Source organism: Saccostrea cucullata, unplaced genomic scaffold, assembly GCF_032062105.1.
Source record: "Saccostrea cucullata isolate Sc308-1 unplaced genomic scaffold, CSIRO_AGI_Scuc_v1 ctg5973, whole genome shotgun sequence".
NCBI lineage: Eukaryota > Metazoa > Mollusca > Bivalvia > Ostreida > Ostreidae > Saccostrea > Saccostrea cuccullata.
Genome location: NW_026938884.1, coordinates 2,589 through 74,677, shown reverse-complemented (window position 1 = coordinate 74,677; position 72,089 = coordinate 2,589). Strand labels below are relative to the sequence as shown.

The window sequence follows — 72,089 nt, the reverse complement described above, 5'->3', positions numbered from 1 at the left end:
ACATGCAAATAAAGTTTTCAATAGCTACGAGGGTTGATCCAAAAGTTCGTGGAATTTTTTCATATTTTATTCATTTTTAAGTTGAATTGGTTGAAAATTACAAATGAAAATATAGACACTTGATGAATATTTTAAATTCAAAAATAGTTTAAATATCGTTGATAGTAACCCTATGGTAGTTGCCATAGAAACGGTTGTTTGGTAATGCGGGGGAGACATTAACACGTTCATTTTCATTTTAATTCTTAATACGTGAAATGATATTTAAACCGGCCTGTGTGGTATATAAACAAAAATTATGTCATTATTACGATTGCTTGGTCTTTTAAAAACCTTTGTGTGAAAGTTTTACTGATTTTAATGGAAATTTAATTTATTAATTTATTATTTATGGTTCACCTTTAAGTTGTTTGACAACGTCAAATTTCGGTAAAGTCATACTTTTTGTGAAAAATCCGGGACCACTCTTTCTTAAACGCGTATATAATAGACAAAAGCCTGGGAAAAATGCATTTAGTGGCTGGTTTTTCGGTGGCATGAGAAATTTAAGAAAATAGAACTGCCATGGACGTTGATTAAAGGTGTGGTGGCTTTTTTGGAGACTGTTTTAGGTGCAGATCCCCTTAAACAAATTAAAAGCGTTAATGGACGTTGTCGGCTGCCGTACTGTTATTGTTATTGCTACTGAAATTGGATCATTACTGGAACATCATATGGAAAGATGGGTAGTAATTTGAAGTATCTGTAAAAAATGAAGATAAGTTGGCGCGAGAGGAAACCCAGGCTTTTTTAAGAAAAAAAAATAGAGAAAAAGACAGCTTTTTGTAGAATTACGAATTCAATTTAAATTAGCGTGAGTTGCATGTATAACGTGACGTGACATATCTAACTTGACGTTACGTCGAAGTCTCCCCCGGGTTTCACAACTATCCATTTTCAGAAAGCTCGTGTGACCACATTGGTAATTGGAAAGTAGTAAAATTTTCCAATATTGTTGCATAATGACTCTATATTATGAATATGCCTGTTGTTTGCTTTCATCAAATCGCTATAAAATTTTAGAAAGAAATTCCACGAACTTTTGGATCAACCCTCGTATATCTTGGTCTAACATAATGTTTAGAATACATGGATTTATTTACAATTTTGTCATACAATGCAGATTACAATTTATTTGTTTTTATGTCAAATGGTGGGTCAGTCTAACTACACGCAAGTACCCTGAAATTAGGGTGCAGTGTAGAGAGGGTCCTTAAAAGTCGCGTGTCGCTATTTATAGCAAAAACGCCATGTGAAGAATGGAGAAAATCGGCAATAAAAGCAGTTTAAATGTGTAAGGAAAAGATAATTTGTCAGTATAGAGAAGGCAGAGAAGAAAAAATAGCATAAACACATATAGATACCATCACTGGCAGGAGCAAGTATGTAGAGAGATTGTACCTAAGTAAAAATAGACGAGGAAAATGACACCTGGTCAAGTTATATATAACGATCTCCAGCTGTGTGACTTAGCTTTGAAATAAAAAAAAATCTACAACATCGCAGACAGACTTAAGAGAAGGCCTAGATTTTTCAGTAGAATAATTATTAGAACATTTATATAGATTTTGCAAAATAAGAAGTCACGCATACACAATTTATTGGTATCCCCACCTCATTTTGTTCAGGGTGTGCCGTATAATGTGTACTTGATAATTTGTTAATTAACAATAAATATTTAACTTTTAAAGCAAAAATTTTCTTTAAATATTTAAAAGAATATGAAAAGAATTAAATCTATTCATATTTGCATTATGGTAATGAAAAAAATGTGTACGGGGCGTCCATTGTTTTGTTGATACTTAGGCCTATATATAAATTAATAACAATTATAAAAAATAAAAAATAACATCCGCCCACCCGCCCCAATTTTTTTTGCAAATTAGGATGAGCATCTAAAGATTAATTTTACCTGGCCTTGAACTCAAGGGCAGGAGTACGGAAAAATTATAACAAACGTAAACTTGGAGATGAAAGGGGAAAATACATGTTAGGCCTACCGGATATAAGAACATTTTCAAACATATATGTAACCTTGTGTATCATTTTCATTTATTGATAAAAATGTACCAGCTTTTAAAGCGGAAACAGTGCAACTGAATTAAAATGGCTTTAAAACGGCCTACATTGTATACATTTATACTTCATAGAATAAATTCCGCCGAAATATGGCTGAAATATTGCCGATTCGGCGTTAAACAATATAAAATCAATCAATCAATAAATCATAGAATGAATTCATTTTGTCTATCACTGAATTAACAGACTTCTGTTTTCCCTCCAAATTGCCGTAAAGGCCATATCTTATCATTACTTTGCCGATATATAGAATACTATAGATAGCATACAGTTTACTATAGAAAACAGGTTACAATATTATATAAAACGTTTACTACTATATGCTCGAGCCCCCTCAATGGAAACGCCTGTTACCCCCTCCTTTTTTTCTTTTGCTTGTCAAGGAAATTTTTGTTGTTAATAGGACACTAACTGAAAAAAATATGGTTGTGCCCTCTAATTGATTTTGCTTCCTACGGGCCAGCAACTTTTGCCTTGACACCCCCCCCCTCCACACACACACACAAAACATTAATTGGAGTTGTATGTCGAATCGCTATTCATTGTCAATAATAAAAGAGTCCGAGTTAATAGATGACAATTTATAGGACGTAGATATATTATTTGTAATATTTCATTTGTGAAATTTTATTTGGCGATGTTACCTAAATCAATAACGTCTCTCCTGTTGATTATCATATAGTTTACTGCCCCCCCCCCCCCCCCTCCAAAAAAACATCAGTAAGACAAATTTCGTGTACAAATGAAATATATCATATGTTGTCTATTTCTTTCTCGTTTTAAAAATCTTATACTTGTACTTAGGTCATACAATATTATTGCACATAAAAATATTACCAATCGTAATATCGTATAAGGCGAACATCATCACGAAGAAAATGGATAGTTACTTTGTATATCGATTTATCTAGAGATGATTGTTGTTTAAAAGAAACAAAAATAAAGTAGATTAGTATGTAGGCTAAATTAAACAAACAAAACAAAATTCATTAAAGTGAACAAAAATACTAAACTGCAGGTCAGACATTCCGGCGGTGGATCTGTCTTTGTATTGTAGCAACAATTAGGTAATGGTATTTTAGAAAGGTACGTACACACATGCAGAAGAGAGCAGCGTTAAAAAGTAGTATACTTGTAATGTAAAAGACCGCCTTGATCAAAACATCATTTATTTTCAATTACATTCAAAAAATATTTAAATATATTAAGCAAGCTTTATACATTTTATTTCACTTTTTACTGCATACTGCTGAAGATATATTTTGCTTGCTTATCTGAACGCGGTAAGCTTTTTACGTCAAATCCTATTGTGACGTCAGCAAACCCGCGATCTACCTTAAGATGAAATCCAGAAAAAGGGGCTGGACACTCAAATTAGGGGCCTAGAGGGGCTAAAAGTCTTTTTTCGATAACTCTTTAACAGTCAATATTTTGCTATACATTACTGAAGCAAAAATGTTTATCTCAACAATCTACAACTGTATATTATGATTTTTATGTCGTATATTACATAATTAGGGGCTTCAAGGGGCCAGAATGCTAAATTGTTGACGCTTTATATCTCGAAAGTGAGAAATATTTTGACAAGTAATAGTGAACAAAAGATGTTCAAAATCATGTTCTGAACAATATGTAACCTTTCATTTTTCGCTAAACGTCCCCATTAGGGAGTTGAAGGGTTGGCCCCTAAATATTTCTTTTGCAAATAACTCGAAAACAAAAAAGAATCTCTAAATAGTTGTTGAAAAAAAAGTGCTCAAAATCCTAAGAGCTTCAAAATGAAATCCAGGAAAAGGGGCTGGGTACTCAAATTAGGGGCCAAAAGGGGCCAAAAGTCTTTTTTCGATAACTCTTTAACAGTCAATAATTTGTAATACATTACTGAAGCAAAAATGTTTATTTCAACACTCTACAACTGTATATTATGATTTTAAAGTCATACATTACATAATTAGGGGCCACAAGGGGCCAGAAGGCAAAATCTTTGACACTTTGTATCTCAAAAGTGAGAAATATTTTGATAAGTAATATTGAACAAAAGATGATCAAAATGATGTTCTGAACAATATGCAACCTTTCATTTTTCGCTAAACGTCCCCATTACGGAGTTGAAGGGCTGGTCCCTTAATATTTCTTTTCCGAATAACTCGAAAACGAAAAAGAATCTCTGAATAGTTGTTGAACAAAAAGTGTTCATAATCCTGAGAGCTTTAAAATGTTATGAAGAGAAAACGGCTGATCCCTAATATTAGGGGCCGTGAGGGGACAAAAGTCAATTTTAGAAGTCTTTATTGTTCAATGTCTTTTTACAGAATATGGAAAATCATTGCTTAAGAATGAAAATCTCAATCAAAATCTGATCTCATCTCTTCAAGAATCGAACGGAAGACCCACTCGTTGCTCGCAACGAGATCGTATCTAGTTATTATTATTATTATTATTTATTTATTTATTTATTTTTTGTCATTATATTGTATAGCGAGTATACCATGTATACGTACTTAGTAATAACGCTTCTGTATAATTTAATTCGATTCATTTTTTCTTTTCTTTTTTTTCCCACTTTAGATAACAAAAGAAATTAATGTAACGCATAAGGAAATTTTTTCATCATTGTAAATCATTGTCAATTCTTAACATTTGTAACCTTGACCTTGGATAGGACTTATATAGGCAATGCCTGATGTCCAATCCAATTATGTGATCTTACATGATAAAATATTGATTAAATTAATTAAATTAAATTAAAGGCATTTATAAATCCAGCAATTTATCGACTTTGGTTTGATTTCGCCAATTAATGCACATTTACCTTGTTCCTGAATAATATTTAGTAGGCTGCATATCATTTCCGGAATTTTCCAAAAAAAAAAAAAAAAAAAAAAAAAAAAAAAAAAAAAAAAAAAAAAAAAAATAATTGAACTTTTCATTTCCGACAGTTTTACATTTTAAAAGTTTTCATCTCCGACATTTGTCAAATTCATGTCAGTATTTTTTTTTTTTTGGCAATGAAAAATAAATATCATACTTCCGTTATAAAAATCCTAAAAGACTAGTAAAATATTTTAGATATTCAAAGAAAAGGCTTTGCTTATATGTCAAAGAAACTTAATTGATTTTACCCTGGAGCAGATGTAGGTATTGTGAACTTTCATTTAACTCTTTCCTTTACTTATAACTAGACATACTATTGTATACAGAGTGTATGTAATGATTAGATTCGAAAAAATGTGATTTGAAATAATAAATATTATATAATACATATATACAATACCCTGTTAAAAATCTATTTCCATCTTTGTTATATATGTAAACCTTAAAGTGCCATAAAGGTATCTTTAAAAAAATCCAAAAATGTGAAAAAAAAAAATAAATAATGTCGGAAATGAAAATAAAAATGTCGAATTCCGAAATAATAACAAAAATTGTCGGAAAATGCAATGCAAAATTTAGGAAATGAAATGTAGAGATCTAGTAGATATCATTATTAGCCTTTGAATAGGTAAGAAACCGTGTTAAGTCATAAAAACACAGGGGATATGTTACTTTAGGTTTTCTCAAACGAGACAATTATAGGCTAACCCCCAACTGCCCAATCCGTTGTTTTTACAATAACGGGTGTAGGGTAGTACACCGTGACATAAGCCCCTGACACAGTGACCCTCCAGTTATTGACAACAATATTAAACGTAAAGAAAGACGGATTTTTTATTAATACTATAAAAAAAAATATTTTGAAAGATGTGATTTTTTTGCTTAGTGGAAGTCGGGGATTTTTTTAAAATTCACACCCGTGATCCGACAGTGACATAAACATAATATTCTCGTCTGTCAGTCCTGTTTATCTCCTTTTCATTCATTCATTTTTTATTTCAAGTTTCTTGTTATCATAATTTAGCTAAAACGGTTTAGAAGTATCTGTTTTCATTGTTTTTACAACATTCAAGAAAGTAGTTCTGATTGAAAAATTCATCGATGTGTAAACTTTTTCTCGAATTTGTTCTCGTCCAATCAAAACACAGGGAATCAATAAATAATATTAAGATTGGAATTATTGGCAGATTAATCAGTATGCAATGAACAGATAAATGTTCGTAAGTCCAACACGGATCATTTAGTTACACTCTCTTTCCAATACATGATAAACGTCCGACTTCCACTCGCAAAAAAATCACATCTTTCAAAATATTTTTCTTTATAGTATTAATAAAAAATCTTTTTTTAAGTTTAATATTGTTGTCAATAACTGGAGGGTCACTGTGTCAGGAGCTTATGCCACGGTGTACTACCCTACATCCGTTATTGTAAAAACAACGGATTGTGCAGTTGGGGGTTAGCCTATAATTGTCTCGTTTGCGAAAACCTAAAGTACCATATCCCCTGTGTTTTTATGACTTAACACCGTTTCTTACCTATTCAAAGGCTAATAATGATATCTACTAGATCTCTGCATTTCATTTCCTGAATTTTGCATTGCATTTTCCGACAATTTTTGTTATTATTTCGGAATTCGACATTTTTATTTTCATTTCCGACATTATTTATTTATTTTTTTTCACATTTTTGGATTTTTTTAAAGATACCTTTATGGCACTTTAAGGTTAACATATATAACAAAGATGGAAATAGATTTTTAACAGGGTATTGTATATATGCATTATATAATATTAATTATTTCAAATCACATTTTTTCGAATCTAATCATTACATACACTATGTATACAATATTATGTCTAGTTATAAGTAAAGGAAAGACTTAAGTGAGAGTTCACAATACCTACATCTGCTCCAGGGTAAAATCAATTAAGTTTCATTAACAGCTAAGCAAAGCCTTTTATTTGAATATCTAAAATATTTTACTTTAAGGTTTTTTATAACGGAAGTATGATTTTTTTTCATTGCGGAAAAATTAATGACATGAATTTGACAAATGTCGGAGATGAAAACTTTTAAAATGTGAAAACTGTCGGAAATGAAAAGTTCATTTTTTTTTTTTTTTGAAAATTCCGGAAATGATATGCAGCCTACTAAATATTATTCAGGAACAAGGTAAATGTGCATTAATTGGCGAAATCAAACCAAAGTCGATAAATTGCTGGATTTATAAATGCCTTTAATTTAATTTAATTAATTTAATCAATATTTTATTATGTAAGATCACATAATTGGATTGGACATCAGGCATGGCCTATATAAGTCCTCTCCAAGGTCAAGGTTACAAATGTTAAGAAATGACAATGATTTACAATGATGAAAAAATTTCCTTATAAGTTACATTAATTTCTTTTGTTATCTAAAGTGGAAAAAAAAGAAAAGAAAAAATGAATCGAATTAAATTATACAGAAGCGTTATTACTAAGTACGTATACATGGTATACTCGCTATACAATATAATGCCAAAAAAAAAAAAAATAATAATAATAAAGAGCTTGAGTTTAAAGACACCCAAAAATTTCAGAAGCCTGGCATACTACAATTTACCGTTAGCATCTAAGAAACAACCCCGACTTGATTTTCCACCAGAGAAATACTGCTTCAGTACAGACTTTTTTCTCCCTTTCCACTGTTTTACTACCTATAGTGAGAATTTTTTCAACCAATACATATTAAAGAGATTAAACTTGACATGCATACATTTTTTTTTATAATAAATTAAATAGAAAGTGTCTTTTAAAATCATGACGTATCAAAAACCTCGTAGTAGCTACTTGGTTAACGTTAGATTTTTCTATGACTGTAAGAGGCTATTTTGATTTCTTTTTAAGTGTGTTTGTAATTAGTTTATTTTGTTGCGTTCAGACAGATATTCAAGAACGTATGCCGATATACAATACAGAAGACATATCCCCTGCAAATGTACATACACTGGATCGTTAATTGATATTACAGTTTTAACTTCTTGTCAGTTAAAATAAATAAATGAAAATAAACTACTGGTGTATGTCGCGAACCAGAAAAAAGTTAAAGGAACTCACAGCATCATAGAACAATGAATTACTTGTATATATAATAAAAGGCGCGATTTAAGAAATAAATCCTGTCCAAAAATTTACCGTTATGACATGAAGATATCTGAAATACAGAGGGCGGACCTTTTCTGATAACTGCGTTTTAAGGTCCGCCTTGTCCCTTTCTCTAGTTTTTTAAGCAAAAATTTACCTTTATGACATGAAGATATCTGAAATACAGAGGGCGGACCTTTTCTGATAACTGCGTTTTAAGGTCCGCCTTGTCCCTTTCTCTAGTTTTTTAAGCTACGAAAATAAATCCTGTCCAAAAATTTTCCTTTATGACATGAAGATATCTGAAATACAGAGGGCGGACCTTTTCTGATAACTGCGTTTTAAGGTCCGCCTTGTCCCTTTCTCTAGTTTTTTAAGCTACGAAAATAAATCCTGTCCAAAAATTTACCTTTATGACATGAAGATATCTGATATACAGAGGTCACAAAACCATATCCTGAACTATCTGACTGGTGTTTTTGCAGACCAGCAGTAGTGTAGGTTTCCAATTGTAAATTCATACCATGTTTTCTTTTCATACTTTCAAAAACCGGGTCAAGGATCCGATAAAAAGTGTTTGACTTTCCTCCTCCTGGGGCGCAAATATTAATAATGAACTGGTTCAAATCCGTAGTAAACTCGCAACTTTCAACAGCTACTTTTGTCAAAGGCCCACAAAACACGGCAGCCATAGAAATAAGACTGGATGTTACCATAGTTTTGGCACAGTTTGTGGCTTTTTCAGATAGTGTTAGCCAGTTGTCCACTTTTTCGCTGAATACGAATTTCCAAGGAATGGCAATTCCATAAGAATATTTGTACAGTTTGAAAATATCTTCAGACTGAATCCTCCTTGCCCCTGCCATGGTCGATTTCAATGTTTGTTTGTTGTCACCATCAACGTTTATGACGTCATGATTTTAAAACCGTTTTAAGTGGACAACTGGATGAATTTAATATGCCGCAAAGACATATCGGACAAGAAACAATGGAAATGTATCATTTGTCTATCAACATGCTCATTACGGAAAAATTCCATATTTGAGGTAAATAATTTTTTGTATTATTATCATTTTTACTGATAAATAAACAAAGAATTGGTAAACTTTTTCATTAAATTCAAATAATAAAAAATCCCTAAAACATGTTATATGTATATTTTATATTGACGTCGCGCACAGAATTGGGGCTGATTTTGTAACGTCAAAATATACTTTTCTAACGTTATTGCATATGTCGTTTAAGCGTAAAAACGTCAAAAATTCAAGGCGTAACAAATCAGACTAGACATTCAATTTTTGCTCCTGTTATTGTAAAAATGTCTTACTTTTTAATGGTTCTTTAAATACAAAATTTTATTAATTTGCACATTTTAGAAATGATATTTTATCTGTTAAAAGTTTTCCCAGCAAATAGAAAATACAGCTCACATTGGTATTATACGCACGGTTAAATACCATAATTACGCATATTTGTGTCGTAGTAACAAAATCGACTAGACATCAAAATCGCTTTATTAATCTCTCCTGCTGCTTGCTTAAAATTTTTTAAAGAAATATTTGACAACTTCTTGATTTGCACATTTCATTTATCAACTTAGTTTTACAAAAGAACCTGTTTATATAGTAAAAAATCTTTATCAAACATTCTTTCTTTTCCTGTAACTTATCAAGATTACAGCATGTTACGGAACGCTTCCTATTCTACAAACAGTCGGAACAGTCCTTAAATTAGAAATTTATTAATGAATGTTGAGTGACATCATCGCAGGAAGTTATAGAAGCTTGGTACACATTGCCAGAAAAATACATGTAGCCAAAACGATAAAATGACCAAAAATACCAACACCCGTCGTTTACAGTGTTACAAGTTACTCAATTTCAAACCCCAATACTATGCGCGACGTCACTACTAGTACTTCAACAGAATTCCAAGATGCCGTTGGAAAAGCTTGCAGAATTAATTTATTATTTTGGCATGGATTTTCAAATTTACGAAGTCGAACAATGAATGGACATCAACCATAAAACAGCCATAGAATGGTATGACAAATTAAGATCTTTGACAGTGGATTTCCTGAAAAAAAAATCCTATTATTTTAGGAGAAAGTCTGGGTGTTATTGAAATTGACGAAAGCCTTTACGGTAAAAAAAAAAGAAAATATAACAGAGGAACTGGTAGACAAGATACTTGGGTCTTTAATAGGTTGAGAAGGGGACAAGAAAAGTCATTTTTCATTTTGTAGAGAGAAGAAATAAGGACACATTAATACCTATTATTAAAGATCAAGTCTGTGAAGGGTCTACAATTCATTAATCGGATTGCTGGTCTGCTTACAATTCTCTAATTGACGAAGGATTTGTGCGCAAAACAGTGAATCATTCAAAAGAATTCAATTCAATTGAAGGAACTTGTACAAACGTAATTGAAGGCATTTGGGGAATAACAAAAAATAAAATTAAAAAGATGAAAGGTATTCTACATGAGAGAATTAGCGATGTGTTAAATGAATTTTCATACAGTTATCGCTATGGACATTCAAATGGTGATGTTTATCAAAAATTGATAAATGATATAGGAAATTATAAATGAAAACAATCGAAACCATTATTTTTTTTATATACACCTGAAACATTAATAAATATTGAACAAAAAAATATCGCTTTTTAATTTGCTGACTACATTGCTATGTCTACTTGCAAAACTTTGAATCAAATAAATTTAAATAAACCAAATTAAAGCCAGCCTGATGTCAGTATACCTGTCAATCTAATTACTTCTCAACTGGTATAATTGTTTATTTACCAACACATCATTCTACCAATCTAAATTTTAATCAATTTCCTGTTGACCTGTCGACCTGCTTACCTGTTGACCTATCGACCTGCTTACCTGTCGACCTGCAGACCTGTTTACCTGTCGACCTGCTGACCTATTGACCTGCTGACCCGTCGACCTGCTTACCTGTTGACCTGTCGACATGCTTACCTGTCGACCTGCAGACCTGTTTACCTGTCGACCTGCTGTCGACCTGCTGACCTGTCGACCTGCTAACCAGTCGACCTGCTGACCCGTCGATCTGCTTACCTGTCGACCTGTTTACCTGCTTACACGTCAATCCTCTGATCAGTCTACTTAACACACTTTAATTCACTTACCTGCTGACCTGTACGCAAAATTCATTCCTTATACATTTGATAAATTTATGTAAATTACGATCATTAATATTCAATTTATTTTACAAACGTAAACTCATTTAGACCTATGTCACAATTGCTTCTCGTCTTTTTAAAAAGGCGATCACTAATTCATTCCTTATATATCTGGTACATTTATTAAACTATTGATTTTGCAACTGAAACTAAGCTTTTTTGTATTTCAAAATGTTGTTGAAAATCAATCATTCATTGTGCAGTAATGTATTTTTTTTTTACCCTTTCCATCACCCATATTGCAGGCTCTACAAGCCTGCTTATAATACTTAATTATATAACAATTTTGTAAATGATTTCCTCTAATTTGAACATTTTGCAGCTGAGCGTTTTGTTTAAATCATGCAGTAGTAGTCAAGAAGCTAAAAGGTGAGTCCATTTGTTTTATCTGACACATTTGTGCAAAACAAATTAAACTAATTAGAAAAACATATCTATGATAAATTAGTTTTCTAATTTAATTTTAAGGGGAAAAATATGTAAGTTATTGTTTTAACGTTTACTTATTTTGTTCATTTGTTCATGATATGTATTGTATCGCCTTACGGCGCACAAATAACGTCAAAGTGTTTAAAACAGCGTCACTTTTCATCTTTGCGAAAAAAATAAAGTTGAATAAGTCCAACTTAATTAAGGAATTGATGGACCTAATTTAGTATCTATAAACAGATGAGGAACCAATCTGACACAAACATGCAATCTTCTGATGATTTATCAGTAAGTGACGGACAATATTCCCGGGCCCACCATCATTCATTTAATAGAAAATCTTCTATTGACGGTCAACAGTGACAGCGTCTTTTGCTATTACAATTTTAGCAGTTTTTCCGTATGTTTTGTACTACCTGCATGGGGACTCGATCAAGAAAGACTTCACTAAGAAAACCCCCATTTCAATTCTATACTAAAGATCTTTTGATTTATCTATTAATTTTTTTCTTCTGCATTAATTTTAAGTCTCTTTTAGAGATGTTTTTACACCATCTAAATCAAACTTAACTCCTCTCCGGTGCGCCGTAACGTCATCAAACGTCACCATTTTTCGTATATTGTGTTTACCACTTTCCCATTTCAAATGCTCAGGAAACTGTCAAAAATCAACCAAATGCTTTGAAATTTTTAAAAAGACGACAGAATTAATTGTGGAATCGAATAAGGATAATTTTTTAACCCAATATTATCTATTTAAATCTTTTATTTCGAACCAATACTGTTGTATTCTCTTATAAAACCTTCGTTTTTGACCGTGCGCCGTAGGACCGTACCCTGTGCACATTCAAGCATAATAAACTCTTTATTTTTGTTTATATTTTATCCAAAAAAAAAATTGATGCACTTAAATATGTTAATAAAATTTTCTGAAAATTTCAGCTTAAAAAAAGGTTTTCAGTTTAGAATTTTCCGGCCAAGCCCTGATTTTCCTAACCCATTTTAAGCATACTTTGTTGCAGATGCAACTGTTAGAACAAAATATAGTTCAGCAGGCATTGTATAATTTTTATTAATCAGAATTCGTATTCATATAATCTAATTAAGAGAAAAAAGTTTTGTCTGCCATCGTAACTTCTCGCCAAAACAAAACGTGTTTCTCCGAGCTCGCTAGATGCGTTTGACAACTCCATCGCACGTGTGTAGACCAAGGTTAACTGAGTAACTGGTCTTGCGGACACGGGTATGTGTACTGTTTGTTAGGAGACTGGGCGACCGTAATGCCACGGACTCATGAAATTACACCAGTTTCATAACTACACTGTAGACAGTGCATTTTTTTTAAAAAACAAAAGTCATTAAACACTGTTTAACATATTAAATCTAAAAGTCGAATCAATATCTTTGGATATGGGGTAACCCATATCTATTCTTGTTAACCTATCTTTTCATAAAAAAAAATCCCCAAACTATAATATTCTTATAGTATTTTCATTCCTTTTCATAAAAAATTCCCATACTTTAATATTATAGTATGAGGATTTTTTTTAGTTATGAAAAGAAAGGTTAAAAACGTCAAGCGCCCGTGCTTCAAAGCAATGGTGAGTATTGTTGAGAAAACTGCGACGTAAATTTGGAATCCGGACAGACCTACGGATAAACAGGAAGTTGATATTTGGTTTGTACCAAAAACAAATCCCATCATATGGCATGACTAAACACTTTTTGTATCTAATTGTCATATTATTTTTCCAGATGAAGACAATTGGCCTCCTCTTTCAGTTTTTTTCATATTTCATGGTAGTGATGGGACTGAGAGGTGAGTTTCTTCAAAGTGGTGTTTAAGTACAGGAACTTTTTAAAGTGGCATTATTGTTGTAAATGTATTGTGGAGGCCACAATAGCAGTAAAGAAGTGAGAAACATTAATGCACATGTTAGGCACGTGTTAGGTTACTCCATTTATTAGAACTACACACAAAAGATTAAACATAATTAAGACGTAGTACACAACATAAATTACTATTCAAGACAAACGGACACGCACATTTCTGGATTACATACACAACGATTATTAAAATATTTTTGAATGGTTCAATATAAAGAAATGCTAGGCAAACAATATTTTTTGGTAAGGTATATTTAAGCTGATAGTTAAAGTTATTAAAAATCAGTTTATTAAGTTATTAAAAATCGTATTTCTTCATTATAGATGGAGGTTTTTGTAGGGGAACAAAATCGCTTTCCGATAAATATAGATATGTTTCAAGGACAGCAAACCAATGGTCCTTTTCAAGTATTCGTCGAGACGGTGCATACTGTAAAAGTCTATAATTGCTGATGAATATATTCTGAGGGGAAAAAAATGCCCGTGAAAAGTGCAGAATTTGAATTCAATTGCCTCACCCATAGATTAAAAAAAATAGGGAAGTCATGTACATAAAGACTAATAAAACGTCACTTGCCAGGGGTAAGTGGCAAATAAAATTGCACTTGCCTCCTCTTAAATTCACTTGGCCCGGAAGTCGGGTGATGGGATTTGTAAGCCCTTGGTTTTTTATGCCCTGTTCACACGGAGAGTTTAATTCGCAGTAAATTAATGCGAAGTAAACTAATGCGAATTAAAATAATGCGAATTAAATTGCGTTCACACGACAGCTAATTCGAAGTAAACTAATGCGAATTAAAATTTTACTTCTGCAGCCCGGCGTCAGCACGGTTATTATGATGTCATTTGCAGATCACGTCACCTTATGCAGAAGCAGATCCATTTGACATAATGGCAAAGTGTCTTTATGCACATTTTGATGATTAACAAAATTTTCCTTAGTTTTTCACTCAAAAATAGCACAAGTACCTATAGCTGACCACCGACAAGTGGCATTTGACTAAATTTTGCCATTACGCATGCGTCAGAATTTAATTCGAATTAGCTTCGCTTAGCGTTCACACGGAGCTAATGCGAAGTAATTTAATGCGCAGTAAACTAATTAGAATTAAACTAATTCGCATTAAATTCTCCGTGTGAACGCTAAGCGAAGCTATGCCCTGTTCACACGGCGAGTTTAATTCGCAGTAAATTAGTGCGAAGTAAACTAATGCGAATCAAATTAATGCGAATTAAATTGCATTCACACGACAGCTAATGCGAGGTAAACTAATGCGAATTAAAATTTTTCTTCTACAGTCAGGCGTCAGTAAGTCTATTATGACGTCATTTGTAAATCACGTCATGTATGCAGAGCCATCCTTTGATACATCATATAGTGGCTACAGGTATTCATTGATTTTAGTGATAAACATACTTTTCCTCAATTTTGAACTAAATATAGCACAAATACCTATATATAACCACCAAAACGTGTCCTGTGACTTAATTCTGGCCTTACGCATGCGTCAAAATTTAATTCGAATTAGCTTCGCTTAGCGTTCACACGGAGCTAATGCGAAGTAATTTAATGCGCAGTAAATTAATTCGAATTAAACTAATTCGCATTAAAATCTCCGTGTGAACGCTAAGCGAAGCTAATTCGCAGTAACTTTACGTTTAATTCGAATTAAACTCTCCGTGTGAACAGGGCACTAATTCGCAGTAAACTTACGTTTAATTCGAATTAAACTGTCCGTGTGAACAGGGCATTAAATCGAACTTGAATTAATGCCCTGTTCACACGGAGAGTTAAATTCAAATTAAACGTAAGTTTACTGCGAATTAGCTTCGCTAAGTGTCCACACGGAGAATTTAATGCGAATTAGTTTAATTCGAATTAGTTTACTGCGCATTAAATTACTTCGCATTAGCTCCGTGTGAACGCTAAGCGAAGCTAATTCGAATTAAATTCTGACGCATGCGTAATGGCAAAATTTAGTCAAATGCCACTTGTCGGTGGTCAGCTATAGGTACTTGTGCTATTTTTGAGTGAAAAACTAAGGAAAATTTTGATAATCATCAAAATGTGCATACAGACACTTTGCCATTATGTCAAATGGATCTGCTTCTGCATAAGGTGACGTGATCTGCAAATGACGTCATAATAGCCGTGCTGACGCCGGGCTGCAGAAGTAAAATTTTAATTCGCATTAGTTTACTTCGAATTAGCTGTCGTGTGAACGCAATTTAATTCGCATTATTTTAATTCGCATTAGTTTACTTCGCATTAATTTACTGCGAATTAAACTCTCCGTGTGAACAGGGCATAACATTTTTAACTCAAATCACATCGTCAATAATGTACATGTAACCAGTGGTCTGAACATCAGAAAATGACTATGTCTGGTATAGGTTCAATAATTTATTAAACGTGGAAATAAAACCAGCAATTACACACAGCATATAGACGACATATAGACAGACATTTAGACAGATAATTAAAACATAATAGACTTTACTTTAGAATAGATTTCTTATCGGGACACACACAAGAATTCACAAATATTACTATCTGTATGATATAGACATCTAATTCGATCAACGGCTAGGTTAAGAGTGCCCGATATTAGTTCGTACAAGCGGGAAGTTAATGAATAGGATAAAGTCATGTGACTGTCCGTCTATTGTCTAAAAATAATAACTACCTCAGTCACAAAAAGTCTTTCATACCACATTCTTACATATACGCAGCGCAAGTAAATATAAGCATTGATATTAAAGGTACTTGGACACAGATTTGAAGTTATTATTTTCTCTGTAATATTACGACTTATATATTTTAATAGCATTTCACTCAAAAATTAATTAAAAATCTTATTTCATATAAAAGATATTAAAATTAAAATTTTTTTGGCGAGTTTGATTGACACATCCTTGCACTTTCACAAATTAATTTTATTCTTAATCCATAGGAAAAGTAGCAATCTCGCTTTGTATAAATGAAAAATATTAATACTATAATCCAGAAAATTCAGAGTAGACATGTTCGAAAGCAAAACAAACACACAATATATTGTAAGTCCGTGCAGTTGTGGTAAGCAGACTGTGACGATTGAACGCACCCGGTGAACTGTAAACATAAACAATAACAGAACTCGTGCCCTGTTTAAAAAACTGTGTACATAACACGAGTGTGCTCGATTTGCTAAACTCTGTACGCAACTCCTAGTTCGGAATGACGATACTTGTGAAGGAGTTTTGCTTTCTAATATTTCTACTCTGAATAAAATTATTTTTCTGGATAAAAGTTTTAATATTTCTCATTAATACACAACAAGATTGCCACTTTTTCTAAGGATTAAGAGGGTTAAAATTTGTGAAAGTGCAAGGATGTGTCAATCAAACCCGTCAAAAAATTTGAAGTTTTAATAACTTTTAAATGAAATAAGATTTTTAATTAATTTTTGTGTGAATTGCTATTAAAAGATATAAGTCGTAATATTATAGAGAAAGTATTGACTTCAAATCTGTGTCCAAGTACCTTTAATACAAACAAATGTACCTACCATATTGGTGTTTTCTGTGTTCCCTATTCGTCTTAGCTTGTTTAATGGACGTTTGAACTTTATTACTGCTAGTTTTCTAATATTTAATTTATAAATTTCATCTGTAGAAAAAGACCCAAAATGCAAATACCAAGTTCACCTCCCTCAGGCGTCATGGCACACAGCTTATGATGTATGTCTTCAAAAAAACATGACTCTCGTGAGATTAGAGGCACACGCCGAAGTAAACTTTTTGGCAGAAGTTTTGGAAGAAGTTGATAAAATGATGAACAATTTTTCTATTAAAAGGTACTCTTTGTATTTTCTTTAATTACTCAAGGGCACAGATTTGTTACCGGGTGATAATTTCAGGTGAGGGAGTGGCTTATTTTATACAGGTGTGAATTTCTTGGGGGCCAGCGGTCTACCTGTGGGCATAATATAAAACCTGAACTGGCCCCTTCGGCCTGGCCTGGCCTCTACTTTGGCCTCTGTAAAAATTTTGGCCTCACTCAAAAATATTTCTTTTTCAGAATTTGATTGATTTGATTGATTTTTTATTGGTTTTATTTTTTTCAAAGATTAAGCAGGTAAATAATATTTCTGCATGTTGATATGTTAATATGAACATTAAAATAATAATACAGTACTACCGATAAGATTTATTTTTATTGATTTATATTGATCAGTTGCAATTCTGAAACTATAACACAGAGCATATAGTTTTACTTTCAATAAGATACTATCTGATTTAGTAAATGTGCCTTTCATTTTTTAATTTCAATGGTAGGATTGCTTATTTTTACAGAGTAAAACATTTAAAAACATCAATTTAAATTATCAAAACAACAAAGAAATGCAAATGGGTTGTAATTACCTAAGAACTAAAAAGAATTTTAAATTAGCTATTTTAAGTATTACTCGTTACAAATTTTTTTAAGCTGTCTATATTCAGAATAAAAGAATCTTTTTGATGACGTGGATTAAGAGCCTATGCACATACACATTTCATTACTGATTACCTTTAACCTTAACTCCCTGTCAAGAACCATGCTGCAGAATTTTTTGTCATTTAATAGATATCCAATTACAGTGTTACCGCACAGGTATAGAAAGATATAAGTTATCTGATAATGTTATTTATATTAATTTTTTAAAATTTTTTTTTAAATACCAACTGTTCTGAGATTAAAGTACATATGAATTTTTAACAGAGTAAAGAAATCAGTATGATATAAATATTTTGGTATCTGCATTGGTTTATGGTAGTATATTTATTTAAGAATTCTTTGGTGACACTTTACAGTGTGTGAAAAGTGATGATTCATAACTAATAACAAGTGGGAATTTTTCAAAGCTATTAATGAATTATTACTAAAGATTTTTTTCAATGTGCAGAATTTGGAAAACACAAAATAAACTCTGGTACTTTTTTCTTCCAAATAATTAAGCAAGTGTTGGTAGTGTGTCAGTATGAAATACCTGTCATCAAATAATAAACTGAAATAAGTGTACACTGATAGATAGATAATCAATAAAATAAATCATATTGGTGGTAGTACATGATTATTTTTAATGTTCACATTTACATATCAACAGAAATATGTTATTTATCTGCTTTATCTTTGAAAAACTGAAACTAATAAAAAAAATCAATCAAATCAAAAAACAATCAACAAATTCCGAAAAAAAAATATTGTTTTTGAGTGAGGCCAAAATTGAGGCCAAAAATATTTACAGAGGCCAAATTTGAGGCCAGGCCAACTTTTGAGACCAGGCCAAAATTTGGTTTGAAGCCAAATTAGAGGCCAAAATAGAGGCCAGGCCAGGTTTTATAGTATGCCCTACCTGTGGTGGTTTGTCTCTTAAGGTGATTCCACCATCACAATTTTATAGGTTCAAAGTACAAAAACTGCATTTATTTTCATTTAATATACTTTAAACTTTCCAATTATTGCAAAAAATGTATAGGTCACCATATTATTTAAGATGGGAAACATAAAAAAACAAAAGTGTATGTCAACCAAAAAAAAATCGCACATTTTTTGTAAACAGTATTATGAAAAATATGTAAAACCTGGTTAAAATATATAATTCTGATGCTGAGTGTTCCTAAATACTTCCTACTTAAATGATACTTTTGAATTGTGAATATCAGGGAAACTATTTTACAATAAAGCAAATGCCTGAATGAAGAGACCTGAGAAGGAATTATTGCCCTTGTCAACATTTTATTAAGATTGAATAATTGATTAAATATAGAAAATACGCATTTTAAAAATTTTTTTAACTTAACAATATTTATCATTACACCTATTGTAAAGCATTCTTCCAAGAGATATTGTTCTATTAGGTATGAATTTAAACTAATTACAGTTTTTGCAAAAACCTATGACATCATAGGAGGGTGAAATTACTTTAATTCCTATGTACACAGGAAATGATTAAATACATAATGGAATACCCATGAAGTAAAACTTAACCTGTGTTGTGGATTTTGAATTAGAAATAAAGTTTTATCTCGGTAATGTATATTGATTTGTTTTTGAATGTTTGTGAAAACACCCCACTCAATTAAAAAAACAATCATACTATTAAGTTACTTTAACAAATGCTGGTAAAATCTTATCTGAATAACAAAATAAAAAATATAAAACCCATGATTAGAAACATTTTATAAATATCTTTAAATTTAATTACAACAGTACAAACAGTGCTGTTCTAAACTTAATCACAAGACATTTCCATCTAATGATAAGCACATTAAATTTAAAAATAAAGTTTATATTTACCAAACTTTGATACATACCGTAAAATCACATGTTTTCGAGAGGTCAAATTTACGTGGTTTGTGGAAAAAATATGGGTTTGTGGGGATTTAATTTCGTGAATGAAGAATTGTTGAGTAGTAACAACTGTGAAAAAATACATTTCATGGAGGACATAAATTCGTGAGTCTCTTCATACCACGAAAACCACAAAAATTAAACTCCAACGGAAATTAGTGATTTCACAGTATATATTATCGAAAAGAATATTAAAATCCTTTCAAATACAAAAGGTATATTTATTAACTCGTATACTAATATTACGTAGCTAAAAACTTTCATTAAAGTGTCAAACAAAGGGTATATACAGGGATTAGTAAGTAGATGTCAATCAAGTTCTAGCATCCAATAATGGACCTAAATGCATTTGATTGACAGGGCTACACACATAGGAACGCGATGCTTAAAATCTCGTGATTATTTTTTTCGAGACAACGTTCAGTACCTCAAGTGATCCAAATGGTTGAATTTTTGTTTTACATCACATGAGGTCGACGAATTACAATTCAGATAGAAATCCCCGAGACTACGATTGAAGGAGCATTTTTCCAAAAGCACCCAATTATGAATTTGACCTGCGTTTTCTTGCCACAATTGCATGTCATAGAAAAGTTTATACTCGATCGACCTAAAAAATGACTGTGAACTGCTGGTGAAGTTGCGGATCACTTCTATCACACATCGATGGCGCCGTTGAGTCAGACGTTGAGAAATTCCTATCAATGTCAGATAAGGCCCCCCGTTAATTTAAGTAAGGACGAAATATCCGCCTTATAATCCATAAAGAATTGGACACAGTGATAATAAATGCATACAAAGGTTCTTTTAACAGCTGTACTTGATAAAGAAAAGTACATAGCAGAGGCCCAAAGGCAACTCGTAGACAACTGTTTCTACAAGATACTGTACTCTGAACCTACTGAAGAGCTCTATAATGCCATCATCAAAACTCTCGACAAAATTTTTGAACGAAATTGAAACTCTAAATCCTTTTGACTGTAGACCAGGACAATGTTACCTGTTTACTAAGATACTAAAAGAAGACATGTCAGGGCGCCATATACATGTAGTAAGCACCACTGGGCACCCTACAGGAAATATTTTCATCTCCATCCGCAGGTAGAGAATTTGCCATCTCATCTTAAGGAAGTAGGAATAAATTATGGCATCTGATCCCACCTGATGTTTTGGAGGTCCGTGTTTACTCTGCTCCTTTTATTTTCTTTTTTATTGTTTAGTGGACTTTTCAGCTTGAATACTGTTCGTTATCTAAATATATTTCATTTATAGGACTCCCTCGACCGGCCTTCCCGATCATACCCTTCGTGATTAGGTTTGTTATATCTTTCTACACTAAATTTCACTAGTATTTCGCTAGTCTGGGACAGCAGATTTATACAAATTTTTAATACTGAATCCCTTGTCAAACTCCTTGAACAATATCTCAAGTGTAACTATTATATATTTAATGGAGAAGATTTATTGAAAATTCCATGGTACCAAAATAGCCATTTCTAATGCCAATATTTATTTACATTTGTGCAAAATCTTATGCGTGAAAAGAAGAAAACACTTGCTGTGGCCTTCAAATCGACATTTAGATATATCGACGATGTATTGTCAATTAACAATGGTAATTTCCATTTCTATGTCGATACAATATATCGTCGTGAGCTTGAGATAAAAGATACCACAGATTCTGACACATCTGTTCCACTTGGATGTTTTACTTAATTGAAAAAGACACTAATGGTAATCTAACAACCAAGCTCTATGATAAACGTGATGACTTTAACTTTTCTATCGTCAACTTACCTTACCTATGCAGCAATATATATACCTTCATCACCTGCATACGGAGTTTACATATCTCAGTTGATTCGATACGCAAGAGCATGCTCTACGTATGAACAATATCTAAAACGAGGTAAATTATTGACAAACAAGTTGATGAAACAAGAATATCAGCAGTAACGTTCAAAGTCATCATTTCGAAAGTTCTTTGGTCGATATAATGACCTTGTCAGCAAATACAAATTATCATTGAGTCAAATGCTCACTGACGTTTTTCATACTTATTGTTAGTCCCTTATTGATACACTGAACTGACGACGAATTTTTCCGTTATTTCCCGATCATGACAAGGAGTACCCGGCGGGTGTGACCGGTCGGCAGGGGATGCTCACTCCTCCATGTCACCTGATCCTACCTCTGATGTTTTGGAGGTCCATGTTTGCTCTGCTCCTGTTTTGTATTGTTTTATGGACGTTGATATTGAATACTGTTCGTTATCTCCATATCCTTCAATACATGGGAAGACAAGCGCAAATTATTACTTCAAACATCGACTAGGAGTCCTGTAGGTTGGGCTTCATAGACGATTTAGAGACGAAGTGGATATAATTCCTTGAGAGCCTTGTTTCGCTTGCCAACGCTTTCCATAAATCTTTAGACGTTTTTTCGAGTTCAGTCTCCGCACAAAACCTACAGATTTCTATCTGTATCTTGTGATCACTAAAACCCCAGTCACATTTTCCAAAACGACCGACGGCCAACAGTTTTTGAAGCAAAACTAGGATTCTTCTGGTGACAATCGGCAGTTCATCGGCCGTTGTCCTGCCTGATTTTGACCTCTTTTTTCGTCTTTCGACTTATTTTGTGTTCATAGGTCTAAGTTATAATTTTTTCTGCGTCGGTGGCCGATTTCTTTAATCGAAACAATCGGTCGACCAACATTCCTAAATATTTAACCTTTTAAAGATACATAACACGAACAGAATTTTGATGCATGGATTAATAGTAATATTTTAATGGAAATGACATAAATAATTATTCCGTAAAATATAAAGAAATCTTTTGCTGCTTAGATATGCGCCTTTTGTATTTTTGTATGTAATTCTAAACAAAATTTTGAAGCTTGCATTGATGTATATATATTTTGAATGGAAATGACATAAATAATAAATCCGTAAAATTTAAAGAAATCTCAAGTTTTCTTTGCTGATTAGATATGCGCCTTTTTTTCCTTTTCTATGTTATTCTTTACCAAATTTTGCAAAAAATTTTAACATTGTGTCATAATCTTACAAAATTCTCTCACTTTACCTTGCATACACCAAAGTTACCTATTTGAATATAGATCTATGAAAGATATTGCTGATTTCTGAAGAAGAAAAAATTGTGTTCGTTATTTTAGTCATCGGTGTCCCTAGGAATCAATGTAACTGCCACGTGTCTCCCGAAACTCGTGTCGGCCGATCATGTTCTTTCAGCCGACGATACCAAAAAAAATTGGTCGCGCGGCCATCGGCTTAAACGTGACCTAGGCATAATAGGTTAAATATTCAGAAGTCGGCCAATCGTCGCCTGATCATCGAGCTCTAAGCTACAGTTCGATTTTAACCGTCGGCCGAAAATTTGGAAACCCTTATTGTTAAACGACGGACGACCGACTTTATAACCTGACCCTCGATGGTCGGACGATGATCGAAGGTTGGTCGACGGTCGACAGACATGTCATTTATGTACATATAAAAAAAAGCGCATCGGTTTCGCAACGTACAGTATATTACCCCATCACTGGATTATGTGACTGATACTTATATTAACGGTATTATAAAAATCTACCAATGCTCCATTCCACTAAAATAATAACAAAGATCTTTTAGAACCTTTTGAAGATTTGAAGAAAATGATTTATGTAATATCTATTTTTAGAAATTTACTTATTATAGTTATTTCTTTGTCATTTGTTCAAAAATGAACATAGCCATGGAAAATCGTAGGTACGTAAAAATACAACCCAAAAAAGTAATTTCCGTCACAATCAACGGCAGTGTAGGGAATGACACTCTTCGTGATCGGGATTCCCGCGTTTGTTTTAAGTTTTAAAACTTGACATGCTCACTAAATGATACTTCGGCCTCCAATATGAATATAATTGCAGTGTCCATGTTTTGTTATGGGAAATTTCCTCTCTATATTCTTTACGGTAACGTGTAAAGAGGTCTATCTCGTGTTGTCCCATGTTATTCAGAAGCCGCCACACCTCACGTCAAAGGTAAGAATATAATGGCAGTGTCATGTTTTAATTTGCTACGGGAAACCCAAACTATGTGTGGTATCAAAAAGTAAAACAGGAGGTGCATAATGGCATTAAATAAAGATTCTCTGAAAGTCTCATCAATTTTATGAAGTGGTAAAAGAGCAGTGCAGTTGCAGATAAGAGATGGGTACCTCAAAGCGTAACAGACGGACGGACAGCTAGACATACAGACGGACGGACGGACATCCCGATCACTATATACCCTCCCGCTTTTCAAGCGGTTGTACAATGATACATTATTAAACATCAATCCGAAAGTATTTTAATTGGTATGAATAATTTTGTTTTGTAGTAATTATTCAGATGTTTGGATTGGTGGAATTATGCGGACATCCAACAATGAGAGCATGTATCTAGACTGCAAATCGTTTAAGCTCCGCCATCAAATTATCATGCCTAAAGAGAAGCTGAAAGATAAAATGGCCTGTCTGTATTTTAACCTTACAGATAAGAAACTGTACGTTGAAAGCTGTGAAAGAAACAAAACGTTTGTATGCAAAAGCAGAAAGCAAGGTACTTAAAAGTATTTTTTGAAGGACTGCTTTAGTTTTGTATTTATTTTCTCTTTCATTTTATTCATTATTACAATCTAATCCAGTCTGTCTAAGGTTGGGAGGGGGTCCCTGAAACAAAAGCTTCTTTTTATTTTTTTATATTTTATTTGGAGTTGTATCATTTTGTTTTCTTTATATTTCTGCCTGATTTTTTTTTAAAAGCTATATTTGATGGGTTAAATAACAGAAACTTTTATCATGTTGCTGGACATCAGTATTTGGAAAGGTTGTTCCATCGAGTAAATTCCAACTGAGTACATGAATATGTTGAAATAACGAATGGTATTCAAGCTCGAAAGTCCATTTAACAATACAAAATAGGATCAGAGCAACCTCGCACCCAAAAAACATAAGTGGTAGGATCAGGTGCCATGGAGGAGTTAGTATCCCCTGCCGACCGGTCACACCCGCCGTGTGCTCCTTATCATGATTGGGTAATACGGAAAAATCCGTCGAAATTTATACGAAATATTACAAATAAGAAACGAAGCAGTATATATTTTTTATTGATTTTTTTCAGCTCCTGAAAATTGCATGATGGTTACTAAAACAAATCGTTTGAAAGACGATTCAGTGTACGCATTGTCTGTGGACAATCGACGAGAGTGCACTGACGTTCCAGAATGTGCATTAAAGTGTATGGCAAATCAAAACTGTTATGCAATTAAATGGAACTCGGCAGCTCCAAAATGCAGTTTCATCCGCTATGTGTTTGGTGATAATTCATCTGTTAAAGACATGACTGTTATAAAACATAAAAGTAAGTGTACGATATTCATTTGTTTAAATAATTGTGTTGACATTCGGGAAAAGCAAATTAAATGCCAGGTATTTTCTCATATTTTTGATTTTTGTATTGAGGATTTGATTTTTTATAAGTATTTTTATGCAATTTTGATTCGCTTTTTCATTCTTCATTAAAGAAATAGTTATTTGCAAATGATACACATAATTAATGTTAGAAAGATCAGCAAGACAATGGCATATTTTATACCTTCATATTCATTAAATGCTTCTGTATTATTAGTTTTCCAATATATTCAATGCTGATATAAAATATGTACCAATATGTATGTATCAAAATGATATCCTGTCACAGTGTGAAGAATATCAGAAGTGCGGGAAAACTCTCGAACTCCCTTCCAATAACGAAGATTGCTGTAAAAAAATCTTCATTGACCTATTATAAGATAGACGGAAATAAATAAACCATTCTGACAGCGAATAAAACTGTCAAAATTACCAAAAATATGTTGCTAAATCCATGTTTAAAGTGTTTTAAACTTACATAGCTATGACGTCTCAACCGCTCAACTATGACGTCATGAGCCCATGACTGTAAAAAAAGACAGAGACAAAGGAAAAATTAAAGATTTTTTTTTAAATGTAATAAACAGAAAATTCAATGTTTTGTAGTTGAATATGGAATTTATTTCACTCGTGAGATAAGATTTTTTGATATTTTGATAAAATATCAAAAATCCTGTCCGACTCGTGAAATAAATTCCATATTCAACAACAAAACATTGAATATACTCTATATATTTCAATGATTTTAAATGATTTAATTTTTTTTCAATTTTAAAAATGTCATATAACATATACCACATGGCTTCTCGGGCGACTATACCAGAATATTTGCCCCTCGGCTTTCCTGTCACCTCGGGGCAAATATTCTGGTATGTTACCCTCGAAGCCATGTGATATATGTATAGTACATACTTTAGTTTTATTAAGTTTTTATTATATACATTGTATTTTAATTATGAATTAATCAACAACATACTAGTATTTTCAGCTCTATGAGCAAATATGAGTACGATCAAATTTTAACCCGAAACAAGCTGATGAAATAGACGATGTTACAAGATTTTCAACAAATTGAATTGATACCAGCTTTTCGCATAATACTACGGTTGTTATTATGACCTTGTCAATTGCAAATATAACTTCGTCAAGATGCAAAAAATACGTAAGCTGGATAGGCTCGTTGAGGTAGACTTATTTGCATATAAAGCTGAAAATTGATTATGTGTATCATTTGCAAATAACTATTTTTGGTTATTTCGTTACAACGAGTTAGTTGTCTTGTTAAAATGAATTAGTTATCGCATAGTAACGAGTTAGTATCTCATTATAATGAGTGAATGTATCGTTAAAACGAGTTAAATATTTTTTTTTATCTTGTCAAAAATTAGCCTGTCCGGCTTTAGTAAAAATCTTTAAATCAATATTTTTTTGGTTTTAAGGTTACTTTTTATTCAGCAAGGACCTATATCCTACATCTGAAGCAAAACCACTTTCTGAGTGGTGTCCTGGTATGTTTGATATACGTTTGATAGTTATTATATATATATACACTGTACACACATAATTTAGTCAACTTATTAAAGAACATTAATACGAAAGATGAAAAAGGTTATTCGAAAACATTTCTTTTCTTTACAGAAATGACATCGGAGATCCTTCAAGAGAAGATTGATGCTATTCAAACTAATTTAACCATCGACAGGAAAAACACAACCAAGCACAAGCGTACTCTGATAAGCGCCCCAGATGACAGGATTTCTGCCAGGAATGTTGGATTAGTCGGAGTAGTCGTTATTTGTCTCGTCGTTTTTGTCATCGTTTCTTTCGACTTTATCAACATTTTTCAGATTTCTCGAAACAAACGCCCAGGTATCAAAGTAGATTAAAGGCCTTACGTCGGCTTTACACTAGTTCCATGAATATTAAGAAGTGAAAAGAGCGATCTGTCTAACTTTTTTTTTCTTTGATCAAAAATAATGTTATACATGCTATGCTGTGGACTATGTACAGTGTATTTCCACAACACTGAAAGAGTCGCAAATATACTTTTAAAACTTCTCAGTGAGCAAAAGCACCCTTACATAAGTTTTTGATGGGTTTTTTTCAAGAATCTGTGGGTATATTTGTATATCTGTGTGAAAGAGGTCTCAATGTTCATTTTTCAAGAGTGTAACTGTTTGAGGTCTTGAAGTGAAGATATTTAAAGACTATTACTTTTGATGTTTTTCTCCAACCCAACGGGCCTATGGGGGTTTGGAACCATGAAATCTATATTTTTATATCTCGATATAATACCCATCGATGCTTCATTCCGAAATGGTTGAAATAGGTTCAATTTCGGAGAAGAAGCAGAAAATGACCGACACACGATGACGTTCGCCCAAAACAAACAAAATCAGAATAAAAACTAGAGGTACTATGAGCAATGAGCTCACTAAATGATACCCCCGGCTCCCATATGAATATAATGGCAGCATTTAAGTTTTGCTATGGGAAACCCAAAATATGTGTTAGATCAAAAAGTAAAATAGGAGGTGCACAATGGCAATATGTAATAAAGATTCTATGAATGTTTTATCAAATTTCATGCATTCAGTGGTTTGAGAGGAGTTGCGGATAAGAGATGTGTACCCCAAAGCATAACAGACAGACGGACGGACGAACGTACAGACAAAGTGACCTTTAATTAAATACCCAATTTGTTTGTCCATCCACGCAGTATGATACACACATGTTGCAAATTTCCATAATCAAAATCTTAAAATGTTCCAAAATCGTAGAAAAGTATTACGTAACTAATGGATTGATTGATTGATTGTATACTGTTTAATGTCCCTCTCCAGAATATTTCACTGATATGGAGACGTCACCATTGCCGGTGAAGGGCTGCAAATTTAGGCCTATGCTCGGCACTTACGGCCTTTGAGCAGGGAGGGATCTTTATCGTGCCACACCTGCTGTGACACGGGGCCTCGGTTTATACGGTCTCATCCGAAGGACCGCCCCATTTAGTCGCCTTTTACGACAAGCAAGGGGGTACTGAAGACCTATTCTAACCCGGATCCCCACGGGGTCGTAACTAATGGAAGTTTTCAAAATGAGGTTTTTATGTCATCTATAATAAGCTTAAATTCGTTTCAGTGATTACGATTGCAGACGCAGTTGATTTTAGTCAAAATAAAGAAGTTATTAATTAATAGTGGCCTGGTATTAAGTTTACAAAACACTCATCGAAAGACAGAAGCCCAGATAGGTTCCATTCAGATTCGACTGAATTTTGCTTTGCGAAAGTAAACTAGAATATGTAGAAAAATACCTCGTAAGCTACAAATTTCATTAGCATTAACAGATGTTTTGTTTTCAAGCCTTGATTGCTCATCTCCTTTAAACAAGAAATGTTTCTCTAGAACTGGTCTGCTATAATATACAGACAATTGATAAAATGATGATAATAACCATTATAACGTTCAAAAAGAGAAAAAAAATATTCTTTTTATTATCGTTTACAAGGAAGTTTTCGCCCCCGTTTTATTTTCGCCTCTTTCGCTCTACTCTCATTTGAACAAACTTAAAACAAGACAAGTTTGAAGAATACAAAAATTTTACCTTAAAAAACTCTGGTTGGACGAATTCAAATTAGGACAGTCAATATTGTTTGCAAGTATAAAATATGCTTCATCCCTAATTTTTCTGAACAGACATCATCTGATTTAATACCTGCCCTCCCCTTATTAATTCAAAACCTTATCAGTGGTAAGAATGGACTCTGTTAACATGAAATATCACAAATTGTAAATATTTTCTCATCGCATATCTTTTAAAAAATAACAGAAAAATTTGGAACAAACTTTACTGTATCATTGTTGCGGTGTTTTTCCTTTGAAGATCGCCGTGTTTTATTTTTGATACATAATGGCTAGCTATGATCTAACAGCCGTGATCTATCAAGATAGAGCACGCCAGGGTGATGGTGAAACAAATAATCTAAGAAATAACATATGACCTTACACCGAATAATTAGGGGAAAAGCAAATACAAAGTCATGTAAACATAGTGAAGGAATGCCTTCCCTAAAATAAAAAAAAATTGCACGTCGATTTTTAAATCCAAAATGAAATTCACACAGCGGGTTAGAAATAAATGTTTTTGACTCGCATAAACTTGAAGCGTAACAAAGCACACACAATGAACTACATGTACAGGAATTGAGGTAAATATTCCGAGCCGTCTTGTTTTATTAATTCCAACACAAATCGACACATCCAGTAATTTGAAGAATCGCCGTACATTTCGGTCAAAAGTGTCCATTTCCCGTGCGGTGTTCCTTGGACGTTTAAATTGCCCATTTAGTATTTTACGAGTGTCAAGATTAAGTGACATAAAGAATTTTCCTTCATATTTCTAGTTTGCATCGATAATTGCAATAACATCACAACCATCATTCATGGCGTTCAGACTTGAATGGTGAGGTAATCCAAAGTTTAAGACATGCAGCACCCTATACTTTTCAAATCACATGCTCATTTTTCATTGGTCAGATAAAATTGTATGATGAAATTTTGATAGATCATGGGTAACTCAGTGCGTGAGAATACAGTAGAACTACGTGCTATTAACGTAAAAATGATAGAGCATGGGTAACTCAGGTCCTGGGAACAATGATACAAAACATATAGAGTACCTTTTAACCAGGGGTAGACAAATACAATTTTGCAGTACTTGCCCTCGGACAGGTTACTATCGTAAAACTACCTGTCCTACCAAAAAATATGCTTGTCCCACCTTTTTACCGGCCGCCAGGAGGCGGTCGGTTAGTTGATATGAAAGTTTCAAGTGGCCGTGCGTTTCTGCGGAGTTAGAAAAATTTAAATAAATATATTTAACATTTATATTAATAGAAAATTGAAAAAAAGATTTTTTAAATGTTTACTAAAAGCACAATAATCATATAATCAAAATTTTATAAATATTGGGGGGTAAATGTTTCATCCAATCCTGATTGACAAATTCTTACATGACAGAAGTGCGGCAACTTTATATGTAGGCATAGTCTAAAACAAAGAACGAGTTGTATATCAACAATTTTACTTTCTCTTTTTAATCAGCTTAAACAGGATTTGTTATATTTATTTTATCTAGAGGGAGTTGGGGGGGGGTGTTAACATCCTCTAAGACATTTTTATTAAAGTGCAGAGACGCAGAGGTCTATGGACAGTTTGTTTATACATATACTGTACATGCATTATGCATGAAGAAAATCGGCAATGTCTTATACAAGTGTTTCATGTAACGAGGATATTTTAACAGATAAATGTAAGAAAATTTTAAAAACAGATCACGCAAATTTCAGTTTCTTAATACTTTATCAAAGGAACAATTAATTGGTTTGCGGCCGATTTTTGACGCTTGCGTCAATAAGTTTCTTGTTCTTAAATTACATAGAATTGAAGTATTGATATTAAATTATTTCTTGAGTGAGAGACCTAAACAATACACCAAGACCATAGATCTATAAAATCAATCTGTGAACAGAACATCGACACCACGGCCCGGCTGTGTGATTGCCAGGGAACAGCAATCAATAACAAATTCAATACCACTAGCATCTGTATTCACAGTACGAATTTAATATTTTCCCATACAATATTTTTGACGACATCGGTAACTCCATGTTTTACGACATCTGCATATTTTAACGATATGTTAATTGGTAAAATCTAGAGGAGTTCCGACTATTCAATGTACGCATATGCAGCGATGCAGTGGTCAACAGCAGTTAAAAACAAGTGCTTTTCTGTGATTCATGATACTTTTAAAGCGATAACGCAAAAGATAATTGAGTATATCGGACATGGTTTTTTTTTTGGTTAATTTGAAAATCACTTGTCCGCGGACAGGTACCTGTTATCAAATTACTTGCCCACCAACCAAAACTGGTTGCCCTGGGCGTCGGGCAGTGCTATTTGTCTAGCCCTGTTTTAACTCGTGCATCTTCAGATATCAGACTCGGGGGACAAGCCCCCTCGTCTGATATCTGAAGACTCGTTAAAAGGTACCCTATATATTACTTAACACCCTTTATAATGCCATTGTACACTTCCTATTTAACTTTTTGATCTGACACTTATTTCGAGTCTCCCAGCGCCGTTATTATCATATGAGAGACTTGGGTATCATTTAATTGGCTCAGTGCTCGATCACAGTACCTCTATTTTTTGAAGTTTATCTTTTATCACATATAAAAATGCCCTATCTTTGACGCTATTTAGGTCTGAAATAAGTATTCTGTTTATTGTACATTTTTGTAAAATGCTTATATCATCGCATTATATTTGAAACCGTGGATTTTATGATCTATATAAGTTTGTTTATATTACATAATGTGTTTACGTGTAATTGTGTTCAAATATACATATACCATGTGTTGACGTATCTTTGTTACTTTCTTATTTATTTAATATTCATAAATGACCATAAATGCCAACCTGGCGTTTTCATTTGTGTCAAAGACAGCATCACCATATTAGGTATCCATTAAAAAGTTACGTACAACAATTTTATAGATAGAGTAATCCTTTTCATTCATGATACATGTAAGTGTGTAAAAGGAACTACCACTCTTCTTCACAGCAGGTACCTAATGTATTTGTACTATTACAGTTATATAAAGACTGTATAAAATTCCTTTGACATAAAAATCCAAACCAAAATTAATATTTTTCATTCTTGTTATCCATTAAATAAAATGAATGAAGGTATGAATGTTGTAAGTGAATTTGAACAGTATTTTTTATTACTCTATTGCATGACAAGAAACACAACGTGATTTTTCATGTATAGCATTTGGTAGTAGACTATAGTCCTTAAAAAGTTAGAGAATTATCAATCTTTTCTTGTGTCAAATTTTAGAAAAAGTCCTCGATCGTTTACCCCTAATAATTTTGGAAGATAATACGCATATAATATTGCCTAGAGAAAAAAGAAACAATTACATATGTACTTGGAAAAACTTGACAAGCAAGAAAAAAAAGAGAGAAAGAAATAAATTGTCAAACCAGATATCCTAATCCGGTGAGGGAAGGGGGTGTTAAGGTTTCAACTTCTTTCTTTTCTACATTTTATTCAAACTCTACTACAAAACACTTACTTGACCATCCTGTAACAAAAGGGGTGGGGGAATCGGCCTTTCAATGAACATTTTCAATGGTTAAAAGTTGAAATTGGAATTTTTAAAAATGAAAACCATTGCCGTTTATCAGTGGACGTCAGTAAATGCGACTAAGCAAGCTTCCTACATTAATTTCTAGAGCAATGACTCTTCCAGCAGTTATGCATACAATGGCATACCCATCCATTGCAGAGTATTTTATTGTATTTAATTTTAATTTAAATGTGTTTCACACAGCTCTAAATATAAACAATAAATTATGTTTTTTTGTTTGTTAACTAACCGAATTAACGTCACATCTGTTGGAGAAATTTTATTTTTACATAATCCGCTATTTCTCACAGCTGCGACATTAATTCCCGTCTTTACATCCAAAGAAAACATGTTTTGGTTTACATAACCTCTGATTACACAGTTTATCGGAGACTAAACTGCATCATTACCTTTGAATATCAAACTCTGTATCATCGGCTGTACATTTTGCATTATGCATTCTAAACTGAAATAGAGGTTGTACAATGGACATGCTTACTGCGTAGATGTTTATGATAGAAACTGCAAAGACTTTGTAAATTGTAATGACTTCCAAATTGACACTTATTTAACTATCCATAACACTTTTTTTTCAGTTATATCATCATATTGAATAATTATGCATTCTAGTTATAGAAGTTATTGAATGATATGGAGATAACGAAAAGTACTAGTATTCAAGCTCAAAAATCCATTAAACAATACAAAACTGGAGCAGAGCGAACACGAACCTCATGTGTCATGAAGAAGTGGGCATACTTGTCGAGTATATTTCATACATGTGCAGCGTATGTTAAAAACTGGTTTTTGTTGTTATTTTACAGTATATTTTTAATTCTGGTTTGAAAAGGTTTAATATGCAAAAAATGTGAACAAAAAAGAGTTTTGATATACAATTTTTCTTAGAAAATTACAAGATTTTGAAGTAACCATATATATTGCAATGCACTCCTGACATTTGACATAAATTTTATTTCACTTTGTTTTAAGGTCATACACAACGTAATTTGAACTTCATTGGGCTATTCCCTGGAATTGAAGAGTTCCATTAAACGAAGGACCTTTGAGCAATACTTTTAATGTCTAAATGGATTTGTACACCTCATAAAAGAAATTTTGACGGGAAAAAATCTGGAATTAAGGTTTTGTAATTTTTGTATATTTTTCTTTGAAAAATGCAATTTTTTTCATAATTTGATATCCAAAAACCCCTGGTAATGTATGCTGATTTTTTGGTCTATGAACATCTGATGAAACTACAATCTTGAATTAAGAATATCTTGGAAAATTATCAGTAGGTAAGGTACCGATTGTCCTTAAGTAGCCAATGAACACCATAAACAGATGACAAAAGAATATTACTAATGAAAGCAGAAAATGTAAACAAGTAATGTAATAGAAAGTGATATTAGTAACACGTATCGGTATGAAAAATATAAATATTCGTTTTAAACTATATAGGTACATGACTCCTCGTGATACATCAAGGGTACGGGCACAATTAGGGCTTAAAAAGGAAAATTGATTTATTACGAAATGGATGTAATATGGAAGTACGATGTAATAATACACTGCGTAATAAGAATGTACTTTTACGAATCAAAGTAGAATGTAATCAAGGATGTAACAGTACAGCATGTAAGTATGATGTAATAATATAATATAGAAGTATTAAGAACGTAGTATTGCAGTATTGTGCCGTCACCTGTATCACACCGTGCAGAATCGTTGTATTTACTACTAAGTATATGATAAATAGCGATAACGAACAGTTTTCAAGCTCAAAAGTCCGTAAAAGAAATACAAAACAGGAGCAGAGCAAATACGGACCTCCAAAACATTAGAATTGGTGCCATGGAGGAGTGAACGTCTTTTTCAAGTAAAATATCCAAAAATGAAACAGATGTATCAGACTCTGTGGTATCCTTTATCTCAAGCTCACCAGGATATATCGTATCGACATAAGAATGAAATTTCAATAGTTATTTGATAATGCGTCGTCGATACATCTAAATGTCAAGTTGAAGGCCAGAACAAGTGTTTTCTTCTTTTCACGCAAAGGATTTCAGTTCTTAATTATTGAATACATAAGGATATATGGTTTTCATATTGCCCCTCATTTTTTGATACGCGATTTTGTCATGGATCTGCAACATTTAATCCATTCTGATAAAGTAAGAGGGCTGTTCAATAAATAATGTCCTGAACTCTATGACATACAGCATAGAAATCATATGGCATTAAGCTTGACTTTCTCTCATGATTGACTTTTTAATGAATTGATAACAGTTTATGTGACCACTTTTCATCCCAAACATGTAGTTTCATTGTGAGAAGCTGGAAAACAAGGGCTATTCGAGACACTGCATTAAAAATGAATGGTAAAGAATTAGTAAAGTAGAGTGAAATTAAACGCTTCATTAAAGCTGCTTAAAAACTTGTTAAGAATCTAAAAGAAATATTCACCGAAATATGTTAAATTTACAGCAACCAATGTCTGTTTCATAGACACATAAGCAGGTGGACTTCAATGAACAAAAATGATATAATGGGCATCAAAAATTAGTATACCCTCCTTGGCGACAAGAAACTGCAACAACCAATGTACTGTTTTGTCAAAATTCAACAAATTCTCACTGATGATGTTTGATTGACTTTAAAACACATAGCAAATTTGATAGGGATTATTTTGGGGGTAGTTCACATTGTTTTAAAGGAACATTTGACAGTAGAAAAGCTTGGTATTCAATAGTCACCCTATGTTTTGAAAAAAATGAGTGAAAACGACAGCGTGTAAGAATATCTAAACAATTGTTTTAATAAATCAAAAATTGCAGTTTTCCACCTTTGTCTGAAGTTCAAACAGATAATAAAACTTAAACCCATTGCTTTAAACCCTCAAAATTAATTAACAATAAGATGCACTTGACAAAAACAGCAAAGGTCTGAGAAGAGCATAGAATTGCAAGAGCACAAAAATAGTTTTATATGCCTTTTTCTGAAATATTAGTGGTCTATTTGTTAAAATTCTTATTTGGGGAGGAAGTTTATTTTCTGAAAGAGTCTAGTAAGCAAATTTTTGCCAAGATATCGAAAGGTTTATGTGAGGCAGGACCAGGAATCAGGAATCCACTACATTTAATTTCTTCATGACAGCGTCCAAACCCACACGCCCTGAAGAGTAAAGGAGTTTGGGGGATAAATAAAACATCAATGTTTTGTCACACCAACAATATTTGAGAGATCTTTCATCCTTTGACGTGTTTCATTTTCAACATAAAAAAACACCATTCAGAAAGATGAAACAAGTCCAGGAAATCAAAGGATCTGCCATATTCCATTATACGAAGGGCCATACTCAAAAATATGTTCTAAAAACAATCAGAAATTGGATAAAAATGTTTCGGGAATATGTTTTAATTAAAAGAGAATGCTGATATTTAAGTGAAATCATTAAGACTAAATCATTGAAAAGTGATTTTGTTTCTTTCCGAGCATCGAGGACATCATTTATTGAACGGTCCTCGTAGGACTCCAAAGTGCGATGGGACTCCAAAGTCTGATGGTCTACGCCAAACCCTGATGCTGCTGAAAAATATTAACGTGTATGACGTCATAGTACTAATGCGCCAAACCTCAATGCCGCGCCATTCCAAGGTCTTAAAAATAAGCATAAATAAATATATATTATTATAACAGTAACTTGATCCGAAGGGTCGTATCACGTCGAATTGACAGGCGCAGATCATCAGATCAAACGAGACGCTTCGTGTCTCGTTTGATCTGATGATCCGCGCCTGTCAACGAGACGTATTACGGCTCTTCGGATCAAGTTACTGATATAATGATAAATTTATTATATACCCCCTAAAAACTGGCTAAATATATTAAAATAAATCTTTAGAGATCAATTGTATTATAATAATCTACAAGCAAATTCAAAGAATTGTGGTCCCCCGCTCTAGGTGTCTTTGTGGGAGAGATGTTATTTTTTTTGACATATTGTGTCTAATATGAACACCCTATCATATGTCATTTGTTTAGAAATTATCATTGAAGTTGATTTTTTCTTAAGATAAGGTCAATCGTGAAGGTAAAGGTCAAGGGGTAAGAAATCATAGCATGCTCGGAATTATCTTGTCACAGGTAATGCACAGTCAAGTATGAAAGCTCTCTTCTCAATATATTGGAAACAAATTTTTCTTAATTGCAAATATATTATTACCCAAAGTAAGGTTTTTCTCACAAGAAATACGATTGTGAAATACAAAATCCCTAGCATCACCTGTTCAAAAATTATAGTCGAGGATAAATTTTTGAAAGGTAGGACAAACTCCAAGGTGAAAGGGTCTGAGTTGTTGTTTCATAGGAAAGGTCTTGTCTCAAATAATACATATGTGAAGGATGAAAACCCTAACCCTAACCGTTCAAAAGTTATGACCAAGGTTAAAGATTTTTAAAAGTAGGTCAACTCCAAAGTCAAGGTCACAGGGTTACAGTTCTTGGTATTCAATGAAAGGTCTTCTCACACAGATTATGTGAAGTATAAAAGCCCTAGCCCTTACCATTCAGAAGTTATGGTCAAGGTTAATTTTTTTCATAATTACGTAAATCTCCAAGTTCAAGATCAAAACCTCAAAGTTGTTGGTATCCAATAAAAGGTCTTGCTACAAAAAATACATATGTGAAATATGAAATTCCTTGTATCTATCATTTAAAAGTTAGGGCCAAGGTCAAAGTTTTTTAAAAGAAGGTCAAACTCCAAGGTCAAGGTCAAAAATGTAACTTTTTTCTCCAATTCACCGCTCGTTTTGAGATCTGCTTTGAAAATAGAGAAAATTTGTTTGTAATATAAACTTTATGAAGGTTTTACACCTATTGATGCGTTATTTGCTGAAACTCAAGTCGTAATACCAAATTGTTTTTAAAGAGGTTTACAAATTTTCAGCATACTTTTTATGAAAATTCGTCAAATAGACAGCCATCATATTATGAAAAAACCTAATTAAATCGCATAGTTTTATATAGATATTTCTCAATTTTATATACATTTTATTTCATTGTTTATATAAATGCACCTCTGATCAAACCTATTTAATGTGTTAATTAACTAATGTATTAACATATGTATGTAATTTACAAATTAAAGTGGCTAGAATAAGATAAACTTTGAATCTTTTTTCCCGTTTACATGGTATATCATTCAAGATAATCTAAAAACGACTTCCGTTCAATATTTCTTTGTTGAACAAAAAAAGATAATATGTTTTTCATGATAATTTACAAATTAAAGTGGCTTTTAAAGAATTATCTGTTTTGAATTCTCTTTTTATATAATTTTTTTTAATTTGAATTTACTTTTTTTAAGTGTTTTAAAAGAAAAATTTAATATTACTATATTATGAATATATTGTGTTGAATAAGTTTTGAGATTCCCAGAAAGTTTACATATAATTGCTAATTAAAAAAGTTTGTATCAGTACCTAACATTGAATCCATTTGATAGGGCAAAGTCACTGATATAATTTTAATAAAATCTATTTGTTGTTAAAAAAAGAGCTGTACATATACTATGTTGCGTTGAATAATTTTGAGAGAATGAGATTAGGGGTCCATTTTTGTCATTTCTATTTGTTTAATGTGCATGAATTAGATAAACAGTACAGATATATCAGAATCTAATGTATTTTTTTTTGTTTGCTTTTGAAGGGTGATCTGGTCTATGCCAACTATGGACGGATAAAAGATTTCCTGTATCTCATAAACAATAAGTCCATGGACCTGAAGGGCAAAACAATTATCGCAAGATACGGCAAGATCTACCGCGGTGACAAGGTACACCAAACTGCACGTGCATTTTACTGCCAATTATCAGGATTTGATTTAAGATTTCCTCTTGGCTCTTAATAACTATGGGGTGGTCAGAAGCATTTACTGCTCATTAGCTTTCTTAAGCTTACTGAACTAATTAAATCGCAGGAGGTGGGGGTGGGGGCATTATTACCCTATGCTCTTGGGTCATCAAGTAGAGTTCTCCTTACAAAGTATATATAGAGCAATCCACTTGCAAGTTAGTGCATGAGGTGTCAATTATCCTTTATTGTCTCTCTTAAGATATACATGTACTATTATAAAATCATATTATGCGTGTCTTAAGAACTTTGCACTGGTTATCATGATATTTCATATTTCCTCCCATCTGCAAAATTTGAGGAATTGGATCCCAGGTTTGTGAGATTTTTTAAATATTAAATAGTATATATTTCTTGAAAATTCTTGCCTGTATAATTCTTAAAACAATGTGTTGCAATATTTGGTGCATTTTGTACATCTCTAAGAAGAATGAATTTCCTCTTGACATGTCATATATTTAAACGTGGAACAGAAAACTCCTAATGAAATGTTGCTGTCTTCAGTAAAGGAATTCATGAAGGACAGTTATAACTATCTCGTTGAAAATCTATAGGATGAAAGTCCTAACAAGCTATCTGAAAACATTAGAAGCTTTTATCTAGTGTATGTTTATTAATTGATTTCTGAAGTTCGATGTTGTTGTTGTTGTTGTTTTTTTTTTTTTTTTTTTTTTTTGAGAATAGGACATCTTAATGGAATTCATCTGTATGTTAGCAATGAAAGCAAAGTTCAAAACATTGGAATTTAATTTTTAAAATCTCAATCTCTGTAAGAATAACAGATGCTATACTTTTTTTCAAAATTCATATTTAATATAGTTTCACAACAGCAACGCTAACGCTCGTTATTCAGTTTGTTTGCACCTACTGTATCAATTATGAGACTATATATTGCATAAAATAAGGATTCAATGTCTATACTTACATTTTTTTTACTCCTTGCATTGAATGCAAATGAGATATAAATTTTAAAATCGCTGTTTTATCCTTCGGGTAAGTTACAATTAATGGAAGTGCAATTGCAACAGCTTCCGTTCATTGTGATATACTAATATAAAATCATATTATGCGTGTCTTAAGAACTTTGCACTGGTTATTAAGATATTTCATATTTCCTCCCATCTGCAAATTTTGAATTGAATCTCAATTTTATGAGATTTTTAAATATCAAATAGTATATATTTCTGAAAAATTATTATATATAATTCAAGACACAATGTGTTGCAATATTTGGTACATCTCAAAGAGAATCAAATTTCCTCTTAACATGCCATATCATATTTAAATGAGGAATAGAAAGCTCGAAGAGAATGTTGCTGTCTTCAGTGTATGATTTATGGGTGAAAATTATACCTAGCTCGGGAAAAATCTTTTGGCTGAAAGTCCTCAGAAGCTATCTGAAAACAGAAGCTTTTATCTAGTGTATGGATTTTTATTGATTTTTTCCAGCTTAAACAAACCTTTAATGTATTTTGTTTTTTTTTTAAATAGAACATTGTAATGGAATTCATCTACATGTTAATTAAATTTTTAAAAAAATCTCTTTTAGAATTAAAGAAAATTTAGAACTGCATGTTAATTAAATTGAAAAAGAAAATAAATAATTTCTTTTTATTTTTATTTTATTTAAATTGGGGCAGAAATTCTAAGCACCATCTTAACGCATATATAAGTAAACGTATGACTTTCATTTACTGTGCATAAATTGGGGTAAGAAGGGCTGAATAATAATTCATATTTTGAATTTTTCTGTAAGGATTGAAAACCAGAATAATCCCCAAATCTCTCGCAGAAGATTTCTGAACATTTTTTTTTTATTTCTTTTATTCTCGATTTGAAAAAAAAAAAGTCAAATGTTGAACAAGTTTATTCAGCCACCCTATCTCTGAAAGAGAACCAGACTTAAAAAGGGTGTCTTCAAACGTAATAAAACTATACTTATTTAAACTTGCCAAGTAGATATACAGGGTTTGTTTCCCAAAACATATGTTACACTTTTAAAACGTTATAAAAATTTTTGTCTTAAGTTACATTTATGAGATATAATTTTAAAATAAAATCGTGTTTTTTCCTTCAAGCATAAGTTGCATTTTTGGAAGTTCCATTGCAACAGCTCCTTGTATATATCATATAAAATCATATTATGCGCAAATATTTAGAACTTTACATGTGTCATTTTACATTTTCCCATAATGAATTTTGAATTAACTTTGTATGAATTTTAAAATTTAAAATGAAGTTTTTTTAAACCAAACTTTTAATGTATTATTTTAATAGTTAAGAGGTTTTCCCATTAAAATTGTGTTTCACTGAACAACAGAATTTAAGATTTTCTTTAGAAACATTGTTAAAATGGAAGGGAAAAGAAAACTTCATCGGAAAACCTGCATCTCTTAGTGAATTTTCAAATTATAAGAGTCATAGGTCAAATTCAAATCTTGAAAAACTATTAACAACTTCTAATGTATGTTTTTTTCAAATGCTGCATTACACTTATCTTATTGGAATCAATTTTAAATCAAATTTGAATATTCAATGAACATTAGAATTTAATAAAAGGTGCTATTTTGTATAGAATTTTATTGGGTCCACTTTTTCAAACTCTTTTTGTAAAAATTTAAATTTTGTCTTTCAAATGAATAATATTTTTTTTTTACGTGCATGTTAATTTGGTAGACATTCTAATACCAGAATTAAGTATGACTGTCATTTATGGTGTGTGTAATTTCAAAAGAACATAACTGTAATGCAATGTAAAATTATTTTGATCATACTTTCACTTTACAAATATTTTTTTAAATGGTTTTGACTAAAGTAGCAGATTTAGAAGGAGGGCTAAAGTAAAGTTTTACTTGTATTTATTTCAATCTGTTCCAGAAGGTTTAAGACCTCTTTATTTTAAAAAAATATTTCTGTGATATTAAGAAAAGTAACATGTTTAATTGCCTAGTTTATTAACAGAATTTTGGAAAAAGTTTGAGTCAGATAAAATTGTATTTTTGAATTATATATATTTAAAAATATACTTTGAATACTTTTGGTTTGATTTCAAGTTATAGTGATTAAATGAAGAAAATATTGACTTCATCATATTTACCACTGAAAAATATAATTACCTTCTTGCATTAGTGATATAACATTTTCCCTCTTTTAGGAAAATCAGATGTAAAAATATTTACTTCGTATCTTTATGTAAAAACATCATTAAAAATCATAATAAATATATTCGGAATTCAATTTAAGGTGAAGAATGCTCAGCGTTTTAATGCCTCGGGGATTATCATGTACACGGACCCCTCGGATTTTAACAGTACCTACCCTGACTCCTGGTGGATACCACCTTCCGGTCTCCAGAGGGGGCCGGTGGGGCCGGACGGAGACCAACTGACGCCGCTCTATCCCGCAACTGGTGAGTACATTCCTTAATCTGTAAAACACAATGTGGATCAAGAGAAAACAGTTTGATATCAGTTAAATTAATTTGAAGACGATTTGTGGTTACTTGTAATATTTTTGTGAATTCTTTTATACAAAGTGTATGAAATGCAAATTAAAATAGGTATGGAATTAAAGGTTATTTGATGCTTCTGAGAAATTATTTATTTTTAAATAGACTACGCTTACAGAGTGGAACAGTCAGATATTGAAAACTTTAGAATTCCAGCACAACCTATAAGTTATGGAGATGCCCTTCCAATATTGAGGTACGTTCCATTAAACTTTTATAGTTATTCCCAGAACAGGATTTGGCAGTGTGGATAGGGGTCTAAACCAATTTTATGTGTTCATTCACTATTTATTCTTATCAATCATTGTTGATTACTTTTTTAAAGATACCCCGAACTGATGACATGAAATCACACTTTTCTCACTGCTTTATCTAACTGAAAAAAAACAAAAAGAGTTTGTGAAATATTGGATATACGGCAATCTTTATACCATTAAAAGGATGTTTACGAGAAAAAGGCTTGGCAAAAGCAAATATCTGTGAAATAAAAGAATACTAGTATGTGTATACGTCATTAGGCATCAACCTGTGTAATATCAGTCTCCGGAATTCAATAAAAAATTGATGTAATGAAAAAGAGATCTCTGATGTCTATAGAATTTCTTAAAATATAAGGAAGAAGAGAAGTCCGTATATTCTTAGAATTCTCAATATACTCCATCCCTCTTATTGCTTCTGTGTGTACTTCGAATTCTCTACATACTTTGTCCCTCTGATTGCTTCTTTCTCATACTTTTTTCGTCCATTACCAACTATTTGTTTTCCATATCTCAGATATCTCCACTTTTATTATATTATTTGACTCAATTCTGACATGCTTTATCTAGTTTCATACTCTAGGTTGCCTATTTGGCAAACTTTAACAGTCTGCTATTGTTTGTGTACTATCCTTGCATAACAAACGGCTCTTGGTATTTTATCCTTTTCCTTTTCATCTTTGAATTTCTCTGTGTCATCTCAAATGAATTCAGATTGAATCATCTTCAATAACTTTATCGTGCTTTATGGAGACATTCAGTAGGTACACGGTGGACTATTACTAGAGTTCAAGTATTTCCGTTTTTTGCTTGTTGACCGTGGTCTCGTGTTCATGTAGATACAATCTACTTTAGACACTTAAACGAAGGTCAAGATAAAAGTTAACAATGTTTTGATTCCCCTTTCAACGTACATTAAAACTCTTGTGGTTGTGTTTCGAATATTTTAATCTATAAGATGTGATAATGCTCAAGAGCCTTTGTAAATAATACAAATTGCGAGTAGAACCAACGCGGTCAGAATGGATCAGGTGCAATAGACTCTGTGATAAATACTTGTATTGTAGCAGATATTCCAAATTGAAAAGAAGACAAATAAAAGATATTGACCTTGAGAGAAAAATTTGAAAATGGTTTCCTTGAATTTCTAAAATATATAATTTTGTAAAAAAGAAGGTCACACAGTGTTTAATTTAATTTAAGTAATAACTTATTATTCTTTTTCGATGCCGATACAATCTACTTTAGACACTTTAACGAAGGTACAAGTAGCGTACACTTAGATACATAATTCTGATTATCGGTTTTTGATTTCGATGAACAGTGTCTTTGTAACTAAAATTGGAAATTTCTTTTATATCTTTTGAAAATGCAACCCCTCCCTCCTAACTTTGGGTCTGATTTCAATATCGTTTTGCACGCAAGTGACTACACTTAGGTGCATAATTTTGCATTTAATAAATGATGCTGCCATTATTGATAAAAAGAATAGAAAATTCTGTAAAATTCTTTCAAAATGTTTCTCCTCCTAGAGTTTTAGTGTGATTACAATAAAAATTGCCACATAAAGAGACTTAACCAAGGATCATTTTTGAATATAGGTACTCGACCTGACCGCACCATTGTGTTCTGTGCCTGGGGGGCGGAGGAACATGGTTTAATAGGATCAAATGAGTGGGTTGAGGTAAGAACGATAACTTGTTTATCATTAGAAAATACAGGGTTGTGTTCCTTGGTTTACATTTTTTTCTACTAGCGTTAAAAAATTTATGAAAGAAATAGGTATATCTGATCAATTTTAGTCGACTTATTTTTACCAAAAAACACCATACCGTCTGTTTGCAATGGGTTTATTTTCTTTCTGACATTTCTTTATTATGTGAACTTTATTTATTTATTTATTTATTTATTTATCAAATGTCTTTATTTCAGAAGAAAGATAAGAAATTCATGGATAATTTATTGCTTAACGTTTGTAGTATTTCAAATGGTAAATATATGGGGAAAAGATATATATAATGTCTTATTCCTACGCCCGATATAAATGAAGTGAAAGGTTAGTTACTCTAAGGGTGTGTCAAAACTTTTACTTTGGAATATGGATAGAAAGTACCTGATGGAGATCAGTATTCCTATTGAAATGTAAACATACTTAGCTGCAGAACTTACGTTGTCTCCCGTCCGTCTGTCTGTCTGTACTCTGTAAACAATTTTTCAAAAAGCTACTCCTTCTACAGTTTTGGTTTTGTTTCAATGACTACCGTGAAATACATATGTTATCCTCAATAAGGACTATATGTGATACGAGCTACATGTCATTGCAGATAAAACATGCCTCCTCCAAGTATTTTATATTTATGTTCACTTGACACAAGTATTAAAATCACAATTCTAGTATCGAAATTTGATTTCGATGAACATTCTATGGCCCAAAGCCTTCACATTCTTAAAATACAACGCTATAACTTTGCACCAGATTAAAATATCGTTTGGAAATTGATATCATTTGTTTATCAATAAAAGTTGCCACATTGAAAATACTGTAAATTACATTCTTTAAAATTAAACGCGTTACAAAGTTATCAAATTATAATTATTTATAAATATCCTGCCACGAAAGAAAAATAGCTATTTTTAAATAAAGGTACTCACGTGACCGCCCATTGTGTTCTGCTACTTTTAGATGGCTTAATAGGACAAACGTGGCGTAAAGAAAACAAGAAAATACAGGCCGTTTACAGATTTTCTACTAGCGTTAAAAAATTTATGAAAGAAATAGGTATATCTGATCAATTTTAGTCGACTTATTTTTACCATGGTACTTATCTTTTAATGGGTTTATTTTCAGTTCTGACATCTTTTTGTTATGAACTTTATTTATTTACCTTATATATTTAATAAATGTTGTATTTCAAAGATAAGCAAATTCCTGGATAATTTATTGTTAACTTTGTAGATTTCAAATGGTAAATGTATGTTTCTAGATATATATATACTGTTTATTCGCACTTCCTTCATCAATATTCATGAAAGGATTAATTCTTAATGTGTCAAAACTTTTACTTTGGAATATGTTTAATTGTTTTGTTATTACAACATACTTCTGCAGAACAATTTTTTGGAAAGTATTATTTTTCATTACAGCTTCATGTGTTTTAAAACATGCCCAGTAATCATTTATGTTTCACATGAAAATTAAAATCGACAATTTAGTATTCGAAATGATCGTCTACATTCTGGCCCAAAGCCTTCACATTCTTAAGTAAAGTTGTACATGGATGTGTAAACCTGATGTTTTGCTTCTTTTAAATACTCTTATGCAGTTGTGAAAAATCACCAGAATCCGGTGAATAGATTAAAAAAAAATTGTATTGCTTGTAGGAGTACATGAAAGTGCTATATGAGCGAGCCGTTGCTTATCTGAACGTTGACTACGCAGTAGATTACAACTATGTCTTGACTGCCGGAACCAGTCCACTTCTGCAGGATTCTCTATATGAAGCTACTAAAATGGTAAGTATACATGAAAAATTAAAGAATCTGTAAACACTACTAACCGAAGAATTCAGATACAATGATACTCAGCTAGAGTGCTCTTCATTCTCATGTAAAACGGAATAAACAGAACTATAAAGTAAACGATACAATTTAGAAAAGATTAAAACATTATTTACATCATGTAAGGTAAATTACTAGAAAACATTACTTGTATGTATTCTACCAACGTTAATATAAGTAAACAACAGAAATTGTGCTCTGTAATACTTCTTTGTCTTTATATATTTTTTCTCAGGAGAAATAAGGAAGGTACTCTATTTTGAAAACCAATTATGTACGACTTTTCTCGAAGTCTGAAAAACACTTGTCATCGTTGTTTCTTTTTTTCACTTTATACAATTTCATTCCTGACAATAAATTAAAAACTGGGCACCTGTTCTCAACTGTGAAATTTCTAAGAGACCGTGCCTCATTCACAGATTTGTACTGCTGATAGATTTTTTCGCTATCTCCGCCTTTTTTCATTAGAACTTCCTCAATCTGAAAATCTTTTATTTGTGTTTTGCAAATTATATTTTAGAATTATTAAATTTTTCCTCAAGGTTCCTAATCCAGACACTAGTAGTCGTGATAAAACAGTGTATGATGCCTGGAAAACAAGAGACGGCTCAGATGATGTAGAACCAAGGTATGAGTTGTCAAAGAAATCGCCAAAAATTGTCAAAGAAAATACTTTTCTCTCTCGAAAATATACTGATTAAGGCGTTCTGTCTATTTTAATCAATAAAATAAAAGAAAATGGAGTGTATAATGTTTATCTGGAGAGTGCCTATAGTTAAGGTTCTTTACAAAGTTTGTTAAAATATTATCAGTTCAATTATTATCAGATTTAAGGAGTAATGCAACACCAAAATTTTATTTGAAAGATCTTTAGGACAACCATTTTGAATTATGGTTTAAACATAAGAAACTGATATCAATTATCAAATAACATTTTGTTGTAGCTACCCTCTCTGACATTGATTTTGATACACATTTTCAACTTCATATCTTTTTTTTAAAAACCAGAAACCGTAATAATTTACAATATATATAATAATTTCTTCTTTTTATCGTTTAGTGTATATTATTCTCTGGGTTCTGGTAGTGACATGGCTACATTTTATCAAAGAGCAGGAGTGCCATGCATAGACATGTGGTTTACATATGATTCGGTAAGAGTTAACTTAAGATTCGAAACGGTGTATAGATTTCTCTTAAAACGATGAGTTTGATATTTATTCTATTAATTCTTTTCAGAAAAAATGGGACATCCTTTCTTATCCAGTATACCACTCTGCATATGAAACAGTTTATTTGTATGAGAAGTTTGTTGATCCAAATTACGCATACACAAAATCAATGGCTGAATTATGGGGCATCCTTGCATGGTAAGAATTAAACCCAAAAATAAACTACTATTGGTATCTTATTTAAAACATAGCTATATATGACGTATCTGGGCTAAAAAATAGAAATACGAGATTAAATGTAGATGAAGATGATATTTACTAACTATGTTCAAATTAAATTTTTCATTGATTTTAAACTTAAATATTCCCGCGTTTCTATAGTTAAATTGACTTCAATGCCCGAGTCAGAAATAAATCGGTTATTGTTTTAAATCTTTGTCTATGATTTGAAACACTATTGATTTAAATTGTGTAATTTACAGGAAAGTCTTATCTTGATATAAAGTAACAATACAAGTAGAAAGATCTAATTTGAGTAAGTCTAAACTTATCAAAAATACGCCATATATGACTTCAAGTTGAATGTTATTTTGCTACTACATGTAGTTATTACTCTTCTGAATTACCTATGATACAACAAAAGATCTACCATCAACTTTTCTTATATATACGAATTTGTGGTTTATGTCTCTTAACTAAATCAATGCTGAAGAGCTTGCGCTTAGTACAAATAAAATAATACTTCGGCAGGCATTTTATAGATAAGATGATACTTCGTATTAAATTGATTTCAAAAATCTTTGTAAAATTCAGCATTTTGTAATTTTGTTTTATTGGTTCTTATACTGTCATTGTTTACAAATAAAACATATTATCGGGTTGTATTACATGTATGACTGACATATTTTATACCAATTGCTGTTTATGTCCTTTATTTGATTACGGGTTATTTCGGGTATGGCATCTGATCAGTGGATAGGCTAATAATGGGTGATTAGTTGACAGGGATAGTTACTCCTTCTAGACACCTGAGCTTTTTTTTAAGTAAAGTTTTAAATGAACAGTGTAAAGGAAATAAAAAATAAATGCTTACTGGAAAAAGTATGTTTGCTATACATTTTAAAAAATGGATTTTTTTTCCTTTAAAAAATGAATCTATTTGTCCTGTTAGATTTAGTATATGTACTATATATGCTTACATGTCAGATGTTATCCACAATGTCACCAATTCCCATCTCTGATGTTTTGGTGGTCCGTGTTGGCCCTGCTCCTATTTTATATTGTTTTATGGGGTTTTTTTTCACGATGGATACTGTTCGTTATATCCATATGTTCCATTGTGATGGATATCTACATGTTTGTACATGACATGAAAACTTTCTCGTCAAAATTGTTACTTTTCTAATGATTGCTATGAAGGATATGGAGATAACAAACAGTATAAAAAGATTCATATTCAAATATTGCTTACCTTCATGACAATAATCTCCATTCCGCCCTGGGTGACACCAAAATTCACATCTACCAGTCGTTGTATTACAACCATAACATGTACTATTACAAATCTCCAGTCAGTTTCGTCCAAATGTTCCGTTTTTACAGACTAAGGGATAATTGATAATATGTATGTAGTTTATGAGTGAAATTCTTAGATGAAGGATATGGAGATAACGAACAGTATTCAATATCAAAGACCATTAAAAAAATACATAATAGGAACAGAGTAAACACCGATCTCTAAAAACATCAGAGGTGAGATCAGGTGCCATGGAGGAGTGAGCATCCCCTGCTGACCGGTCACACCCTCCAGTTATCCTTGTCATGATCGGGAAATAACGGAAAAATCCGTCGTCAATTCAGTGTACATATTGTATTAACAATTTGTATGGAAAACGTGAGTCAGCATTTGACTCAATGATAAATTGCATTTGCTGACAAGGTCATTGTATCGACCATAGAACTAACGAAATGATTTTAAACGAGACTGCTGAAATTTTTGTTTCATCAACTTGTTTGTCAATAATTTAACTTGTTTTAGAAATTTTTCATACGTAGAGCATGCTCTTGCGTATCGAATCAACTGAGATATAAGTAAGGATAGTTGACGATAGAAAAGTTAAAGTTTATCATAGAGCTTGGTTGTTAAATTACCATTAACGTCTTTTTCAAGTAAAATATCCAAGTATGAAACAGATTTGTTAGACTCTGTGGTATCTTTTATCTCTTGCTCATCAGGATATACATGTATCGTATCGACATAGGAATGGAAATTACCATTGTTAATTGACAATACGTCGTCGATATATCTAATTGTTGAAGGCCAAAGATAGTGTTTTCTTCTGTTCACGCATAAGATTTTTCACAAATTCTGCTTCATATGAATACAAAAATAGGTCTGCTTAATTTTTTTAAAAAAATTTACAGACCAGACCTCAACATAGTTATATAGAAATGTCAATTTTGTCTTTGTTTAAATACTTACATGTAATGTTGGATTTAGTATATATGCCAGATAATTTTCATAATACACGTGTACCTTGTTGCAGGAACATTGCAAATGAAAAAGTTTTAAAGTTTGACGTAAGAAGATATGCCTCAGCAATAAGTACTTTTATAACAAGTTTAAAGAAGGATTTTGGTGTAAAGTGGTCGAAAGAAAACGTAAATATAGGTAAGAAAAATAGTTTAAATACAAGGACGATTTTTCATATTTAGAAAAAAATTGAAGTAAATTCTTAGTGTTCATGGTTCAGTATATGAGTTCTTCTGCTTATTCATTTATATTGTATTCTTTTGTAAAATTAATAAGAGGTGTAAAATAGAATTTTTTAGAACAATTATAATTCAATCCTTATATGTATAATGATGAATGCTGAAGAAGAAATGGCCTTAATGACGTAGAAATGATTAAAATAAGCTCTTTCATTTTTAACAGCCGCTCTGGAATCCGCAGCGCAGAATTTAACTTCTGAAGCCAACAGATTCCATCAGAAACTACAACAGAAATTACAACATCCACATAAAATAAGGTACCGTGCTAGTTATTCTTTAATTAAATGAGTATAATCCTTGACAAAATCATACTATACAATGATTTCAAAAAGAGAAGTAATATGAAATACATTTATGTCTACAGACATAAAAGAAAGAAAAAAATTACATAGAAATTAACTCTATGGATTTGTAGTGTCTATTTCAAGTCTTTTTTTCTTCAACAGTGTTTTAGAGAGCAGGCAGATTAATGATAAGTTGATACAATTTGAGAGAGCGTTCATTGATTGTGAGGGTCTTCCAGGCCGTCCAATGTACAAGTAAGTTATCACATTAATTATACATTTTAAGAGTAAAATCTACATTAAAAATTAAACTATACATCTATGCATTTACACCATAAATAAAAATTTTGTCTTGCAAGAGAAAAAGGGAATAAATATTTAAAAAAACAAAAACAAAAGAAACCTATTCATCTTTTAAAGCATTTCGTGTTTTCAAGATATTAATATTTGCCTATGGCTTTGTTTGGTTTGTTTTAAATAAATTGAAAGTTGTTTAGTATGTTTTAAATAAATTGAAAGATGACAATATGATACACCGTATGAATGTTGTTTTAGGCACGTGATGTTTGCACCCAGTATGTACGATTCCTATTCAGACAATAGTTTCCCAGGTATTGTGGACACTATGAATGAAATTGAAAACCGTAATGCAACTGAAAAGTGGGGAATATTGAAACAACAAGTATCTGTAGCCACCTTCACTATACAATCAGCAGCTAATACATTAACAGAAGTTGGACTTTGACATTTAGTTTAAATAATTTAGAATTATTTTTTCACCAGAAATGTCCAGAATATACTGGTACTTAAGTTAAGTTGCTATATTTTTTTAAAGTTCTACAAATTGTAAAAGTGGAGTATTAGAAATGTTTAAGGACAGATGATACAAAAAAAAAAAAAAAGATGCCTGGATCGGTTTATTATTTTTTGGCCTAATTTCATTGTAAATGATGCAAATAACACATTTCTAAAGTATAAAAAAAATTGTAAACCTTCTGTGATGTTCAAAAGTCTGCCTTCCTGAAACCATCCTTATTAATCTATACAAATATTGTTTACTTTAAATCCCTAATTTTGTGAAATTTTGAATAAAAAAAATTAAAAACTACACGGTGAAAACTTGTTCATTTTACTCATTTAAATATTACTCAAGTTGTTCTTTTTCAATTTTTTTTTTACATAAGATTGTATCATTTGTCCTTAAGATGGTTATTTGTTTGAGTTTACACTTAAAAGTCGTCATAATAAATGTATAATTCAATTTTTGAGGTGTATTTTGTAATAGTTTTTCCTTTAAACTATATGTTTGCATTGACTCCGATGATGTGTTTACAATGTACACCTGTACTAAAGAGAAAATAGAAAACCTTGAAATCTTTTATGTCTATCGACCTGCTCTACATTTTTTTTCTGCTTTGAATATGTTCTTTTTACTATGCAAATGTCTTGATTTGTCTAGTTGACAAATAATTTTTACGTATTTCCGGACAATTTTCAAACAATATCGTAATTTTTTTTTTTGAAATTTAACCCAGTATTTGACGATATACAAGTAGTATTTATTCCATTTTGAAATTCAAAGAAAAAAAATATTAAAAAAAACAGGTATGCATAATTCCTAACAGGATGACAAATTATGCATACTTTTATTTTTAAAAAAATTATTATTAAGCTAGAAAATTTCAAGTTGAGATAACGGATATGTAGATATATATATTTTTTTGCATTCTCAGATAATATTATACATTGTTTAAATACCAAAACATCCTGTGATGTGTTAAATACACGTTTTTTCTCATATTCTTAACACAAATCCAAGCAATTTTTTTGCCTTGACATTGTTTGATATAGTTTTGAAAAATCCAGTGCAGTCACGATCATGTTGTCATTTAAAGTGAATCTTTTTTCAGCATTATTGTTTTATTATTGATTTTATGCAATCGGTTTGTTTAAAATTCTGTAATAATTGTATAAATGCTTTCATTTTCGTCCACAGCAGATGTCATGATGTTGTAAATGAGAATATGAAATGTTTTGTAGAAGGTTGTCTGTCTGCTACATTTAAAAAATTGTAATGAAGCACATGATAGTGTGATTGTGTTCCATATTTAACACTATTACTGAAAGAGGTAGTTTGAGTGTGTCAAGTATGTGTAATGTGCGTTTAGCGTTTACATTCCTCGTTAGTGGTATTAGATTTTTTGAATAAATAAGGAAAACACATCATGACTTTCAATATTTTCCAGTTTTAAATATTTCTGGTACAAATTTCTTACTGTATGATGTACAAAAGTCATAAACTTGTGAAAGTATCTGCAGTTTTCAGCAAAACTGACTTTAAAAACAGGAGAGTTGAAGGTAAGCTTCATTAACAATATATAGATGATGTTTTATCAACAAGAGCTTTAAATTTCACTCGTATGTTGATGATATATCCCGGTGAATATGATAGAAAGACACCACAGAGTCTGACTCATCTGTTTAATATTTAGATGTTTCACTGACCATAGAAATTAAAGGCCGATAAGTAATTAAATTGTATGAGTGACAAACGAGGTGACAATAGATTTTCCATTGCGTACTTTCCTTATTTTTGTCATAAAATTCCACTATCACCTGCTTCTGGTATGTATCTCCCAACTAATTCGCTACCGAAGATACAGGCTACTCACTGATAAGTTGGTGTATACTTAAGAAATAAGGTATCATTTTTTTAGTTTTATTGGGATGTAAAACGGGTTGGTCACGTGATCAAATCCCATAAAGCCCGAAGATTTGACCATGTGCCAACCCGTTTTAACATCCCAATAAAACTCAAAAAATGATACCTTATTACTTATATTTACATTTGTGACTTATTCGTAATTTAAATTTGCCTGATTGTGACTTTTAACGTGTGAAATGCATTATTTTTAAAACCCAACGACATGTATGTAATCCACTGAACGTGCGTCGACCCTTTATGACGTCACTGAGAAATATGTCGAACGTTTATCCATACGAACAACTATGGGTGCAAAACACAGTTTTATGTATGACGTTATCAGGACGTTACTTGGTGAGGGACAAGCAAAATTGACCCCTATAAAAAAATAAAATGGAGGATTGTTACATAGACTTCTGCATATCAATGGAAAGATAAAATTGTGAATTTTGTAAATATCCAACTATAATACATTCATCAATTACTACTAGGGGGTATTTGACACCTGAAAAATGGGGGATATTGGGTTGTTTATGCATCCATTTTCAGTGCACCTATGCATTTTTAACCCCCCTGCTCAACAAAAACAGAAAAAATCAGACAAAATTAGTTGTATGCATTTCACAGAACAAGTCCTAAGGTTTTCTTTTAGTGTGCTTTTAGGGTACATTTTCCACCTCTTGAAAGAGCTTCATTACCTGCTAATTGACTCATGCAATTCTGCACATGTGAAAACTGGATGTTTTGGGAGTTATCTCCCCCTATTAAAAAGTCTCACAATTTTTTTTTCTAAAAAAGAATGCAAATTTTTTCTTTAAATATTAAGATAAGACTCTACTTTATGCAAATAAAAACGAAAAAGATCATGTAGACTCCTATAAATAGCAGGAAAATCCCTACCCAGCATGCTTCTCTCTGGGAAAACCCCCCTGGATTTTATACGAAACTGTGTTTAGGCAAAGCTACCTATGACCTCTTGACCCGTACCTGTATTTATACAGTTATAAAAACGCTTGATTTCAGTAGTGTTATATAAAGAAAAACATTTGCAAATGTAAAGATAGGGATTTTAACAGCCTCGATTAAAGACAGCATTTCTACATTTTATGGTCGTTGTAATGGCTTTGTTTGCAAATATAACCTATTTTTGGCCGTTTTCTGGCTGACTTGGTCACACCATTTTGCTAGGCCTTTCATATAAATTGATTACGGATAGTTCCGGCTCATGGCAGGTGTGACCGGTCAACAGGGAATGCTCACTCCTCCTAGGCACCTGGTTCCATCTCTGGAATTTCCAGGGGCCCGTATTTGTACAGATTTGTATTGTTTTTGGGTTTTTTTTAGTAGATAGGCTATTTAATTACGGTTTTCTTTACCTTTTACATTATAAACAGAATGAACATCTAAAATAAAAATGCAGCAAACTGAGACCGTAGATGTATTTAGTGATGACATCAACACTTAAAATAGGTGAAGCTAACATTTAGTGAATCCTGTTAACAATTAATTCAAATGTCTAAAGAGCAAAAATATGATCCCAGAAGATGGCACCAGACTTGTCCAAGGTGGAGTAAGCAATCCATATCGACCGGTTACACCTGTCGTGAATATACTCGGTATGGATCTAGTTGTCAGGCAGATGAAGCAAATTCCAACTTGCAAAGTCAATATTGGTAAAAGGGAACGGCTGAACAATCGGTATGAAACATGACAAAATATTTACATTCGCTGTGTTTTTCTACTAAGCCAGCTGTGAAATTGATTCTAAAATCATTTTCGTATAATTCCAATCTTAATTTTATTTATTGATTCCTTGTGTTTTGATTGGACGAGAACAAATTCAAGAAAAAGTTTACACATCGATGAATTTTTCAACTAGAATTACTTTCTTGACTGTTGTAAAAACAATGAAAACAGATACTTCTACTGGTAGTCCGTTTTAGCTAAATTATGATTACAAAAAACTTATAATAAAAAATGAATGAATGAATGAATGAATTAATGAATGAAAAGGAGATAAATAGGACTGACAGACGGGAATATTATGTTTATGTCACTGTCGGATCACGGGTGTGAATTTTTGAAATCGCTGATCATGCTGTCAATTTCTAGACGTTCCATATCAGCTCAGTTGGTACCGTTGTGATAGGGAAAAGAAACGTACCTCAGACTCTTGCCTTTTCAGCATCAAATTCATATATTTACATGCTACAGATCCCATTTTCTCCCTAAATCTTTGAACGAACCAGAGCAAATCGAGGACGTCGTCGGTCTTCAACTTTCGTCATGACGTCAAAATGACCATGGTCAAGGACGAATTATTTTGGAGAATACGCGTATTTACGATATTTGTTGACTTAAACAACATTCAATGAGTTTTTATAAGTTTAATTATTGATTGTTTTGACAAATAAAGTTGGATTTTATCCATATTCATCTTGTATACGTTTCTTTGCGACATAAAGTATTCCTACGCCGTACAAAATAACGGATTGTATGGCTGCCTCAAAGAGAAATAATTTTGATAATTAAAAAAAAATCGTAATTGGAATTATAAGAATTAAACTTTTTTTTCAGAATTTATCGATGTGTAAACTCTGCCTTTTTACTCACAAACTGAACATAAAAGTGCATAAAAGTGCTTCGCACTTTTATTCAGTTTGTGAGTAAAAAGACAGAGTTTACACATCGATGTGTAAACTCTGCCTTTTTACTCACAAACTGAACATAAAAGTGCTTCGCACTTTTATTCAGTTTGTGAGTAAAAAGACAGAGTTTACACATCGATAAATTCTACACGTAGAAACGTGCCTTACCGTGACGTCACAATAGAGCTACAGCGACGTTAGAAAAAGTATAACAATATAGGGGAGTGAGAAATTCAAATATTAAGTATATTTTAGGTGCTTCCAAACATGTAAAATGTAAATATAATGAAGGTTTTTAAGTTTAGTGTGAATTATTGGTGTGAGAATCACACAGACTTGCATGTAGGCATATTTTCATGAAGCGCTAGCGCGCTTCATGAAATATGCCTACGTGACAAGTCTGTGTGATTCACATACCAATAACTCACACAAAACTTAAAAACATTCCTTAACAAAATACACCCCAACAATAATTTGAATTTGCATAAATGATTTTATTAAATGGGAAATCTAGCTAAAAATACCTCGTAGTTAGCTTTTAAACATCAAGTTATTTTTCAGTCACCTGTGTCAGTTAAAAAATATTGCACTAAGAAAGTGCTTCACGACCGAATAAGCAAAAAGCGGCAGTTCGGTGGATTTTACATAAATACCCTACATATATACAAAACGGGGGAGTTTACCATTAAAAAAGTTTTGTCATGTATGATTCAAAGTTTAAAATAAATAGTTGTCCGAAATATAATTAATTAGTCCGAAAAAACATATAATTCGTAAGAACGACTTTCTAATTCGTCCGAACAAATAAAAATATTTTTACCTGACCTCCAGCGGCGCCGTAGGATTATATATTTCAAAACTGATAAAATTTTCTCAGCTTCATGAAGACAGAATCTCTAAGTTATGTTATCGATTAGATTAAATACCACTGTTTTAAGAAGTAAGGTCAAGTCAAGGGTAATATATTTTGCATCAACATTGACATCATTAAATTTTGTTCCCTGGTTTTATTTGAAAGGATTAACAAATAAAGATCTAAAGATCTCATTATATAGCTCTATCAAATGATACAACCAAATGAGAATAAATAATCTTGATAAGTAGATATTGACCAATCCCAATTTCTTCTACTTCTTTCAAGTTTATGGAAATTTTAATCATTTTGATTTTGTACATTACGTCTTTTCAGTTTTCAGTTTACAAATGATACAAATGCAAACTTTTGTTTTGATCGTTAATGAAGAGAGAAAGAACACGACTTTATGATTTGGTTGGAATTCAAAAGCAAAAAATATTGAAATATGTGTTGAAATTGATAATAATTTTATTTATTTAAAAAACTCTAATCCCCTGGTTTTATTATCAGTAACTCATGTTAAAGGCTGCGAGTCTCTGACAAAAAGGGCTCTGTGTTAAAAAAGAAATACTGGATGTGTATGATTACAGTAGGTACATGTAGGACGTTGTAGATTATAGCATGATTTTAAACCATGGAGGGTATCGGATTTGTGCAAGTCTGTTCTTCTTTACGTAACACGTGAAAGTTTAATAATTTTTAGTTAGTGATGCCTATGTCAAAGGCAATGACACAATATTGTGGACTGGAATTCTTTACTTATTTATCATCTCTACTGCAGTTATACGAAACGTGATATCGTGATATCTGTATTAATGATTTTTTAAATATTTTTTTTTTCATTAAAAGATATTTAGATTTTTCATCTCTTTGTGTCATTATAGCCTCACATACATTCTTTTCAAGGTATGTCTCATTTTTCCTTCTGAATAATAGATTTTTTTCGGGATGTGTAAACTAAAATTGTTCGATTTCCTATTTCAGAAAAAAAAGAGACCAAAATAAAAAAAAAAAAAAAATCAGCTCAATTTCATATGTCAAATAGAAGTAATTATTATGAACTCGTGGTGGCTGATGCATAAACCCAATGAATAGTTCATGGGCCCAGTGCTTACCATCCCTAGTTAATTTGAACTTTTATGTTTTTTTTTCTATCGCCCACTTTTGAAGTCTTTTGTTATTTCATCAATGTTTATGATTATTTCCTGTGTGCTTATGCTTGTATTTAATATTAGCGTGCACTGAACAGGATCACATCTTTATTATTCCTGTTTGATGTATCATTTTAATTTGTATATTTTTACATGCTGTTTACTTTCCAAGGGTAAACGGTCTCTGGAGTAAACTTTAAAATTTTGGAATTAAAGGCAAGTGCTTCACGTATATTACAAATATGTATCAGGGAATTTAATCACTTATAAAGATGAACGGTACAACAAGCGATTTTTTTCTTTTGTAATGTCAGAGTCCGACAGGGGGAAAACTTATCTCCTTTTTATTTTCCTTGTACATTAATACCTAGAGAATAATCTTGTTGATAGAGATATATACTCAACAAAAAAAGAAACGCAAATTGTTTTAATCGTCAAAGAAATTTTTAAAATGTACATGGAACAACTATAATTGGTTTACAAAGTCTTACTACTTCAATAGAAAATTACTTATGTGTGTATTTGAAACTTCTTATACTTTTATATGCCGATGATACTGTCATTTTAGCAGAAACTCCTGATGATCTACGAAATGCTTTGAATGAATTCGAAAGCTACTGCTCAGAGTGGAAATTACAATTAAATATTGAGAAAACTAAAATACTGTATCAATTTTTCAAAAGGTCCCTTAAACAAAAGAGTATTTTACTATAATAATAAGAGTCTTGAAGCTGTCAAAGAATTTAGATATCTTGGTATCATTTTCTCAAGATCGACCAAGCCCAAAAAGCAATGTATGGTGTTATTAGAAAAATAAGACAGTTTATCTCCTTGTAGAATGTCAACTTGATTTGTTCGATAAAATGGTTTTACTAATGCTACTTTTTGGCTATGAAATCAGGGGTTTTGAAAACCTAGATATCATTGAACGTGTTCATTTACAATTTTTGAAATATATTCTGTACTTGAAAAGTAGTACCCCGAATTATATGGTTTATGGTGAAACAGGACGTTTCCCACTATCTGTTCTTATTTATTCAAGAATAGTCTCATACTGGTGTAAGTTACTGAATAGCACAGATAAGAAAATCAATTTCATGTATATTATATTCAATATTAAATTGCTAACTCACAATCTGAAATAGGTAAGAATCCTTGGATTGACTGTGTTCATCGTATTTTTGACTCATGTGGTCTATCTCATATTTGGAATAAAGTCAATAAACAGTTGTATTATAATCCTAATCAAAGCTGGGTTACTTCTGTTGTTAAACAAAGATTACAGGATCAATTTATACAAAAATGGGCCCCGTGGGGATCCGGGTTATAGGATAGGTCCTCAGTACCCCCTTGTTTGTCGTAAATGGCGACTAAATGGGGCGGTTCTTCGGATGAGACCGTATAAACCGAGGCCCCGTGTCACAGCAGGTGTGGCACGATAAAGATCCCTCCCTGCTCAAAGCCGTAAGTGCCGAGCATAGGCCTATATTTGCAGCCCTTCACCGGCAATGGTGACGTCTCCATATCAGTGAAAAATTCTGGAGAGGGACGTTAAACAGTATACAATCAATCAATCAAAATACAAAAATGGCATTCTGATATTAATAGTTCTTCTAAAGGCACTTTGTATAAAACTTTTAAAACAAATTTTGAGTGTGAAAATTATTTAAATATTTTACCATTAAAATTTAGAAAAATACTATACAAATTCCGTGCTACTAATCACCGTCTACCAGTTGAGATGGGAAGACGGGCATGTATACCATTAAATGAAAGATTATGTACACTTTGTAATGCTGAACATGTTGCTGATGAATTCCATTTTATACTTGAATGCACTGCACTGTCAAACATCAGGAAAAAGTATATTTATATAATAGTGTTGCATTATGCATGTACTATGCCTAAATAGTAGGCAGGGTTTGACACATGGTGCACTCGCCGGAGGCGAGTGCACCATGTGTCAAACCCTGCCTACTATTTAGGCATAGTACATGCATAATGCAACACTATTGTTATTATTATGCTGACTGTTGTAATTATTTATGCGGTAATCTATTTAACTTTTTCCTGAAAATATCGGTGCTTACACAGCGCACTTGCAAGAACTCATTCAAAATCTTCATGCTAAAATTGTTTGCATGCTTAGTTATTTTGGTTACTACTAAGTATTTTCTCTAAATAAGTCGGGATTTTCTGTCCCAAAGCAACTCATCTTTATTTTCTGTTTTGTTAGTAAGCCTTATTTGTTTGCAGACGTCGATTCTCATTGATAATTTTCTTTTACATCCTTCAATCAAGCGTCATATAAAAAAGCGTTTTAATGACCCTTTGAAATCAGTTCATCTAACGATCTGTATGTAATTAGTTTGAAAGTTTGTTGTACACATTAATCTAAAGTTCCTTAGAATAATATAACTGTTTTCAAATAATATTTGTCTATTTTTTCCTTCTTGTGTCAATTGTATAAATTAAGTTTATATATTTAATAAAATTCTACCAATCAGTGATCGTCTCTGTGGCGTAATCGATAAGGCATCGGACTGACAATCTCATGGTGGTGAGTTCGATCCCCGGCAAGTGCATCGCAGAATTTTATTCAGTAAATAAAGCCGTGCACTATTTCGGCATAGTATGTTTACGCTATATAAATCCTTAGACCACTATGCGAGAATAGTAGGGTATGGGTTATATAGAGACAAACTGACAGGAAGCATAATAATAGTGAATATTACTTTACTAGACCAAATATTTTGAAATTTTCCCAATTGATGACAAAACAAGATGCTATGTCACTTAAAAATCTTTATATGTTTATATTAAAAGTATATATATATATATAGTCTCTGTTTTTCTTGATTACACCGTAAAGATTTTGTTTTGTCTTTTTATCGAAACTATTTCCTATTTCCTTAATACCTGTGTATGCATGTGCATGATAAAACAGATCTTTTTCATAGTTTTCCCAACAATTTATGGATTTTTATCCAGCTTTGTTCAAAATTTCTCCCTCCTCTTTTACAGAAGTTGTTTTTTTTATTTTCCACAAATTGGCACTGACAAAAAATTCCTTTTTGAAAAGCATTACCACGGGGAAAAAAGAAGGAAAACAGTGGTAGAGATTGATTAAAATTCTTCGTGTTGAAAAGCATTTCAAAATAAACAATCAAAATATAGCATTTGTACATCACACGGGTCCTTGCAGTTTATTATTAATTCATGTTGTGAATTTATTAATATTTTTCTATAACCGTGTAACACATATGTAGCTTAAATTTTATAAACGTTCCATGTAGGGAGAGGGCGAAATAAGTTTTGAGAACTTGTGCCCAGTCCCATTGTATATGTATATTACAATAAAATATGTTCAATTCAATTCAACAATCAATAATTTTATATCTTTAGTGATTATCAAATTTAATTTCATTCACTTGAATTTACTTCAAATAATTTAAATTTCATTTTCCGTCTTTTTCTCTGTCTCCTTTCAATTGTGCTCATTCATAATTTTTGTAACAACAAAAGTTCATTTTATGTTCATTCAGAAAAAAATGTTGAATTACACAATAACTATGTAAAAGTAAAATCGTAAAACAAGATATGAAAAGAAGATCAAATTTTCATAAGTACACGGAAACGATGCAGAAACTGTGACTGAACTTAGAATTTTGTCTCAAATAGATGTTCTGGGACTTGTACCACAAGACGTGCTAATCACCAAACACAGGGGAAATAACTAAGTAACCTAATTTTATTGTTTTAAACACTCTCAGCCAATATTAAACTGACCTATACAATAAAATATAATCACAGCCAAACGTGATGTTAAATGGTGAATTGTGCAAAGTTTAAATGTTTCCCCACTTCCAACAATATAAAATCTAAGCGGAGTCGGGAGCATTTTCCGGGGTTTGATCTACATTGATTCTGACAACTTATATATTAGGAATGTAAAAAATCTCACGTCAAAGATATGTGAAACATTGGGAAAACTTGATGTGTTCATCAGTAGTGGCTTACATATTTTCTGTTTACAAACTGACAACAGATGAGGGGCAAGTCATTTGTCATCCAAATATTTACATGTACCGGTAATTAAAATAATAATATAATATATTGAAATTAATCAATAAATTTGAAAACCTCTCTTCACAAATTGAACCAATTATCTAACGTAAAAGAGAGAGAGAGAGAGAGAAAGAAAGAGAAGAAAATAAGAAGTCAATAAAGTACATTTGCGGAATAGAAAATCATTTCCTGTCGATGCTATGTGAATGAATTATTGCAGCCCGGAGGACCAGACTGCTCTATACATATAAGTTAAAGTGTTGGTGTATGGGGATTGGGGCGGGAGTAGTTATTCAGAATTAAAAGGTTTTCTAAACATTGAAAAGATTATTAATCAGATTGTTCTTTCCTTTATAAATTAGGAGATACATTATATATTTACTTCCATAAAGTGAATCTGTAAAAATATATATGTTTTTCATAATTATTTAATATATAAAGTTGCTTATCATTTACTATGGAAAAAATGAGAAGTCCCTTTTTTAGAACATCGAATTTTACTTCTCGCATAAAAACGTACTCTGCACAATTTGTGTTTTATATTTGAAAATTGAAAATAAAAATACATTTTTGAATATAGGTGATGCATGTGTCTAACTTCAATTTATATTTTATGCAGCCAACATTTACTTGAGGAATTAATCAAGTTTAAAACGGTATCGTTTTTGTTTGATTTTTGTCCGACAATGATTTTAAAATCTTCGCCACTATCGTCTCCATCAATTAGACGCATGCCTTTTCACACATATCAAAGCGGTTTGATGAACAAGACTTATATTCATTGTTTACTTTATATATTTCCCGGGCGACAATTGATGGTTACATCAATGTTTTCTTGTTCTGTTCTGTTTTTGATGAAAAATAAAAAGACTAGTAAATTGAATAGTTTGAAGATTTAATAAATATTACTAGTCTGCTTTTGTCTTATTTATTAGACTAGTGATTTGGCAACTGAGACTAGTCTGATTTTGAAAATGTTGTTGAAAATCAATCATCCATTGTGCATAAATGTCTTTTTCCCCGATATGTCACCCATATTGCAGGCTCTCATATTGTGCTTTTAATATTTTATCATATAGTGACATTGTAAATGATTTCCAGTTATTTGAACATTTTGCAGTTGAGCGTTTAGTTAAAATAATGCAGCTGTAGTGAAGAAGCTAAAAGGTGAGTTACTGTATTTTATCTAACACATTTGTGGTTATTCAATTACAGTGAAAACAAATCTGTAATGAAGTAGTTTACTTATTTAATGTTATGGGAAAATGTTTAAGTTATTATTTTATCATGTACTGATTGTTTTATTCAAATATCAGTGGTGAATTGATAACATAATTATTCTTTTATTCTATAAAAGATATTGATTTAATGCTGAATCGGAAAAGTAAATCAAATAATTAGGATAATCTTAACTTATAAAAAGAACCATTAAATTCAATATTGATGACAGTCTGGAAATGAAAAAAAAAACTTCGTTTAGTACGAAGAAATGTTCAATGGTGATTGATTAATTATTTTGATACAAGTGGGGAATGTTTGATGTTTTTTGTTTAATGTATGTATTAATAAAATACAATGTTTCAGTTGTAAAGTACTCAGAAATTACTAAAGTACTCAGAAATTACTGATAAAATAATTGTCTTTTTGTTTATACCCCCCACCCCCTGAAACACAAAAAACTATTGAATGAATTTGTGAAATGACAGTCTATAACACCCGTAAAAGGGAATTTTTTCAGGGAGGGGGATTTTAAAAACATTTTCCGTTGATTTCTAAAGTGAGAACACTAGTTTTATCACAATTTTTTAAGGTTATCTCTCGTTGTTGTTTTTTTTTTTTTTTTTAGCAAATAAGCATATATTTTTTTGAAAATCCATATAAATATCAATGTGAATATTAAAAATCATTCGAATATCTTAACTTTTGAAAATTGACTTGGAGATAGGCGGGAGAACAAAGCTATCGTTCTCAGTTCTTATCAATATCAACAGCCAACTTCTTAATTAATTAATACAGAAATATTGATAAGGAAAAAAATAAAACTAGAGTATAGAAAATTACATTGTATTTCATAAACATAATTACATTATAAATAATAAATATATTTCATAATTCTCTCATCCATGTCATATTCAAATCGTAATTTCTTATCTGATATAATAGTGAATGTCTTGAACAACATATGATTAATTTTTTGAAACATCTAATAGGCATCCTACGTCCTATTGTTTTATTTAGATCTTCAAAGATACATTGCAATGTACTTCAATTTTTGTATTAAAGTTTAAGCGAAGGGATTTTTGCGTCTCATTTTCTTTCTTTCTTTCTATCTTTTTTTTTGGTCACACCACGTCTTATGCAATTTCAGATTCATTTTTATGATTTGTCTGTTGCATCTATGTGTTAGTATGGGACATTTGGATACTCGGTACGAATGCAAAATGTTTATAAAACTAAATACTAGTACCATACAACAAACGGAATGACCTTCGTATTTCCAATGTTAACGTTTCCTCCACTATCACATACATGTGGTGCATATTTTTCACAACTGATGTGGTACTCGTGAGAGTGTTCTAAGATATGAGTTATAGTAGTATTGGAATAACCAGGGTTCTGTGCACTAAATGCATTAATTCTATAAAAATCTTCTCTCCTCCTGGGCATTTAACAAACTAACCAAGTATATAGTTATAATAAGAATGCCTCTTCCAAATTTGTGAATGTCTTGGTCTAAGGGTTAGGGATTCTATTGTTAGGGTGGGGCTCTTTCAATTATATATTGAAAATGCACAAATTCTTTAAAAATCTTCTCCTCTGTTCCTGGATATTAAACCAATAAACTTTGTACGTAGTTATAATGAGGAAGAATGCTTCTTCCCAATTTGTGAATTTCATGGTCCCTGGTCACGGGTTCTGGTGTTAGGGCGGGGTTCTAATGATTATATGGTGAAAATGCATAAATTCTTTGAAAATTTTTTTTTCTAATGGGTATGCTAATGATCTGAATACATATTTATGATGAAGAAATCAATTTAAGGGCTCCTGGGTGAGGGGTACCATGGGGCTAAATTGTCTGAAAAAAAAATTAATGCTTTAATTGAAAATTGCTCTTTGGTATTAATCAACAAATTATGATAAAATAAAATTTCTGAAAATTGTCCCAAAATTTTGAAAAATGTGGACCCGGATCAGTGGTTCCCGTGGGATGGGATGCAAAACGAGTGGTTAGATTGTGGAAATGCATTTTCTCTTTTTTGCTGTGATCTACCTCTGGGTATTAAGTAACCAAAGAAGGCATACTAAATGTATATTTATGATAAAAAATGGTGCCTCTTTCAAAATTGTGAATTTCATTGCTATTGGTTAAAACACGCGGGACTCTTGTTTTAATTTACTTTGCGATATATTAACCAATGGGAACTGTGATATCTTTTCAAACACATAAGCAACTGATTTTGAGAGAAGACATTAACACTTTGTCAGAATGGATTAAATATATCAGATCTATGTTACGTTCGCTTATTAAAAGATTTATAGGGCACTATGAAACATATCCTTCTGTATTCAGCAATCAAGAAGTGAAAAATTCTTTATGTGGGAATTATTTTACACCCTGTATTTTTTAGCATAAAATTTCAACACATTTTAATAATGTTATTATACAAGAACCGCTATATTAACGAATGTGTTGTTTCTGAAGGGGAAAGAGGGGAGGGATTCGGTTCCAAATTTCCAACTTCTTTCAGTACCAGATTATTTTACTCGAACATACTATACATTTAATTGACCTCTCTTTCACTGAACTGCAACAAAAGTAAAGGGACCGGACTTAGTTTTTCATTTCACATTTTCTATGGTAAAACGTTTTGTCTGTAAAAAAAAAAAGTGGGAGCCAGGCCCCCGATGCTACGTGTCTGCCATGGGGTAAGTTTTTCCCGATGTTTTAAAGTTGGGAATCCTGAATTCTGTTGTCGAGCTTAAAAGGATCACGGTGCATGATAGATATGAAAAGCAATCAAAATATAAAGCATAAAACTTAAGGTACTGTGAGCAATGAGCTCACTAAATGATACACACCCCCGCCTCCCATATGAATATAATGGCAGTGTCCATGTTTTGCTAAGGGAAACCCAAAATATGTGTTGGATCAAAAAGTAAAATAGGAGGTGCACAATGACAATATGTAACAAAGGTTCTATGAAAGTTTCATTAAATTTCATTCAGTGGTAAGAGAGGAGTTGAGGATAAGAGATCGATACCACAAAGCGTAACAGACGGACAGACGGATGGACAGACAGTTAGACGAACGGACAGACAGACGTACAGACGGACGGACATACCGATTACTATATTCCCTCCCGCTTTTCAAGCGGGGGGTATAACAACAAAGGCAATAATTGTTGCTAGGTTTAAGTTTACGTGTAACGGGATTTCATATATTTCTATTCGTAAAAAATTGAAAACAATGGGCATTGTATTTGTTTTATTTGTTTCCTGTTCCGGCAAAAGCATGAAAAATTCAGGATTTTATGAAGACGTGATTGTTATACTAGTACTTTAACAATGTAGCGGTCATGGGGGTACTTGCACGGCACGAATTGCCTTGTTACTTCCAATCACGTGATATACGATGCACCTGCTGTGACGTATACCCGCACTCCCTTTTCCGTTACCTGCTGCAGAGTACAGACATGTCTCTGTCAGCTTGGTTATTGTTGTATATTTGTTGTAATTTGCGGCCACTAATAAATGTGTTATATTACTACAGTGTTTTCTCTGTTCCGCCATCACTGCACTGGGATACGCTATAACAACGAATTATACCAGTATACCAGTAAAAGAGAAAATCCTATGTCTTAGACTATGGAGAATATTGGAAAGCTGATGTAAAAATAAAACAAGTTTTCATATATACTTATTTTAAAAACACATATTCTCTTTTCAAAACCATTAAGAGCAGATAATGAACATTATTCAACATCAAAAGTTCAAAAACATTACAAAATGGGAGCAGAGCAAACACGGAACTCCAAAAATCAGAGGCGGGATCAGGTGCTATGGAGGAGTGAGCATCCCCCGCCGGCCGGTCACACCCGCCGTATGCTCATTGTCATTATTGGGAAATATTGGTAAAAATCGTCGTAAAATAAGTGTTTGAATAACGGACTAACAATTAGTATGAAAAAGTCAGCATTTGACACAATGACAAATTGTATTTGCTGACAAGGACATTGTATCGACCATAGAACTTAGAAAATGATGACTTTAAACGAGACTGCTGAAATTCTTGTTTCATTAACTTATTTGTCAATTATTTACCTCGTTTTAGAAGTTGTTAATTCGTAGAGCATGCTCTTGCGTATCAAATCAACTGAAATATATGCACTCCGTATACAGCTGATGAAGGTATATTGCTGCATAAGCAGGGGAAATTGACGAGTGTAAAGTTAAAGTCATCACGTTTTTCATAGAGTTTGGTTGTTAGATCGTCATTAACGTCCTTTTAAAGTAAAATATCCAAATATGAAACAGATGTGTCAGACTCTGTGATATTTTTATCCCAAACTCACCAGGATATATCGACATAAGAATGGAAATTACCATTGTTAATAGTAAAATACGTCGTCGACATTTCTAAATGGCCACAGCAAGTGTTTTCGTCTTTTCGTGTATAAGATACCGGTAATTTAGTCAAATGAATGACGCGTGAAGTTAAGCTGGATTTTAATAACTCTTTATCAAAAATTTGCTCTACGCTTATACATCTTACAAAATGAATTTGTTTCAAATATTTTAGTTCTGAGAAATATTCTTTATTATTATTCAATTATCTATGAGCAAAGTTCATCTTAACATTTTTTTAATAAAGCACACCATCTATTTAAAAGTTAACAGGTATTTTTCATTGCACTGTCATAGATCTGTATTATATTTTTATACCCCCCGCTTGAAAAGCGGGGGGTATATAGTAATCGTTAATTCCGTCCGTCTGTACGTCCGTCCGTCTGTCCGTCCGTCTGCTACGCTTTGGGGTACCCACTTCTTATCTGCAACTCCTCTCATACCACCGAATGAAATTTAATGAAACTTTCACAGAATCTTTATTACATATTGCCATTGTGCACCTCCTATTTTACTTTTTCATTCGACACATATTTTGGGTTTCCCGTCCACAGGAAAACATGGACTTTTTCACCAGTTATAACCATATCATGGGAGGCGGGGGGTATCATTTAATGAGCTCATCGCTCACAGTACCTCTAGTTGAATTCTATTCTTAGATAAAAGTTATCGTTGTTTACTCATTCATTTTTCAACAAAATTTCATAATATTAGAGTTTATACTCAAGTCCAACATTTATATGAGTTAAAGCGAAATTGTGAATCAAATCTGCAATTGAAAAGCATACATGTTTAAAATTGAAATATTTGCTAACTCAAAAGTGTTTACCTCATATTCTATCAATTTTGAATATAACAACTTATCTTCTGACATATTGACATGGAATTCAAACGTTAAAGATTTTCAAAGTTAATGACTCGTTTATATTTAATACATATAAGTTTTGAAGGCAGTCAGAAAGTGAATATCTATGAAGTAAAAGCTACTGGACACGCATTTTTTAATATTCGATCTAAGTCTGAATTGACCTATTTTAAAACATTCAAAAAACGAAAGGAGTATCTCTTTATACTGCATGTTAAATAGTATACCCTTGTCAATTTAAACCTCTGGAAAGATGTCTTTTTCTTAAAGAAAGACATGCAATTTATGAATTAACCTTATTCCGTCATCAAAATCTAGTACTATTTTTTTTAAGAACACTTGCTGATAGACATCAACAATGACAGTGTTAAACCAACAAATAATGTGTGTTTTTTTTTACTTTGAAATTTTCATTCTTATCTTGCATGTTACATCTATATATCTGTATGATTTACAACATCATGAAAGCACAAGCTTTCTAAATATTCCTTAGACCTAATTTTCACTGAAGATTCCTGCATTTAATTATCGGACTTTTTTTCAGATGAAGATTCGTGGCTTCATCTTTCAGATTTTGTCATATATCAAAGTAGTGCAAGGTTTGACAGGTAAGATACTAACCTGAGAAATTTTTTTTTTACTTACCTATAAAAATTAACAAGGAAAAAAAAAGGAAATGGGGGGGGTAGTGGCCACCTTTTTTTCAAGGCAAAATTACTTTCACTTCCAATTTTTTTCCCATATTTCCTTGCTATGAAATTACTGTGGTAAAAAGTGGGGTGGGGGGGCAACCATCTTTTCAATGGACATTTTCTTATAGTACAGGTAATGTTGGGAAAAAAGGGGGGCAGCCCCCCCCCCCCCCCCCCGGTTGCTATGTGCCTGTAATTTACATGTATTCATCAAATTGAGTATGAAATTATCCCTGTGACCTATAACTCAGAACCTCTTATATTTATTTTACGTGCTTAATTCATTATATACCAGTTTGAATTATATTAATGATGTCAATTAGATTTTGATAAATGTTTTGCTCATAAAAGGACCTTTTTAAATTTACTAATCCCCCCCCCCCCCCCCCCGACACCACAATCACACAGAACATACTTTTTGGAATAGGCTAGATGGAACAGTTTTGTTAAAACATTGTTTGTTATGAATTAATTTAAAATTTGTTCTTGACATGTAAATTCTACATCACATCACGTTGCGTCACCCATTATCATATTTTTAGATTATCATATTTTTAGATTAAACTCCATTCGGTACACCTTGGCCGATTCCCACTTCATCTGATAAGGTGACGGAATCGACGGCACGAAGGTTTTCCGAATGGAATAGCATTATAACATGATGCAGAATGGTGTGCATTGGATTAATTCATTTTGTGTTATATAAATTGGATTTATATTTCATGAAGTTTACAAGACCTATGGAGGTCGGTAAGTACAAGTTTAAGTATAGTAAGGGGTAAATAAACTCAAACGGTTAGGTTAAAGTTCAAAAAGGGTAAAAGATCATCGCATGCCACACTAGACGAATTTCATATTGTGAAGTTATCTCCCCTTGTCGATGTGACTGGTGCGGATCCAGAATTTTTTTTCGGGAGTAGGGAGGGGGGTTCACATCTCAGTCAAAAAATTCATGCCTAGAATTTCCTGACAAGCAGGGGGAAAAAAAAACTCATAAACTGAAAACAAATAAACAAAATAAAAACATAGTGGGGTCAATGTTTTCTAAGTTAGAGGGAGGATGTCCAAAGTCATTTTTTATTTGCTTCAGTATATAGTCTTGTTTAAATAACAAAGGAAATTCCAGGGGGGGGGGGGGGGGGTCCAATCTCCCTTCCCACTCCCTATCCCTGAAATAACAATCTATTTTGTGATTCCAATTAAATAGTATATTTTTTTCCATTTGACTAATTATGTACATATTTTGTTTCTTGTGTTTATATTATGTCTGTCTATTTGTCTGCAGAAATTATAACCTTGCCCATAAGTTTTAAGTGGGATGGGCTATACAAATGGCTTCCACATTTTATAGGTTTATTTCTTGTGACAATTAAGACCTTTTATTTGGGTAACATTAATTTTTACCTCTGATCACTTGACCTAGAATACACATTTTTACAAGAAAAATACCCAACTTTAAACTTGGCCTAAATTTTGATCAGTAGGTGCTAGGGCTTTCATGCTTAACATGTGTATTCATTGTGAACTGTCAACAGGTATAAATATGATTGACCTTGACCCTAGAGTGTGAACCACTTTAAAAATTATATAACCTTGGCAATTAACTTTTGAACAGGAAGTACTGGGGATTACTTATTTCACATGTGCATTCCTTGTGACAAGACTTTTTTCTGATACCAACAATTTGAACCCTTTGACCTTGACCTTTGAGTTTGACATATATTTGAGAAACTTCAACCTTAGGCTTCCATACAGGGACATCAGTGTTTCACAAACACATCTTGTCTTCATTATTATTTGGTGGTGTCTCCATATGAGGGAAAAATTCCCGAGAGAGATGTATTCACAACAAACAAACAAATTACTAAAGAAAATATAAAACATGAATATGTTGGTCATGCATATCTCTGCATGAAAAAAACAGCTTTTCAAATATTGCAACCATATTTGTAACCCTTTCAAAACACTCATTTGAGCTTTTCTGGTTTTCTTATCATATAACGTCTGTCGTGACATGTCGTCCATCTGTTTGTCTGAAAACTTTTTACATTTTTAACTTCTCTAGAACCACTGGTCCAATTTTACCCATGCAATTCATATAGAAATATGTACATTTGTATGTCAGACTGTCCTTCTGTCTGAATAAAATTAACCTTGGTCATCACAGTCATATCTACTGAATGAGAAGAGACATTCATATTAAACTTATGTACTAGTATTTACCTGTGAGAATGGCATGGTTTTTTTTTTACATATGACCTAGAAGTTTGACCTACTTGCAAAAAAACTAAATTGTTATAAATTCATCATTTTGAAAGAGAAAAGTTAGGGCATTCATATTATAATGCACGTATATTATTACCTGTGATAAGATCTTTCCAAATGAATCATGACTTTTACTCTGTGACCTTGACCTTGAAGCCTAACCTACTTTTCAAAAATGTTGCATTTGCTTATAACTTTTGATTGAGATGAGATATGACTCTCACATTTGACATGTACATTAATTACTCATAAGAATTCAAGGTGTTTCCCAGCATGCGGTGATTTTTTACCCCTTGACGTTGATGTTTTACATAATTTTCAAAGTATTTAACTCTCCTAAAAGATGATTAGGCTTCTGAGTAACATTAAGGAGGACTTCAGGAAAGACAGGACTTTTTGCACAAAAAACGTCATTTTTCCACCCTCATTTGACCCCCCGGGGAAAAATCAAAATTACAAAACCTTACTGCACATCTACATGACACCACCAATCATCCCCCAAAAGGTGATTAGGCTGCTGAGTAAAATGTAGAAGGAGTTTAGGGAAGATGGGGCTTTTTTCATAAAAAAAGTCATTTTTCCACCCCCATTTGACCCCCTGGGGCAAAATCAAAATTCCGAAACCTTACTGTACATCTACATGACACCACCAATCATTCCCCAAAAGGTGATTAGGCTGCTGTGTAAAATGTAGAAGAAGTTCAGGGAAGATGTGACTTTTTTCATAAAAGACGTCATTTTTCGACCCCCATTTGACCCCCCGGAGCAAAATCAAAATTCCGAAACCTTCCTGCACATCTACATGACACCACCAATCATCTCCCAAAAGGTGATTAGGCTGCTGAGTAAAATGTAGAAGGAGTTCAGGGAAGACGGGACTTTTTGCATAAAAACGTCATTTTTTGACCCCCATTTGACCCCCCAGGGCAAAATCAAAATTCCAAAACCTTACTGCACATCTACATGACACCACCAATCATCCCCCAAAAGCTGATTAGGCTGCTGAGTAAAATGTAGAAGGAGTTCAGGGAAGAAGGGACTTTTTGCATAAAAAACGTCATTTTTCGACCCCCATTTGA

At 32.2% G+C, this 72,089-nt stretch overlaps 1 protein-coding gene across 1 annotated transcript; it reads left to right on the top strand.

The window, feature by feature from the left end:
* The first annotated feature begins 25,400 nt into the window (after positions 1 to 25,400).
* On the top strand, positions 25,401 to 50,915 carry LOC134251649 (N-acetylated-alpha-linked acidic dipeptidase 2-like). The gene is made up of 15 exons (XM_062734050.1): positions 25,401 to 25,422; positions 26,912 to 26,980; positions 27,111 to 27,241; positions 38,383 to 38,508; positions 41,829 to 41,994; positions 42,199 to 42,339; positions 43,952 to 44,034; positions 45,732 to 45,863; positions 46,451 to 46,536; positions 46,969 to 47,062; positions 47,148 to 47,278; positions 49,627 to 49,751; positions 50,016 to 50,109; positions 50,299 to 50,391; positions 50,692 to 50,915. The coding sequence occupies exons 1-15, from the start codon at positions 25,401 to 25,403 to the stop codon at positions 50,879 to 50,881; spliced, it is 1,683 nt and encodes a 560-aa protein (XP_062590034.1). The 3' UTR covers positions 50,882 to 50,915.
* Positions 50,916 to 72,089: the final 21,174 nt, after the last annotated feature.

Bases quoted from the DNA above. Each gene is read 5' to 3' on its own strand.
- LOC134251649 (XM_062734050.1), top strand. From the start codon at position 25,401: ATGACTGTTATAAAACATAAAA. The intron at 38,509-41,828 runs GTACACCAAACT...ATTCAATTTAAG, and splicing joins AGATCTACCGCGGTGACAAG to GTGAAGAATGCTCAGCGTTT. The intron at 47,279-49,626 runs GTAAGAATTAAA...ACCTTGTTGCAG, and splicing joins TTATGGGGCATCCTTGCATG to GAACATTGCAAATGAAAAAG.